This window comes from Palaemon carinicauda, chromosome 16 (assembly GCF_036898095.1).
Source record: "Palaemon carinicauda isolate YSFRI2023 chromosome 16, ASM3689809v2, whole genome shotgun sequence".
Lineage (NCBI taxonomy): Eukaryota > Metazoa > Arthropoda > Malacostraca > Decapoda > Palaemonidae > Palaemon > Palaemon carinicauda.
The window spans coordinates 119,702,777-119,760,276 of record NC_090740.1 but is presented as its reverse complement, the minus strand read 5'-3'; the positions used below and the strand labels follow the sequence as shown (position 1 = coordinate 119,760,276).

The window sequence follows — 57,500 nt, the reverse complement described above, 5'->3', positions numbered from 1 at the left end:
CAAAAGGAAACTTTAGGAAAACCATCTACCACCTGTGATATGAATCACAACCAAAGAGATCTCAAAGGATGCAGACACTTACCCAGTGCTAAGGCCAACCAGCAAAAACTATCTCACAAAATCATCCCACCCCATTTTACTAACATCCCACCTTGTGGGAGATCTTTGGGAAAATCGTAAGGAAAGTAATAGTCCAGCACCTGACTGATAACAACCATCTGCCAACAAACTAGCAAAGGATTTATACTTGGGAGATCCACGGTATCACTCCTTATCAATCTGAGTCAGGTAGTGAATTAGATATAAAATAGCTGGACTTCACTATTATTATTATTATTATTATTATTATTATTAACTAAGCTACAACCCTAATTGGAAAAGCAGGTTGCACTATGCCCAAGGGCTCCATCAGGGAAAATAGACAAGTGAGGAAAGGAAATAAGGAAACATAGAATTATGTGCCTGAGAATACCCGCAAGCAAGAGGACTAAAGCCCAAGGCAGTGGAAGACCATGGTACAGAGGGTATGGCATAACCCAAGACAAGAGAACAATGGTTGGATTTTAGAGAGCCCTTCTCCTAGAAGAGCTGCTTGCCCTAGCTAAAGAATCTCTTCTACCCTTACCAAAAGGAAAGTAGCTCCTGAACAATTACAGCGCATTAGTTAAACCCCTGAGTGAAGAGGAATTTTTCTGTTATCTTAATGCTGTCAGGTATATGAGGAAAGGAGGGAATGTTTAAAGAATAGGCCAAACTATTCGGTGTGTGTGTGTATGCAAAGGTAAATGAACCGTAACTAGAGAGGGGCCTAATTCAGTACTATCTGGTTAGTTAAAAGACCCAATAACTATCTAACAGTAGGTCCTTTCATACTATGCAGCAAGCTCGAAGGAAGACGTATTGATGGACCATTAGGGTTGTCTAAACAAGAGAAAATTTATCGAGGACCGAAGAGAAAAGGGTTTAGGACTTTAGGAACAATGAACTGTGGCTGCCAGGTCCCCCTTATTTTTGCTTAGGACTCCTTCCCGTCTGGTCAGTACTCGATGCCGCTAGTTCTTAGCTCATCCTGAACATCTGTTAACCCCTTTCAAAAAGAACTCTCTTGATCTACCCAAAGCAGTTTACACAACTTCCTCTCAAATCAAATTTTCCTTTCCTCGCTGGACAATTATCTATGTTGGAGCTTTTAGGCTTGAAGCATCTCGTTTTCCAACTCGCTTTGTAGATTTGCTGGTATACTCTGTTCAGAGCACGAAATCGGTTTAGGGTAGGGCCATGTTGTCAAATCAACTTTCGAACATCCGTCTCTCTCTCTCTCTCTCTCTCTCTCTCTCTCTCTCCTCTCTCTCTCTCTCTCTCTCTCTCTCTCTCTCTCTCTCTCTCTCTCTCTCTTATTTCCCATCCGTTAACCTGACCCTGCGCTTAAAATGACCGCACCGACTCGCGGAAATTCTAGAATCTGCCCCATCTTGAACCGAATTCTTGCTATGAACGCCAAAGTAAGGTAACTATTCAACCTCCATAGGTAGTAATAATGATATTCAGAACGTGTCATATCAAGGGTCCCGCAAAGAACAGTCCTGAGTTCTATTCTATTCATTATAATGACTTGTGATATTGACAGCAACCTGCAACTACTTTATTTCATTATTTGGCTCAGGTGAATAATTTGAACAGCTCCAAAATGTGCTGAACAAAATTATACATCCCTAGACGCAAAGAAACAAATCTATCTTTAACGGCGACAGGTTTGAGCGTATAACCAAGGTCTATACATATATAGACTTTGATATAAACTTTGATAGGAAATCGGCTACTTAATTTAGAGTAACTCCTTTCCTCGCAAAACTCTCTTAGGTAATTTCCCCTCTGGTAAGAACCATTGCTTCAAGTCAGAAAAACTACATTTAGCGACTTTAATCTGAAACTTTGCTTAATAATACAGTGAAAATCAAAGGAAATCTTACATAAGGGAACACTCAGGTACACTATTCTATCTTACTTCTCTTCCTCTTGCTTTGGTGATTCTACAGTTTCTATAGAAAATATTTATTTCAATATTGTTACTGTTCTTAAAATATTTTATTTTTTCTTGTTTCCTTTCCTCACTGAGCTATTTTCCTTGATGGAGACCCTGGGCTTATAGCATCCTGCTTTCCCAACTAGGGTTGTAGCTTAGCAAGTAATGATAATAATGATAATAATGATAATAATAATAATACAAGGCTCCCAGGTCTCTCCAACCCTTCCAGTTTGAAAAAATTCAGAAGGATTAGCCCAAGCATAAAAAATTACAACCCCGGTAGCCAAGAAGACTAGAAAACAAAATGTTAAGAAAGATAGGCAAAGATTGTAATAAATTAGCTTCAAGATCATAACAAGAAAACATTACCTTTATATAAATAATATAGTGATTAAAACGCACTTTACGTTACTCCTACTAAAACTTAACTGGCTAAACTTAAGGCCTCTATATTGGCCTTGGCTAAACTATTCCCTATCATTGTTAGTTAGCTAACTAGCCTCACTCTTCTTTCACTCACTTTCCCTGTCACCTGATAAAAAGTTTCTAGAATCTAAAGGAATGTTTGCTAACGGAGGTTAGCCAAGATTGTGCCTATACTCTTATTCTGTTAGTAGAATTACTTTTAACTTTTTGTTAGCCAACATTTTGTCTATACTCTGAATCTGTGTGGAGAATTACTTATAACTTTTTGTTAGCCAACATTTTGCCTATACTCTTATTCTGTTAGTAGAATTACTTTTAACTTTTTGTTAGCCAACATTTTGTCTATACTCTTATTCTGTTAGTAGAATTACTTTTAACTTTTTGTTAGCCAACATTTTGTCTATACTCTTATTTTGTTAGCAGAATTACTTTTAACTTTTTGTTCGCCAACATTTTGTCTATACTCTGAATCTGTGTGGAGAATTACTTTTAACTTTCTGCTTAACGACTATCGTCTCTTGCTGTTGATGGCACATTATCTGGCCCCCTCCCAGCAGAATTACTTTCAACTTTTTATTAGCCAACATTTTGTCCATACTCTGAATCTGTAGACAGAATTGCTTTTAACTTTCTGCTTAACGACTAACGTCTCTTGCTGTTGATGGCACATTATCTGGCCCCCTCCCATTCTCTAGTGAGGCCTACATATTCTTTAACACTTTTTTCATCTTCTTCTTCTTTGTCTGCATCTTTTCCCACTTCTATGTGGGGTCGATGTTTCTGGTCAGCTTTCTCTATCTACCTCTGTCCCACACCTCATCACCGGTTAATCCCTTTTATCGAAGATCATCCTTGATACAGTCCACTCACCTTCGCTTTGGTCTTCCTTTTTTCTATTCTATTTATTATTGACCTTCTGACGTCTATCTTCCCTGTTCAAGCTTTTGTCAATATTCATCACTCCTTAATATCATTCCCGAGATTTCCATGATCATCAATTAATTCACTCAATTATCGTGAGCTTTCCTGAATGGGGAATTCACAATCTATCCAGATCCGACGTCATCAAAACTTTGTTTCCTCTTATATCTTCTTCCTTACAGTTCTACGATTATTTTATGGAACCATAATTAAGAGAGAGAGAGAGAGAGAGAGAGAGAGAGAGAGAGAGAGAGAGAGAGAGAGAGAGAGAGAGAGAAAACTTACAAGCACAAGGTCTCTAACAGAGTTGTCCATTGCGGAGGGGTAACAGAGAGGTAAATAATATGAGAAATATTAAGAATTATATATATACATATATATATATATATATATATATATATATATATATATATATATAATATAATATAATATAATATAATATAATATAATATAATATAATATGATATAATATAATATATAATATAATATATAATATAATATCAGTAACAACGTTAAAATAGATCAGCCGTATGTAAACTATGGAGCAAGACCTGTTAAACTGGTAAAAAAAGCATTTGCAATAATTGGTGTCTGGTGCACAATAAATACGCCGTTTCAAACACGATAAATTTCCATTTTCGCGTTGAAAAAAAAAAAAAACACAATACCAGAATTGCCACAGACGAAGAACTGAATACAGTACTATAATCAAGTATTTTCCGAAACATCTCTGTTCTCAAGACTAAGTAAGATCGATAATGTTTTTACAAAAAATTCAAAATATATTATATTCAGGCACAGGAAGAAAAGGAAAAAACCCACCCATAGGGTTCAGGCACAGGAAAACACTGACGCCAAGGGTTCAGGCACAAGAAAAAACCCACCCAGGGATTCTGGCACACGAAAAAAAAAATGCTTCAATTTATCAGGAACAGGTAAAAACCCACGCCAATCGGTCAGGCCCAGGAAAAACCCGCGCCAAGCGTTCAGGCATGAGGAAAACCCACACCAGTTGTTCAAGCACAGGAAAACCCACACCAAGGGTTCAGGTACAGGAAAAAACCCACGTCAAGGGTTCAGGCTCAGGAAAAAACCCACGTCTAAGGTTCAGGCACAGGAAAAATCACCAGCCAAGGTTTCAGGCAAAGGAAAACCTCACGCCAATGGGTCAGGCAGAAGTAAAAAACACAAGAAGGTTTCAGACACAGGGAAAAAACCCACGTCAAGAGATCAGGCTCAGGAAAAAAACCACGCCAAAGGTTCAGGCACAGGAAAAAAAAACCCATGCCAAGGGATCGGGCACAGAAAAAAAAACCTTGCCAAAGGTTCAGCAGTAAAAATAACCACGTCAAGGGATCAGGCACAGGAAAAAAACCTGCCAAGGGTTCAGCAGGAAAAAAAACCACACCAAGGGTTTGGGCACAGGAAAAAACCCTGCCAAGGGTTCAGCAGGAAAAAAATCCATGTCAAAGGATCAGATCAGGCACAAAAAACCCTGCCAAGGGTTCAGTAGGGAAAAAAACCAACACCAAGGGTTCAGACACGGGAAAAGCCCTCATCATTAGTTCAGGCACAGAAAAACAACCACGCCAATTGGTCATGCACAAGTAAAAAAACTCAAGGATTCAGACAGAAAAAAAACCCATGACAAGGGTTCAGGCATAGGAAAAACCCTCGTCATTGGTTCAGGCACAGAAAAACAACCACGCCAATTGGTCAGGCACAATAAAAAACACCCAAGAAAGGTTCAGGCATAGGAAAAAAACCCACACCAATGGGTCAGGCACAATAAAAAAAAACCAAGAAGGGTTCTAACACAGGGAAAAAACCCATGTCAAGGAATCAGGCCCAGGAAAAAAACCACGCCAGAGCTTCAGGCACAGAAAAAAACCCTGCCAAGGGATCAGGCACAGAAAAAAACCCTGCCAAGGGTTCAGCAGGAACAAAATCCATGTCAAGGGATCAGGCACAAAAAAAACCTGTCAAGGGTTCAGTAGGGAAAAAAACCACACCAAGGGTTCAGACACAGGAAAAACCCTCATCATTAGTTCAGGCACAGAAAAACAACCACGCCAATTGGTCATGCACTAGTAAAAAACTCAAGAAGGGTTCAGACAGGAAGAAAAACCCACGTCAAGTGTTCAAGCATAGGAAAAACCCTCGTCATTGGTTCAGGCACAGAAAAACAACCACGCCAATTGGTCAGGCACAAGAAAAAACACCCAAGAAAGGTTCAGGCACAGGAAAAAACCCACACCAATGGGTCAGGCACAATGAAAAAAAAACCCAAGAAGGGTTCAGGCACAGGGAATAAAACACGTCAAAGGTCCAGGCACAGAAAAAAAACCCTGCCAAGGATTCAGCTGGAAAAAAAACCACGTCAAGGGAACAAGGCACAGGAAAAAACCTGTCAAAGGTCCAGCCAAAGGAAAAAAACCCTGCCAAGGGTTCAGCAGAAAAGAAACCCACATCAAGGGATCAGGCACAGGGAAAAAACCTGTCGAAGGTTCAGGCACAGAAAAAAATCTGCCTGGGGTTCAGCAGGAAAAAACCCACATCAAGGGATCAGGCACAGGAAAAAAACCACGTCTAAGGCTCAGGCACAGGAAAAAAAACGCTAAGGGATCAGACACAAGGGGGAAAAAACTCTGCCAAGGGTTCATAAGGAGAAAACCCACACCAAGGGTTCAGGCACAGAAAAAACTCTTGTCATTGGTTCAGGTACAGAAAAACAACCACGCCAATTGGTCATGCACAAATGAAAAATTCAAGAAGGGTTCAGACACAGGGAAAAAAACCACGTCAAGAGTTCAGGCACAGGAAAACCGTCGTCATTGGTTCAGGCACAGAAAAACAACCACGCAAATTGGTCAGGCACAAGAAAAAAAAACTAAGAAAGATCCAGGCACACGAAAAAGAACCCACGCCAATGGGGCAGGCACAATAAAAAAAAAACCCACGTCAAGGAATCAGGCACAGGAAAAAAAAACCTACGTCAAGGAATCAGGCACAGGAAATAAACTCATACCAAAGCTTCAGCAGGAAAAACCCACGCCAAGGGTTTAGGCACAGAGAAAAAACCCACGCCAAGGGTTTAGGCACAGAGAAAAAAACACACGCCAAAGGGTCAAACACAATCAAAATCGCATAAATACAAGCAAAACACTTGTGATTATGAAGTACAGTCGCTGATAGATATTAGGACTAACTGGCAGAGATATCTTCACTCGTCTCTACTTGATCATTTCTGCTTGAGTTCGATGAACGATATAAGCCTATTGAACAAGGCCTTTTGTCACTTAGATTCTCCTTGTCATGTGACTCTTACAATGAAATCTGCTGTGCGCTTTTACTATATAAAAGTAAGGAAGGCGTAATAATAATAATAATAATAATAATAATAATGATGATGATGATAATATTATTATTATTATTATTGGTGTTGTTGTTGTTATTGATTTTGCTGTTGTAATAGTAATAATAATAATAATACTGACAAAGAAGATTGCAGACATTGGCAATATATGACAACATAACAAAATACGGAGATAAACCTCCAGACCAAATAAAATGACGAACCAATTATATGGTAAATGTATATGTTAATGGCAGTAAAAACTCTCCATTTAACTACATTTGTGATTGGACACAAATATAATAGTATTAAATATGTTATTAGTCCAGTACCTTGGCAATACCTAATCATGCAACTTGTTGTGGCACTCTTTTTAATATCTGAAGTACTAGGAGTACATTGGTGTGCTCCTTCATACCTATAAGTCTGGAAAATGTGATGATTTAAATTAAGCTTTTATCTAAGGAATCCTATATTTCAACGGCCAGAGATTGAAAGGAAATGAAGATTGAGGTCGGTGTGACATACTGTTGAAACATGTAATAAGTCTCCTGGAAATAAGGGTGCATTCTGCGAACAGGTAATAAATAAGCTTAAAATTATTCGATGAGTAAATAGTTGAGTTTAATAGATAAATTGCAGTAAATTGGAATATTGATTTCAAAGAGAAAAAAATAACGGAAAGCTAAAGGCTGGAATAAGTGACTAAAAATTAATAAACTAAAATCAAACTCAGTAAAGACCTAAAACGAGAATGTGCCCTTGACCGCAGCCAGTATTTAAACAAAGAAATTGAAACTCACAATCGCAGTAGACTGTTATTGCATTTAATTCTGTAGTAATTTCTCGCTTTAGAATACAATGAAGTACTTTGTGAGTCAGGGTTGCCAATTGTACGATAATCATCGTACATGTACGACTATTTTGGGTCCGGTACGATGTACCATACGTACCTTAGGTGTATATATATATATATATATATATATATATATATATATATATATATATATATGTGTGTGTGTGTGTGTGTGTGTGTGTGTGTGTGTGTGTGTGTGTGTGTGTGTGTGTATTTAATTGAACAATTATACTAAAATACCTTGAAATAAGTCCTTTATGTTACTCCTTGAAAGTGGGTACGATAATTTTGGGTTAGAAACGATAATTTTGAGGCTCATGTACGATAATCCAATGGAAATAATCTGGCAACCATGTTTGTAACCGTGGATATCTAGAGCAGTTCATGAAGCTGCATGATCTCTCGTAAAGACGAAGATTAGCAGGAGTGATAAATAATACGTTGATAACGGGCAGAATAAATGTTTTGAAAGCGATGTTGCACTTGACCGCTATTGCGTTTCATTTTGCAATAAAATCTCGCCTTAGAATACAATACTTTCTGACCGTATTTAGGCAGTTCTTGGAGACGCATGATCGTTCATAAAGACGGATTAAAGATTACCAGGAATGATGGATGATTCACATCAGCAGCGAACTAAACAAAAACATATGAAAAATACAATATAGAAAATTATCATTCAATATAAATAACATGTTTAAGCGCCTCAGCTGATACCAGGGCAGAAGAAAAAAAAAAAACACTTTAGGTCATGCTGAGATGGTCTAATGATAATAATCTGGAAGGGATTTTGAAATAATATATTACAAGCAAAATTTTTAATCGTCGATGGAGAGATATTTCAGTGAAGTCAGCTATACAAACATACATACATACAGTACTTAATTCATGTGTGTATACAGGATGCCCGAAAAGCTTAAATCAATCAATCAATCAATCATGCGTGTATGTATATTTGTATGTATTTACATAGATACAGTATATATACTAGTATATACGACCCGTCAAAAATGGTGGCTAAATGTTTAGGTATGCATACACATCCACCCTGTGTCACCAAGGTATGACTACTCCCTTTCTCCCCTACCCAAGGGAAGGGGAGAGCTGAGCGTGATATATATATATATATATATATATATATATATATATATATATATATATATATATATATATATATATATGTGTGTGTGTGTGTGTGTGTGTGTGTGCTTGCCCTTTCATGAAAATTTGACGATCAAAAATCTAATTATGTTTTTCATTCTTCCCTATGCATTTGGTTTTATATTCCTCACCTTGATGCATATGTTTGGCTAATTTATGTTTGTGTGTATATATATATATATATATATATATATATATATATATATATATATATATATATATATATATATATATATATATATATATATGCGTGTGTATATATATATATATATATATATATATATATATATATATATATATATATATATATATGCGTGTGTGTATATATATATATATATATATATATATATATATATATATATATGCGTGTATATATATATATATATATATATATATATATATATATATATATATATATATATATATATATATATATATATATATATATACAATATGTGTATATATATATATATATACATATGTGTGTATGTGTACAGTATATATAAATATATATATATATATATATATATATATATATATATATATATATATATATATATATATATATATATATATATATATATATAACAAAAAAGGCATTCCCTTAATACATATATTGCTTCGCTCCAAAGTATCTTACGTCTACATCCAAAATTTTGACTAGAGGAAAATAATACTGAATCAGATGATAGAAAAAGAATATCTGAACGTTTAAAATATATTTCTTACTGATTATCCAAGTAAATATGAATTTCATTGCCATTTCTGTATACTTATTACACATAATCAGTAGAAAATGCCGTCGAGTTGTGTTGTAATAAAGCTGTTAATGAAATATCCTCAAGAAACACATAAATATGCATTCAATTTGGTGAGCTTTTCATATTAGTTTGAGTAATGAATACAACATATATAAGTAATATAATAAATAAAGCGTTTCTATGCTTCAACTTAATACAAGGTATTCAAACAAGCTTAGTTATAATATTTGACGAATTGACCTTTAGCTCTATTATGTAGTTGAAGGAGCAAACAACTATTTTCTAACAATTTGTCCGAATGGTGTGTTCCTATTGGCTAAGTCCGAACGGCGTGTTCCTATTGGCTAAGGCGATCAAGAAGAAACGCCGTGAATATTCCTGAAAACCAGATCTAAACCGGTTTTTTTACTCTCAAAAAGGCCTCACTATGTCCATCTATTGGTCTTTTTAAGAACATTAGAAAATTCAGTCAATCAACATAGAGGTTATTGTATTTTTATTTTAGAAATGCATTAAAATTCATTCATACGCATATATGATAATAGATATTATATATTTCAAATATCATTTACAATAGAAATTCTTGTATAAGAAATATGTTTACAGAAATAAGAAATATTTTTAAAGAAATTCTCGACTTCAGTTCTGGCAAAATTGAAGCGGTAGAGCAGGCGTCATCCAGAATTGCCAACAAATATTTGTGAAAATAATACTTTATAAAGGAGATGTAAATAATAATTTGGATCATATATCAATCTAAAATGTTTATAAGTATTGAATATTAGCTTATTGCAATGCTGAATTGTTTATACACAGATTATTTAATGTGATTCGTCATCTTTCAAACCCAAAAGGTTTGCAGTGCCTATTCTCCTGTGAGAGAGGGCGTAAACATTAGATTCTTTTAATTTTTTATAGTATCAAAACATCTAAAGAAAATATTCGCTATTCTATGTCAAGTTCGTGTAACTATAAACATTTTTCATTTATAAGATATGGAGACAGTTAATTGATAAAGGCTATGAATAGGACACGTAATTATTCACAAACCCTTTAATCTAAAAGAACTATCAGCAGACTGGGAAAATATCGTAAAGGATTTTATCACGATAATGATTGTGGATCGACTACCAATGTTGTATTTCCTGTATCTACTTGCACATTGATTTCATATGACGTATTAGTGCAGTTATTCTGTAATGTTAAGTCATCATACAGGATGAAATTTGTGAAGGGAACAAGAACAGCCAACAGCGTTATAAACAGAATTTTGATTATACGAAGATGTTGTTGAAATTTTTATTAGAAAGATTAAAGTGTAGATAATACTAAAAATATAATCTGGTTTTTATTTTGAAAAAGTATTTTAAGAATTGCGTGTTTTATCTTTCTTTACGTATATTTGATTTCCTAAGGTTGGCTATCCTGGAGAGTAAGTAACCTCCTGATTTGAACGTAGCATTTTCCTTTTAAATTTGGGACAGTGGTGAGACATATGTCTCATTACTTAATGTATCAATGACAGATTTTGTTATCATAGAGATATATTAAAAATTCTATCATAATGTGCGTAATACGAACAACTGTTAATGGGTGAAAGACTTGGTGGAAGTAGGGAGATAGTCAAAGAAAAACTATTGTATATACCATCCACAAACCAATAAAAAGAATCCAGAAAAAATGTATATGTCAGAACTATGAAAATACTTGTTATTCATTAAATACTAAAGCTCAATCATGAGTTATTTTGGTGGTTATTTAAAAGTTAAAAGGAATTTCTAGACATCAATTTTGGTATCACTGAAGATGGATTGTCTGCAGAATGGGCTCCGGGCTGAACAAAATAAACAATAGAAGATTTACGTCATTATAAACAATCAATTTCTAATTATCAGCCTATATCCAAAGACAAAAACTCTTTTGATTGAAATATATTAATTTGATCTTACCAGAGATACGTCACTGTTACATATTACTTCAGTTTAATTGTTGCTACATACCTTGAGAGATTTGAGAGCCCTATATAAAGGCAATTACTTCCAACATTTAGAAATTAAAAAAAGTAAGATGAACGCATACTCAGGATGTCAGAATCACTATCTTGACTTCCAGCAGGGTCTTGCTTGGCCGACTCCTTTAGGCTTGCAGAAAAGATCTTGACCTAGAATCATTTTTTTTTTCTTTTTTTTTTTTCTTCACTCACTCTAGTGCCGCTTTGTGTAGTGGGGATGGCATGACACACAAAAGAGTACTACCTTTGAACTGTTGTGAAATTATGTAAAAAGCCATTCTGCACCCAACGCAGTTGATGTTTTTATCATTGATGGGAACTTATTTCTCTATAATATTCCTCCTAATTTGCCATCAACATATGAGACACTACTAGCTGGTGTTCTACAGCAAGCAGTAAAGCAATAAACAAAAAGGATCGTCAATCATGGAGGATGAAAGAAATCGTAGAGTTTTTTTTCTTTTTTCGTGAAAATCACTTGGTTCATATGTATGTAGAACAAAAGAGCGTCGTCCATGTGATACCAAACGCCTTATGAAGGCAAAGTCGTTCAAAGAAGAGTTCCCAAAATTCCTTACGTCTAGGAAATGGTCCCATTGCCACCATCTCATTGAAAATAGGCACTTATATCTTTCCTTCCTTGGTTCATTTTTACATTTACGTTAAAGAGTTGGTTGGGAACTTGGTTAATAATCATGAGGAAGAATAACACAAATAACAACCCACAACAATTCATTACACGAAGGAGGATAAGCTAAGAACATCGTAGTCAGAGGATCAGACACCGATATTGCAGTAATTACTTTTATCACTGTTTGGATATGAAGGCCTGTATTTTGACGGACACTGGGACTTCATCAAAGAACAACCTGAATATTACTTTTATTTCCAACACAGCCGGATATCCAATCCAATATGCAAAGCACAATGGAAAGTGGATTTGATTAGGTCTATCAATCTCAGGTGGAACTTGTTTCCCTATATACCTATACATTTTTTTCAGATAGATTTATGACTAAAAAAATTCTTTCTTATAGCAATAAATTCAATAAGTTATTAATTTGGTAATAAAATAGAGTGTGAATCTCGTTAAAGGGCATAAGTTGAATATAAGCCTATACGTCATATTCGAAGGCATATATGCTTATGTGTTTTTGGCTACGATGGTGTGTATGTGTGTGTGCGTGCGAAGCTACACTAACTGGCAGGAAGATTTAGCCAATCAGAGGACAGGAATTTGCCGCTTAGAGAAAGTTTCGCTCTAGATATAATTTCTTCAAAATATATGGAAACACTCCCTTGTAAGATGCTTTGATAACATATATTATCAGATGGATAGATTCTGATTACTTAAATCATTGTTTTTATTCAGAAAACACATCTTTGTGACGTCATCAAGAGTAGGATGAATTTTACAGCCTGTCTTTGCTTCTGCTTGCTGCTTGGAGTGAGCCATTATTAATACAGCATCGAGCAACTACGTATATTTAATTCGTATTGTGTTACATTTCTAGTATAATGTAATTGAACAAATTATTTTACCAAATCATATCGTTTATTAGGAAATATGTCAATCAATCAATAAAAATGGTAGGGATACAAAAATATCAGCATATTTCAGCTACATTATTGACTTAAAATTGCAAATTTTATGGAAACAAGCTTAAAACAATCATTTACTTACTAATAAAATAAATGTATCATTGTTTGTTATGAAACAAAAAAAAAACTGACATAAAAACACCAGAGCGTTTAACGAAATATCTCGAGTAAAATTGACTCGTTTGTCAACAGCAGCCCATAAGATCGAGGAACCCTCTCATTTTGTGCGTTTCCTTAGCGAGAAATATCTGGCGTCTCATTGGCTGATTAGTCCTCGGCTATGATTGGTGGCAATATGTGACGTCATGAAATCTCGTATTTTATGAATGAATTCAACTAGGTAACAGTAATATACCTATACTTATTTCCAGTAGATTAAGACTTAAAAAATACAAATTTTATGAAAATAAACTCGGAATATTAATAATTTCCTTAATGAAATAAATAATAAACGTTTTTCAAATGCTTAAGGTAAATAGATACGTCATCTTAAAGGAATAATTAACTGGGCTCTGGCTATGATGTTGGATTTGAATATGTGAATTTGTAAACAAAGGCAACAGCCAATCACAGTTGAGAAGATACAGCCAATCAGTGGACTGGAATATCCCTCCAAGAGAGGGTTCCGGGGCCTTATGAATTGCTGTTCGAGAAACCTTCCAGAATTTCCATAGAATCTTTTCAAACGCTGTAGCTAGTTAATGTAATCAATCGGACCTGGAGATTTTTTATTTTCCAATGGTATATTTATTTTCTTTGATATATGTAGAGAGACATTACCTTGTAATGTGTTTCAATAACATAATTTATCAGAGGGATAAGTTTCAATTACCGAATAATTAATTATCTTTATTAAAAAAAATATTTTTTGTGACGTCATAAGGAGTAGGATGAACTTTAAAGCTTGTCTAAATGATTGATTATTTATGTTTGCTGGTTTGAGTGGACTAAGCCTTGACCTACTTCATTGACTTTTCTTGTTTGAAAGTGCGTTCATTGTAGATTTCGTTACAAACAGCTGTTCGTTACATTTCAAAGTATTACAATCTTGCAATTTAACATGTTTTGCAGCTTTAAATATTAAAACTAAGTGTTATACCATAATGTACTGAACAAATTGCACACCTAAAATATGCCTAATGAAAACCTTTCTATGGTCCTTTTAGAATTACGATTTTCATCATTTTTGTCAGTACGTTATTTTTCATTTGTCTATCATATTTTGCACCAGATCTAACTGCTCTTAAGAGATGTTGTTTGGTTTGAACATATGTGATGAAATCAGTACAGATCTAGTATATTTTTGTGTAAATATAAATATTTTAAATACAAGACAAAAGGCATCCCTGGGAGGGTCTCTATGGGACACGGGGCAAATGACATAAATAGGGGACAATTCTATTAAATATGGGACATCTGGTCATCCTGGTTACTACTGCTAGAGAGTAATTGGGTCACTAGACTGGCCAGCTACAGTAGTCCTACATTAGATCCCTCTCTCGATAAAGCTCATTTTTCTTTAGACTACACATACATAAATAGTCTTGCCTGTTTTTTACACAATCTCTTATTTCCTCATTCACTTGGCAACACGGGAATAAATGAAAAATTCTCCTTCTAACCGTGAACTACTGCACTGTAATTGTTCAGTGGCTACTTTCCAATTGGCAGGGGTAAAATAGACTATTTTAGCCATGGTAAGCAGCTCTTCTAGGAGAGGGACACTAGTCTTGGGTTTGAGTTCTCTTGCTTGAGGATACACTATTCTATCTTTCCCTATTTTTTTTCTCCACTGGTCTATTTTCCTTGTTGAAGCCCTTGGGCTTATGGCATCCTGCTATTTCAACTAGGATTTTAGCATAGCTTGTAATAATAATACTGCACTGAGTTAAAGGGACAGGAGTATTAATAAAACTATAAGAGATTACTCAAGTGTCATATGTGGATGAGATCATGGTGAGGGGCAGATGGAGATGGTCTGGGCATGCTCTTCGCACTCTCCAAGAGAGATTAGTTCGCCAAACTTTCAACTGATCTCCACAAGGCACTAGAAGAGTTGGAAGACCCAGGCCTTCATGACTGAGAACTATGAAGCGTGAAGTAGGAGATGATGAATAGAGAAGTATTGATTTAATAGCTCAAGATAGAAACGACTGGCAAAATCTAACCAAGACCCTTTGCATCAATAGGCATAGGAGATTACGAGTTAAAAGGCACAAGAGCTACAAATTCAAAATAAAGAATTTTGATGACTACATCCGTTTAATTTCCCACAAATTTGCAGAGGCTACCCAAGAATATAACATATCTTTACGAGCATTTTTTCTCGGTAGCATGAAATGTACATTAAACAAATACTGTAATCAGGATTTTGTAAATAGAGATCAATTACCTACATAAACTTTTGTACCCATAATGTTACCATTTCTCAAACAAAATAGAGATAGAACATGCTAATTGTGTTTTAACATAAGGTCAAAGTCATGATGCTGACTGCTAATCTTGGTTACCATGTTGTTATGAGTTTTAAAGTAAATTTCTATTCATTCTACTGTATACTGTAAAATAACATGTCATATCTAATTTCCCTATACAGTATGGATTTTACTGGCTATTTTTTTTTTTTTTTTTTTTTTTTTTTTGTGGGTTACATTAGATTTATGGATTTATAGGCTATTTATTATAATGACGGGAATTAAACTAGTTTCTTAGACGTTTTACCATACATTATTTTATGAACTAGTTCCTTATTTATGGATTAAAATTCAACCATTTTTATTGGATTATACTTTTTCACACAAATACATTCGTATTTATCAAATTTTCCCAGATCAGTATAAAACTATTTTGATGCTAAACAATGACAAAAAGTTTTAAGTGTTGAATTCCATTTCATAATCCCTGCTTTCTTTAAATACTGGTCTTAGTTTGCTCACCAGCAGTTTTACTTATTCTTATTTTTCAAGGAACTCACATTTAGAACTTTCCAGCCGCAAGTTATTTTGCCTCGAGTCCTTGTTCTCATTTCATTGACTATGAGGTAGAAATTAATAGGAAAATTCTTCAAAAAAATAAACACTGAACTTATCTTTGCTGAAAACCAACAAGAAATAAAAGTGAACAATGCGCAAAGGCCAAAATATAGCAAAAAAACTTAACTAATTAAGTCATTACTACATATCTACTCTATTGAGATACAGTACCAATAAAACTGATCATGTTCCATGAGTAATGAAAGTAGTCTGTGTGTGGAATATGTTATCTATAGAGAAGTTGCAATTTTGATTGAGAAAAAACTAGCACAGGCTAATTCAGCTACAGTGACAGAGAAGTATCTTGATGAGATTCGAAAGCTCTTGTACAAGTGCTCCCATTCACTTAGACAACAGAAACCTACAATGCCAGTTGTTTCCCAAAATATTTAATCAACACACTTGCCCCTGTGTATGAGGTATAGCTTAGCAATCCATGTTTGCCAACAGTTATACTTGTATAAGCGGACGAACAATTTGGTGGAGTAATGAGAGCTTTGGGTGTGGGAGAAATGCCCCCCTAAATCTCAATGAAGTCACTCGCAGCAGGATGACAGATTGGGTTTAAGGCGATGGACAAACTGTTTCTTCAGGTTTTACTCCAGATGCCTGGCGGATTATCTTACTAGAATTAGTATGGACCGGCAGGGGTCACTTGCCATAGATAGAAAGGCAATGCGCATCACAAGGAACTGGCTATCCTTTGATGTATCTAGCCAATGAATCCTCTGAGGCCTTTGCATCAATAGGCGTAGGAGATGATGACACACTTGCACTTTAGTAGCTCAATTTATCGTATGATAATTTGCATGCAATCTACTATACTGTATATAAGCTTTTGAGCTCGTTACTCACAATTACCCCAACTGCCGTTATGGAACAACACACAGTAACAATTTTGATGCTCATGCCAAGCCCAAATTTTGTGGCCATAATGGTAAGCTAGAAAAATGTTATTTTTATTAATAAAATAAATTTTTGAATATACTTACCCGATAATCATGTAGCTGTCAACTCCGTTGCCCGACAGAATTCTATGGAGGGATACGCCAGCTATCACAATACTAGAAGGGGGTGTATTTACCAGCGCCACCTGTGGCCAGGTACTCAAGTACTTCTTGTTGACACCTCCTCAATTATTCCTCGGTCCACTGGTTCTCTATGGGGAGGAAGGGAGGGTCGATTAAATCATGATTATCGGGTAAGTATATTCAAAAATTTATTTTATTAATAAAAATAACATTTTTCAATATTAAACTTACCCGATAATCATGTAGCTGATTCACACCCAGGGGGGTGGGTGAAAAACCAGTGTACAAGACTAAAGGATAGCTAAGTATCCCGTATTTCATATAATCAGTTATCCACAATAACAATGAAATAATAAGTACCTGGTAAGGAAGTCGACTTGAACCGTTACTCTGCCTTTAATAAGATCGTCTTCCTTACTGAGCGCAGCGTTCCTCTTGGGAGGCTGAATCAACTCAAAGGTGCTAAAGTATACAGGGCTGCAACCCATACTAAAGGACCTCATCACAACCTTTAACCTCGGCGCTTCTCAAGAAAGAATTGACCACCCGCCAAATCAACAAGGATGTGGAAGGCTTCTTAGCCGACCTTACAACCCATAAAAAGTATTCAAGAGAAAGGTTAAAAAGTTATGGGATTATGGGAATGTAGTGGCTGAGCCCTCGCCTACTACTGCATTCGTTGCTACGAATGGTCCCAGGGTGTAGCAGTACTCGTAAAGAGACTGGACATCTTTGAGATAGAATGATGCGAACACTGACTTGCTTCTCCAATAGGTTGCATCCATAACACTCTGCAGAGAACGGTTCTGTTTGAAGGCCACTGAAGTAGCCACAGCTCTCACTTCATGTGTCCTTACCTTCAGCAAAGCAAGGTCTTCTTCCTTCAGATGAGAATTTGCTTCTCTAATCAGAAGCCTGATGTAGTAAGAAACTGCGTTCTTAGACATTGGTAGAGAAGGTTTCTTGATAGCACACCATAAGGCTTCTGATTGTCCTCGTAATGGTTTTGACCTTCTTAGATAGTACTTAAGAGCTCTAACTGGGCAAAGTACTCTCTCCAGTTCGTTCCCCACCATGTTGGACAGGCTTGGGATCTCGAACGACTTAGGCCAAGGACGGGAAGGAAGCTCGTTTTTAGCCAAAAAACCGAGCTGCAAGGAACATGTAGCCGTTTCAGATGTGAAACCTATGTTCCTGCTGAAGGCGTGGATCTCACTTACTCTTTTACCTGTTGCTAAGCACACGAGGAAAAGAGTTTTTAATGTGAGGTCCTTAAAAGAGGCTGATTGGAGCGGTTCAAATCCTGATGACATTAGGAACCTTAGGACCACGTCTAGATTCCAGCCTGGAGTGGACAACCGACGTTCCTTTGAGGTCTCAAAAGACCTAAGGAGGTCCTGTAGATCTTTGTTGGAGGAAAGATCCAAGCCTCTGTGGCGGAAAACCGCTGCCAACATACTTCTGTAACCCTTGATCGTAGGAGCTGATAGGGATCTTACGTTCCTTAGATGTAACAGGAAGTCAGCAATCTGGGTTACAGTGGTACTGGTTGAGGAAACTGCATTGGCCTTGCACCAGCTTCGGAAGACTTCCCATTTAGACTGATAGACTCTGAGAGTGGATGTCGTCCTTGCTCTGGCAATCGCTCTGGCTGCCTCCTTCGAAAAGCCTCTAGCTCTTGAGAGTCTTTCGATAGTCTGAAGGTAGTCAGACGAAGAGCGTGGAGGTTTGGGTGTACCTTCTTTACGTGAGGTTGACGCAGAAGGTCCACTCTTAGAGGAAGAGTCCTGGGAACGTCGACCAGCTATTGCAGTACCTCGGTGAACCATTCTCTCGCGGGCCAGAGGGGAGCAACCAACGTCAGCCGTGTCCCTTTGTGAGAGGCGAACTTCTGAAGTACCCTGTTGACAATCTTGAACGGCGGGAATGCATACAGGTCGAGATGGGACCAATCCAGCAGAAAGGCATCCACGCGAACTGCTGCTGGGTCTGGAATCGGAGAACAATACAAGAGGAGCCTCTTGGTCATCGAGGTAGCGAATAGATCTATGGTTGGCTGACCCCACAGGGCCCAAAGTCTGCTGCAAACATTCTTGTGAAGGGTCCACTCTGTGGGGAAGACCTGACCCTTCCGGCTGAGGCGATCTGCCATGACATTCATATCGCCCTGAATGAGCCTCGTTACCAGCGTGAGCTTTCGATCTTTTGACCAAATGAGGAGGTCCCTTGCGATCTCGAACAACTTCCTCGAATGAGTCCCTCCCTGCTTGGAGATGTAAGCCAAGGCTGAGGTGTTGTCGGAGTTCACCTCCACCACCTTGTTTAGCTGGAGGGACTTGAAGTTTATCAAGGCCAGATGAACTGCCAACAACTCCTTGCAATAGATGTGAAGTGTCCTTTGCTCCTGATTCCATGTTCCCGAGCATTCCTGTCCGTCCAGTGTCGCACCCCAGCCCGTGTCCGATGCGTCCGAGAAGAGACGGTGGTCGGGGGTCTGAACAGCCAATGGTAGACCTTCCTTGAGAAGAATGCTGTTCTTCCACCACGTTAGAGTAGACCTCATCTCTTCGGAAACAGGAACTGAGACCGTCTCTAGCGTCATGTCCTTTATCCAGTGAGCAGCTAGATGATACTGAAGGGGGCGGAGGTGGAGTCTCCCTAACTCGATGAACAGGGCCAGCGATGAAAGTGTCCCTGTTAGACTCATCCACTGCCTGACTAAGCATCGGTTCCTTCTCAGCATGCTCTGGATGCATTCTAGGGCTTGGAAGATCCTTGGGGCCGACGGACAAGTCCGAAAAGCTCGACTCTGAAGATCCATACCCAAGGAGACAATGGTCTGGGATGGAACGAGCTGAGACTCCTCAAAATTGACCAGGAGGCCCAGTTCCTTGGTCAGATCCATAGTCCATTTGAAAATCTCCAGACAGCGACGACTTGTGGGAGCTCTTAAAAGCCAGTCGTCTGACGGAGCCGGACACAAGATCATGATACTGCTGCACAGTCTGTGAACTGTCAATCATGGGCAAGCGAGGAAGTACAGTGACAACCCGAATCTGTCTAGACTGTCTGGGTCGTACAGACAACTCCTTAACGGGTTGCTGAGGTTGCCGCACTGCGTCACAACAAGTCACTTCTGTTGGTTGTTGAACGTCTTCCCCGTGACACATTGACTCCGTAAACAAAAAATCCTCTAACAAGGACTAAGCTTGGACTGCATGTCATGCAACACAGCTCAAGGTCTATGGGAGCAGGTGTGGTAACAGACGGGATTAGCGACTGAAGTGGAACCATTACCTTCCCTGTAAGCATGTTATGCTTAAATAAAAGTCCATAAGAGGTTATGCAGCTAAAGGCTCCCTCCAAATGACAGAGTCCTCAAGGGAATATCAGAAGGAGGGAGAAAAGAACTTTCTCATCTACAGGGACCTTATCCTAGAAAAGCTAAGTTCTCTGAGTGAGGGTTCACTGGTGCAAAAGCAGCAGACTAGAAGGCAACGTTATGAAACTGCTTGACAGTCTAGTGAGTTGGCAACAACCCAAGATGTGTTGAGAAGCATGCGGTAAGGTATGCAGAGCATGATGTATGCAGAGTATGCTGTATGCAGAGCATGCTGTATGTAGAGCATGTTGTATGCAGAGCATGCTGAATGCAGAGCATGCTGTATGCAGAGCATGTTGTATGCAGAGCATGCTGAATGCAGAGCATGCTGTATGCTGAGCATGTAGTAAGCAGAGCCTGCTGTAAGCAGAGCCTGCTGTAAGGAAAGCAGAGCGTGTGCATGGCGTTTAACATTTCTCAGAAATTCCATGACCAGTGCTAGAGTGCTTTATGCATGCTTGCATGGGGTTTAAACCATGGTATGAAAATGGAGATAAGGTATGCTGAACAGCAGAGTCAGAACGAGCTGGAACAACAATAGTTGTGGTTTCCTCTTCAAGACTCCGTTGAGGGAACACCTGAGGCTCAGTCTGCAAAGGCTGAATAAAAGACAAGCAGAAGGAAGGCGCATGGGTGGAGGAGGCTGACTCCTAGCATGAGTGGTTGAACCCAAGGGTTGCGCTTGCTGAGCGGTTGGCGGAAGCGGAGTAGCAAGTTCCAGTTCCTGTGGTGTGAGCGGAGCGCGATGAGGAAGAGGCTGCGCAGAACAAGGTAAATGTCTCGCAAGCTGAGGCTCCTGAGGCGCAAGACTAAGGTGTTGTGGTGCTTGCCTTGTGGAGGGTTGAGCTCGCTGCAGCGAGAGCTGAGGAGACTGACTCATGGACGGGAGAGGTTGTTGTACCTCAACCGAGTGTTGCATCACTGGTGGAGCAGCAAGTGGAGGAGGAGGAAGAGAGGTATAATCCTCCTGATCCCATTGTAAAGGTTGCCTTAAGGAAGGCGGAGGCTGAACACCACAGGGAACAGCAAACTCAGCACGTGGCTCAACATCGTACGCCTGGCAGGTGGTACTGCGATCAGGCGGAGCGAGCGTAGGCGGAGGGAGTGTAGGCGGAGGCGGAGGAGTAACACTCTCAGCCCGACACTCACGCATTAAGTCCGAAAGCTGTGCTTGCATGGACTGTAGTAGAGTCCACAACATCGTACGCCTGGCAGGTGGTACTGCGATCAGGCGGAGCGAGTGTAGGTGGAGGGAGTGTAGGCGGAGGCGGAGGAGCAACACTCTCAGCCCGACACTCACGCATCAAGTCCGAAAGCTGTGCTTGCATGGACTGTAGTAGTCCACAACATCGTACGCCTGGCAGATGGTACTGCGATCAGGCGGAGCGAGTGTAGGTGGAGGGAGTGTAGGCGGAGGCGGAGGAGCAACACTCTCAGCCCGACACTCACGCATCAAGTCCGAAAGCTGTGCTTGCATGGACTGTAGTAGAGTTCACAACATCGTACGCCTGGCAGGTGGTACTGCGATCAGGCGGAGCGATCATAGGCGGGGGGGAGTGTAGGCGGAGGCGGAGGCGCAACACTCTCAGCCCGACACTCACGCATCAAGACCGAAAGTTATGACTGTATGGACTGCAGTAGAGTCAACTTGGGGTCGGCAGACACTAAGGTCTGCTGAGGTAAAGCCTTAACAGCCGAGATCTGTTGCGGCAGAACCTTACTCCTCTTAGGCGGAGTGTAATCAACTGATGACTGAGGAGAGTCAGAGCTAACCCAATGACTGCATTCGGGTTGTGAACTTTAACTTCGTACGTCTGGCATAGGTCTGGACTTAACGTTTAAGAGGTCTTGAGACCTGAGACCAGCGTTACTCTGCCTTTATTTTCTCCCCTAATCTCTTCTGCAGACGAGCAAAATAAGGGCTCAATCGTCTGCGGGTGGGAGTGACGGTCTCGGTAAGACACGCCCACAACCACCGAGGATACTTCTGTGCGCCGATCAAGGCCTGCTGAACCCTTATGCCCTTCGACATTGCTTCTCCCCTGGGCTTGGGAGCTTGCAAGAGGTCCCGGACTGGGAGGACGACTGGCGCGCACAAAAGTACCCTCACGCACTAATCACTTATCACTTTGATTTCTGTTTGCACTTATTTCACTGAACTCGAAACTTTAAGTGGTTTGTACCTGAAATACGCAATTCTATCCTTTCTCAAAGTTAGTAATTGCGAAAACAGAATTACAATGTAACAGAAAAATCTAATGAAAGATAATTCAGTGGCTGGAAAGAGACTAAACACTAGATCACTCTAGAAACGTTTATTTTCTTCCCCTAAAGAGACTAGGGAGAAGAGCAAAGACGATAACAACGTTACTCGTACGCCTGGCAGGCTTGAATGAAACGTTTATCCTCTTTCTCCCTCCGTCTCTATCTCTCCTCTCTCTCTCTCTCTTGACTTAGAACCTGAGAGAAGAGCCCAATCATATATATCGTTAAAACATATTATTGTTAAAGGAAAAAACTGAAAAGTTCCTTTATTAGGATCAAAACCATTAAGTTAAGAAAGAATGAACAAAACGCTAGACACGGTTACTCTTACTGCAACGTGAAACCGTGAACATTCTTTCTCTATCGTAACGATAGAGTGCAAGTTGAACGTTATGAACGTCAACAACTGCAGAGACAAAACAAAACGTTAGTTCAACTTTGAAAACAGTTCGAGACTATCAAAGAAATTCTTTCAAACTCTGTGGCGGAAATAGCATAATATGTTAACAGGTAAAACCGAAATGACGGGCTCAAAGTTTATTAACTTCGGTAAAAGACCGCCTACTATTAGGAAGGTCGAATATAAACAAATATAAAAATTAATTTTAATGAGTTTATAATAAAAGGAAGTTAATCGAAGAGGCCTATAAGAGGCGGAGAGATATAAAATAAATCTATAACTTTTGTTAAGCAAAATTAAGAAAGAGAGTCTATACTCTCTTAGACACCAACACTTCCGTCTAAGGGAAGGGTCGGCCATTGAAAGGTGAACGAGAGTTCATACTCTCTCGTCACCATAATTAATCAAATTAATTCCAAAAGCTAACTAAGCTAATATAGAAGTTTCCAGTAAAGCGACAGCCGAAATCAAAGAGAAATACTTCACCAAAGTCGTGAAAATACTCCAAGAACATAAGCGTATCCCAGAACGTCTTGCCGGAAGCACGACAGAGGAATAATTGAGGAGGTGTCAACAAGAAGTACTTGAGTACCTGGCCACAGGTGGCGCTGGTAAATACACCCCCTTCTAGTATTGTGATAGCTGGCGTATCCCTCCATAGAATTCTGTCGGGCAACGGAGTTGACAGCTACATGATTATCGGGTAAGTTTAATATTGAAAAATAATAAATACTCCAGGGATATAAATACAACATGAATGAAATATCAATATATTGCTGCCAGAGCAAGCTATAATAAAATATTCAACACATAAAACACAAAGGGGTTACATATACAATAGGTTCAATAAAATACACACAATACATTGCAAACTAAGTGATGCATTTGATTAGAATTTCCATAAGCCTAACACATGGTTCAGTACTCCAAGGATATTCAGGTGAGAAGGTACATTAGCCTTGGTAGCATTTACAGAAGTATATTACAGTACACTGAAAAAATAATGAAAGTATATTTCATGAAGTAAATTTCACACTAACTAAACATCATTATATACAGATCAGTAAAATTATCACTTAATTAAAAGGAATGTCCATTACCTTTGTTGTACCAAATGCAGATAAAAATCAATCAAAATATCAGAATCTTGAGGGAATTTACCTAAGTTATCATTTCATTATTATCAGGACAAAAGTAATGCAAACAGTATCACAGTTATACAAGGAATTGTTCCAAAAGTAATCAATAAAACAATCTACAATATAATATGCTGTTTGCAAAGGCTTGTAAGATCACAATACAGTAACTGTAACGGATACTCGGTTCCTCCTGATGACGAACTCTCTAACCAACACAACCTTCAATAGTTAACAAATGACCAAATACAATTTTAATAAATGCAACTAAAGACATGTCAAGTACATATTATTTAAGTTTTCTCAAACCACCCAAGGCATGAGAGCTACCAGACCAATGTGCGATAAAATCAGAAATGTTCCAAACATTTCTGTGAATTCGGTTCCGGGACTAAACTTAACCATCCAACAGGGGGCCTAAAATTCAAGGGTTATACATTTAAAAATATGCTACATAGGATAATTTGTTTTAATTCTTACAACTTTGAGATTGCAATTGTTCACAGGTACTCCATCCTTTATCAAAATTACACATAATTCTTACAAAATCTCATATAAATTCAAAATCTTTTATTTTTACAGACCATACTTCTACATGCAACAATTTTAATGAAAGTTTTATTTCTTTTAAAACCACAACCTTTAATCAATACTTTCAAGTTATAAAGACATATCTCATCATTGTCACAATGTGATTTAAAATGTAAAGTTATACAGACTACTTTTGGACTAAGACAATGTATTTATCAGTAATCTAAATCACAATTGTGGCAACTGTTGGTCTTTTCCCAGTCTCAGACAATGGGATTTACATCATCCTCTTCATTGTCAACCATGCTAAAGTCCCGTCCGCTCCTGCCGAACAGATGAAACCGAGGAAGACGATCGCACATCCCAGAAAGTAAGCCAAATTTGTAATGAAGGGCGACCAGAGTAGCCACCACAAAAAGCAGGAAGAAGAGAATGGCTAATCCTAATCCTAGAGCCAAGTGACTTTTTGAAGGTTCTGTAAAACAAAAATAAAAAACAAGGAAATTACAAAACTACCCTCAATGAATTATACAATACCTATACCTGAACATTGTACTGCGTACTGTGTTCACAACAGATGTTTTCCATCACGCTTCCTTATGCAAACCCACGTACAAGCAAGTCTCAGTATTATCGTTATCAATACAGTCCCTTTACGAGACACAACAGATTAAACACAAGACTAATGTTACTTGTTCAACCACTGATAAAAAATTTCTTAACAAGTTAATGTCTGTTCTATTGTTTTATCAAAAGTGTTTCACTCTTGTCTGTAGTTACAGTATTGTAAAGGTCTACTCAACAATGTTTAGAGCATGGGATAAAGAAAAAAAAATAGTTCAAGGTTCCATCTACACTGATCTTTGGTTCTGATTTCTAGGTATTATCATTACTATTACTAATTATACCTTACATCGAGATCAAACCCTCAGCTCAGGTGACAGGCAGGGGTGCTACCAACCAAGACAATTAAAACTGAAACAATAAAAGAAGTCGGAACTCAAGTAGGCTACTGTACTTAAACAGTATCAGAGAAGTTACCTGGCCAGGTTGCACAACTTTCTCACTTGCTAATAACTTGATATCATTATCATTATCATCATTACTAGCTAAGCTACAACCCTAGTTGGAAAAGCAGGATGCTATAAGCCCAAGGACTCCAACAGGGAAAAATAACCCAGTGAGGAAAAGAAATAAGGAAATAAATAAACTACAAGAGAATTAATGAGGAGTTGAAGTGAAATATTTTAAGAACAGTAACATTAAACTAGATCTTTCATAAATAAACTATAACAAGATACTTGTGCCTGTCAGCCAGTTCAATATAAAGACATTCGCTTTATGTTTGAACTTCTGAAGTTCCACCAATTCAACTGCCTGATTAGGAAGATCATTCGAGAACTTAACAAACAATTGAGCTTACATATCAAAAGTCACTACAGTGTTCTTGTGGCTTCTAATTATTCCTTTGATTTTTAATCTTCAAGCAAAAGAAAATATCTGAATTTAAATGTATTGCTTGATTTGCATATTTTTCTGGGCACAGCTAAGGCAAACATGTAGTATTTGCATTTATAAAAACATTACTTGGTCAGCTGTTGTCTTAATTTTCCATAAAAATATTGAAATGTTTGTTTTATCAACTACTCATTTTAATGCGCGCGCGCGCTCTCTCTCTCTCTCTCTCTCTCTCTCTCTCTCTCTCTCTCTCTCTCTCTCTCTCTCTCTCTCATACGGTCATTTTTACCGTGGAAGTTCACTTCATAGGTGAATAACATTTCAGTATAATAATAATAATAATAATAATAATAATAATAATAATAATAATAAAGGATATGTAACAATGTAGGTTTATGTTTACTAGTTTTTAATAAATACGAAGGAAATCAACACTCAATCAGAGATATGATTTTAAATTATTACAAGCCTTCCTTAGCGTATCTAATTGTATCATCGTTAATTTCAATATCAACATCTCTCCTTCAAATAAAGTAGAAATTAAGCAATACGCTTTGTAAGCAATAAAAAAGATATTCACACAACAAAATTTCAATAACAAAATTTCTTATTTCTATCCTCACCACGATCTACATTCTCTTTGTGTATCATGTTGGTGGTAATGCTGTTATTTAAATAACCAATGTTAAAAAAGTATGTTTTTTAAACCTTGTGATTAAATCGTTTCTACAGACTAAAATTGACTGTAACTAGATATTTTGTTATCTATGAAAGTGACTAAAGAAATAAAAATAAAATCAATTGGAAAAGATATGCTAATTTTAAGACAGCTACAACTTTAACCTATCTCCATTGTGAATTTATAATTTGAATTGGTAAACTTTTGCGAGAAAATAGTTATAAAACCAAAATTAATGGTGAAAAAAATTATGAAAAATCTTATGCAGCATGTACATAAACTAACAGATCGACAGTATCAGAGTTTAATATCCAGATGAGGAATAAGGAATTCATCAAGAGTGCAAGTTTTTTGTCAAAAAAAAATCCATAAGAGCCAACAGCTGAGGACAGATGGAATAACAATACTTGAAACAAAGTAGAATGAAAAAACGAAAACATTTCATCCGGATATAATCACAAAATATATTTGTGCAACTAAGGTAGAAACAGACAGAATGGTTTCTCAAAAGTATATTTGCAAACAAGAATCACACCTAGAATTTGAAATGAGTTGTATATAGTCAAAGGGACATTGTCAATGCAAAGATCTGGATATTAAGGAACTACTGTCCTTAACTTACTTTGTTTTGTTCGAGTTTCAACTTAATGCCCAATAATGTGCCTCATGCACTAATTTCAATAAGATCTCTATTAAAGGATTCAGCACCCTTAAGTCTACATTCAGAAGATGGAATTGATCCAAAGAGATTAGCATCATCTGCATATGCAATGAACTAGTTTTCTAAGCCAAACCACATATGCATATATAAATGGATGAAAAATACAGTAATGGGTTGATAACACTACCATGAGGAACACAAGATATTTTATTCATAGACACTATGGTACCCATCAACACCTACTCTTTGAAATCTATTACTTAAAAATTGAATAATGATGATGAGAAAAGACCCACCTATTCCCATCTGTTTAAGTTTGAAAACAAGAGCTGCATGACTAACACGGTTAAAGATAGCAATAAAATCAAGGCCAATCATACGAATTCCCAAACCACAATCAATGGATTACTGTACAACATTGGAAATTGTAAGAAGTGTTTCATAGGCTGCAAGGCCCCTGGAAAGGCCAAACTGTAAACTAGGGAACTATTTAGGCATTTTACCAAAGACATTAAAAAACTTTAGAAGATGATGGCATTATGAAAGTTGGGCGGTAATCAGTAGGGATAGAGCTACTTTAAATAGGCAATGCTGATACTAATATGTATGCGTACGTGACCTCAAGTAGAGCGAATTGGCTTGCCTCTTTAAAGACTTTACAGACTCTAAGCCTATAAACCTATCTTCTGGTTTTGGATATTTGTGATTTAAAATTCATTGCAAAAAGGCTCATTACCAAAGGTAGCCAATGAGAGGGTTCTGAAGGCACCAAACCAGCACAAAGACTTATTACTGGTGGAAGCCAATGAGCAGATACCAAATCTTTATGCTTAAGAAGCTCTCAGTCTTAAAAAATCCCTGACACCCATCAAATCTACTTTTTACAACACATACCTGACCTGTCTATGGTCGTGGTTCAATCACGCCCCAGTTTTCTATACCGACACTCAAAGAGTGAGCGAGCTAGGTTTATTACTGGCATTCCATGCATCTCTTTTTTTCTCTGGTATATTCAGCAATAACTATACCTTAGAAATGGTGCTAGAGGAGCATTTCACTGGGCGACACAGGTTCCTCGCCCAGAAATAGATTTTTCCTTCGTCAAAATCCCTCTCTTGTTTAATATAAAATCTGCACAAAACCTGACTTTCCTCGAATCAAAAGAGGATGATATTCTTCTGGAAATTTGGTAAAACAAACAGCATTCAGTAAAGAATAATTATACCATCTGATACCAATAGGATAATCTAAATATTTTCCTTTGAATCATTGCTACATCGGCTGTTAATCCATTTTTATCTAGCCAATGTCAGGCAAAGCAACATCATAAGGTGAGAAGATGCAAACACCTTGGTAGGCTACTCGAAATCCAGGAAAACTCACACTACTAGATTACCGACAATTTTAGTTAATAGGTATGCTGAAGTTAATAATCTGTTCCCCAGTTTGCTGTTTGGCTTTTTTAAAGGCCTTAAAGCATGTAATGCATTTCTTATAATAAATAATGCTAGACAGAAATACCTTAATTGTGGTTAGCAGGTTTATATGAATGGCCATGATTTTAGAGTTGCCTTTACCATATTAATCATGTGGTACTTGTTCAAAAAACATAAACGAATGGGAGCAGGCAAGTCTTTTCTTAGCATCATCAACAATTTTTTTATTAATAGATTGCAAAGTGTAGTTGTTGATGGGTACTAGAGTATAGTAGTAACTAAAAGAATATAATATCTGGTGTTCCTCAGATCAGTATTCACAGAACAAAACTTTTCATACTACATATGCCTGATATGAGGTTTGGCATGGCGAGTTTTATGAATTAAGGCTATATACCCCAGCATTAGGGTCTATGAAGCCATTCAGCAATTAAGTGAATCTAGAATAATACCCTAAAGTTACACTATGAGGTAAATGTTAGAAGAGGTTGGACAGCCAGATGGAAGAAAGGAAGGAAAAAGAGGTAGAAGAATATAAAATAAGTGCAGCTTGGGGCCGAATGGATGCTGAAAAGACTTAAGTATGACCTACAGGATGCCACTATCCCCAGGGATATGAGGAGTTAAATGGCCAGATATCACATCTTCCTACCACCAAGGTTTGGCATAGGAAACAAGCTTTTTGCATATACAGATGCTAGTACTCTCCATGCATCAATTCCACCTCCTGAATGTAGATCTGTCATTACTGAATCCCTAAAAAGAAAAGAAGCTAATAAAACTAATGCAAGAGGATGAAGTTGAGCCCTAACCAAACTCAAATTATGATCATAAGTAAGTCAAGGACAAAATATGATCATAAATATGTCAGCGACAAAATATGATCATAATTGAGTCAAGGACAGTGGCTCCTCAACATCCAGATCTTTGCCTTAACAATGTCTCTTTAGCTACTGTATATACAATTAAATCTAAAATTCAGGGTGTGTTTATTATTACAAATTTACTCTTGAGAACGACATTTGGTCTGTTTCCTCTTCCATTAAAAAAAAAAAAAAGTATATTGAAAAAGTTTTTTAAAACTTTAGATGATCAATCTGAGGAAATGTTTTAATTCTTTTAATCTGCCATGTTTTATATACTGTTTTCCTCCCTAATTATCAGTTGCCGACTTTTATCTTAATTTGTAAGACAAAAACGTGTTGTCTATTAAATTTCCTATTCCTGATCTGGATAACCATCTCTGAAAATGGCGTTCAGATAGTTCTTTGTGCACGTTGCATAATATTTTGCATTTTGAGCTTAATAGACTGTACTATACTGTACAATTACTAGATATGCAATTAATTCTAACAGTCTTGCCTTCCCCATCATAAGGCTCAATGTTACACAATTTGTACTCTATACGTTTTATTCCAGCTGTGACCAGATTATGGAATGATCTTCCAAATGTACCGTTTGAATCGGTAGAACTTCAGACGTTTTAACTTTTTGAAAAAGTTTTTTTTGCTGAACAGATTAACATAAGTATTGTTACATAGATGATATATGACTGATCTACTTTAACATTGTTCTAGATCTTAATATATTTCATGTACATTACATCATTTCTTTTTATTTCTCTTATATAGTTTATTTTTCATTTCTATATCACCTCTTTGCCCTGGCCTGCTTTACATGTTTGAGCCCTTGGGTTTGAAGCATCCAGCTTTTCTAACTAGATTTGTAGCTTGGCCTAGAAGAAGAAGAAGAAGAAGAAGAAGAAGAAGAAGAAGAAGAAGAAGAAGAAGAAGAAGAAGAAGAAGAAGAAACTACTTTTCCAAGGGCAAGTAGCACAATGGTAACAGGCGAGTACAAACATTTCAAAACACAGTACTATACTCACTTTCACTATTCTATGACAATTCAAAACACTAAAATAAATGTATAAACTTACCTGGAGGGGGTTTGGGAGTCTCACATTTCTTCGTGACCTCATTTTCTACAAAACCATCTCGACATTTGCAAACACTATCTTCAGGACTTGCGGCAACAACACATATCTCATTTTCTTCACAGGTACCGAGACGTTTGGGGTTACATTTCTGAAACAAATAACATTGCATGTGATAATCAGTGAGAAACAGATATGGGATGGCAGATAGCTCAAGTTGAAAAATATAGTATCGTCCTAGAGAACTCATCTAAGCTTAATTCTATAATCTAACAATACTGTACATTTGATACCAAGGATATTCATCAGGTGATTCGAAGAACATTTTGCAACAATCCAATTATGCATATATTCAAGAGTTAGGCTTTAACTGCAGCAGTTCATTTTGCTATTAATATACCCAAGTAATTTTTAAACAATAAGGTAATATTTTACTAGACATATTTTCCAAGTGCAGACTAAAACTTTATTCACAATGATTAAACACTGTATTCTCACAAAATAAGAAGCTTTACAAATTCTATATGAAACAAAGGCTTTGGCAATATAAATCAACTCTTTACTCTTAAATGAATGCTTTTAAAGTAATGTAAATCTTGCAACAATAGGTACAATTTACAAGCTTACATATTGTGTAATGTAAGAACTGATTTTATATAGAAAGTATGATCCATTACACGAGTACTGGAATTAGTGTTAATGCTTTTTCAGTAAAGGTTTCTTTTCCTAAAGTTGGTTGTGCAATTTCAGCCTGAATTCCAGTCTGGCTTAGGCCTTATTCTGTGGCCTTTCAGCCTCCTTTTCCATACCTTCGTACTGGTCTGTGTCTTTCGTTCCCTGTGATTTCCCTATACTCATTGAATTTGTTTATATTTTCGTCAAATGTTCCTTTTTATCTTGACTTCTCTATGATGTGTCTCTCCCTATACAGTAAAGTATGTCCCTATACATAATTCTACTACTTTCCTTATACTTTCTTACTGAAATTTCCACCTTTGACTTCATCTATGTTAAATTCACCAACCCTTTTTTACTTCATAATTTTCATTTCTTCACTTCCCCATTTGGTCTCCAGTCTGATCATTTTATCTTTCAAACAGAACTAGCCCAGAACAACGGAGCAGTTCTTTAAAAAAAATATAAGTATTGTACTATATTGAATTTTGAAATATAAAAGAATACAATCATTTGGATACTAAACTGCACAAAAAAGCAAAAAAATAAATAAATACTGTAAAATTTCATCAATATTCCTCTGTGGTTTCACTAGCACAAAAAGAAAAAAGTATATCACCAAAACAACTGAAATTTCAATGAGATTGCATTTCTATAAACTTGGTTTCTGCCATAAAAAGAATATACTGTATTACAACTACTGTTTTTGAAGGTACACGCTTACATGTTTGCATCATTTTCTTCATTTCCTCTTTTCAAACAAATTGATACTGTACTCTTAATAACAGTAAAGCAACTTCTTTCTTTATCTTCGATTCCCAGATGCATTGTACCAACTTATACTCGGTTTCTAGACAGCAGGATTATGTACACTTTAAAGGTAATGAGTTGCACTGAATTTCATCCCTACATTCTACAGTAATTTGTAAATAAACAACGGCAATTCTCTACAGAGTAATATGTCTCAATTCTGACCAAAATTCATAAATACTAGTAAAAAAAAAAAACTACTGTAAATCTATTTTGCAATAGGAGTAAACTAGGTACACCCTTTTTATATTCAACTATTGCATCAAGAGTTAAACTTAAAATTCCAAATCAATTTACAATGTTTGATTTATCAGTTTAAAAGTTTGAAGGCTGATGACAAATAGCAGAGGCAAGGGACAGGGACGATACCCTAGAGACAAACCATACATATATAAGGTACTGTATATGTGATCAGCACCCATACCCCTCTCCACACAAGCTAGGACCAGGGAGGGCCAAGCAGTGGCTGTTGATGACTTAGCAGATAAGACCTAAAGGCTCCCCCAAACCCCACTCATTAGTTCACAAGGATGGTGAGGTTGCAGACACTAAACGAAACTACCGAGCTTGAGTGGGACTCGAACCCCGGTCCGGCAGACTGCGAGGCAAAGACATTTCCGATAATATCTTGAGCAAAGCTTAGAACCAAAGGGCATAAAACAATGAATAATTATTACAGTAGTTTCTACTTGCATCAGATTTCACCCGATTAAATCATGTCTGTTCCAGATTCGATCTCTATGTCCACTTCTGCAATAGCAATACTGTACTAACTAAAGTTACCCATTACCCAATAGGAGAATAAAACACTGTACTGTACAGTATATAAATATTCAGTGCCATGCATGACCGTGATATATCAGATTTCAAATTATAAATACTGTATAATTTGATGCGCCAATTATTGTGCATAGCCAAAAAGTATAAGAAAAGGCAAAAAAAATTCCTGATTACTGACTGGAAGGTTCAAATCTGGAAGCCTTATTATTATTATTATTACTACTAGCTAAGCTACAACCCTAGTTGGAAAAGCAAGAAGCTATAAGCCCAAGGGCTCCAACAGGGAAAAGTAGCCCAGTGAGGAAAGGAAAGAAGGAAAAATAAAATATTTCTAGAACATCACCACCACCAAAATAAATATTTCCTATATAAACTATACAAACTTTAACAAAATAAGAGGAAAAGAAATAAGACAATAGTGTGCCCGAGTGTACCCTCAAGGAAGAGAACTCTAACCCAAGACAGTGGAAGACCATGGTACAGAGGCTATGGCACTACTCAAGACTAGAGAACAATGGTTTGATTTTAGAGTGTTTTTCTCCTAGAAGAGCTGCTTACCATAGCTAAAGTCTCTCTTCTACCCTTACCAAGAGGAAAGAAGCCACTGGACAATTACAGTGCAGTAGTTAACCCCATGGATGAAGAGGAATTGTTTGGTAATGTCAGTGTTGTCAGGTGTATGTGGATATTAGAGAATTTGTAAAGAATATGCCAGACTATTTGGTGTATGTGTAGGCAAAGAAAAAATGAACCGTCACCTGAGAGAAGGGTGCAATGTAGTACTGTCTGGCCAGTCAAAGGACACCATAACTCTCTAGCGGTAGTATCTCAACGGGTGGCTGGTGCGCTAGCCAACCTACTACTACTATATTAGTAGTTTACTATATTAAAACATAAAAATTTCTAAGTAATTCGCACTGGTCCTACCCATACAAACCCCAGACTTTAATAGGCATACTGTGTGACTTCAACGTAGCTGGAACAGACGTTAAACTTTAGACCATGGTAAACAATGGTTAGCGATCGGGTGGGAGGTATGCCCCGCCCACCCAAAAGGTAGAACAAACCTCACTCTGTCCTTTAACCAGGACTTGCGGTGTTACGTAAAGGCCTCAGATTTTATATAGTTAGCAAAGATACATAAGACTTTATATGTTTGTGATTTGTTCCTTATCATAAAACAAATCATTGACCTCCAAGGGAGACTCATCCTTAGGAAGACGAAAGTCCCCTTATAACCAATCTGGGTGGTTGACTAACCCGGGAAATGTCAATGTACTCTTGCGCCATAGAGGAGCAAAAGTTATGACTCCTATCAGTCTCCTAATTACCTGTACATGAAGATGTCCCAACTGTTAGGCAGGGCTCCTACCAGAGAACGTTGGTGGTCACTGAAGAATCTATATCCGTTGGGATATGTATTCTGAATGTGTATGCATTATATGAGAAATTAATGTGCATACACTCCATCTATCCTCCTGCTTGAATAGGAGGAAGGAAAAATACTTTAATACAACTCAAATTGTAATGATTTTGTAATGAGGCCTACTTCACAACAGACGGTCAATTAATGTTTACACTGTTAAAAAGTTTAACAGCTGTTCCAGCTTTGCTAAAGTCATACTCATATTAAAATCAATGGTTTGTATTATGTATAGGAACAAAGTACAGTAATCATACGCATTATTTTTTTCAAAGCTGAATTCCGTAGTTGTATTTTTACTGATGCATTTCAAAAGGATGAAAATAAAGAAACACAATCCAGACAAGGAGTTGAGGTTGCCCAATAACAGAAATTTCTAGTTTACTATAAACATTACAAATTTTTTAAAAGTAATTTGTATTTTCCTAACTATATAAACATAATCTACCTAGAATAGATAACAGCGAAGCTAGCATACGGAAGTTAAACCTTATAACGAATAACGAGGTGTGAATAACCTACCCGGGAAGCAGCAGCCACCTGCTGGCTCACTGACCACTCACTTAGATGGCAGCCGGGACTTTCAAGGGGGTTGGTGTTGGCAGGAACATTTGAATAAAGGGCTCAAGTTTACATAATTACAAAAACACAAATTTAAGAACTTGTGATTTATTCCTACACAAATGCAAACCCTCGTCGTTTATCTAAGAAACTCATCTTTAAGTGAGAGGAAAACCCTGATCCAACTAGCAGGAAACTTAACCCAGGAACTCGATATTCGTGCATCTGGGATGCAGAAGAGTAAAGGTTCCATAAACCTCAGGCATCAGAGGAACATTTCCAGTGGTTATCATGGTCCCTGCCTTTAAAAGCTGTACTCAAGTTAGAACCTCTGTGTTGTAGGCCTGGTAAAGCAATAGATTTGCTCCTTGTATACCATAATACAGATTATTTGGTTTGCCTAATTACTTCTCACTCCCCCCTCATAACTACAAGCTGAGTGAGCTTATCTAACTAACAGATCAAGGCCAGCTAGCGAGGTTTGCCAAACCCAGAAAGAGACTGCGTTCTTCGAGAGCTTCTCCTTCGTTCTTCCTAGGCTAACGAAGAAATGCAGACGGTAAGGTCTAACTGACCTAGTCCGCTTGAGATAGCACCTCAGTGCTCTCACAGGGCACAATAAGAGCTGATCAGGATCATCAGTTACTTCCCTAAGGCTCGTAATCTGGAAGGATGAAAACATGGAATCAAGCAATGAAGGATTTTGTGATTTCACTATGAATTCAGGAACAAAGGGGAGCAAGACCTGCCTCTACCCTCTTGAAAGGGTAATGCTGAAGGACAGACCCGGAGCTAACTGACTCGCTTAGCCGAAGCTAAGAAGAGCAGGGGAAGATCCCTATGAGAGTCTTACCTCGACAATTCGTAAGGTACCTCTTCAATGAATGCAAGACTTTCACCAAGTACCACGGTGGCGGCATCACAACTGCTCTTATCCTATGAAAAAGAAATATCTACTCCCTTCAGTCTAAAGACTTGGCCTTGACCTTTTACAGCAGGAATGGAGCCAGAGTTTCTTCTTCCAGAGGCATTACAAAAGATCTGCTATCAATGGAACAGACTCTACGAGAGGAGAGATCCCCCACTCACAACAACAAACACAAAAGATAGCCCATTCAACCTGGTTGACTGTTGTCGAAGTTTTGGAGGTATCCAGACATCTGTTGCACAGTCTCTCGTGAAAAAGTGGAAAGCCTCTCCGTGAGAGAAGATGCTGGATAAACTCCATACACGAAGTTGAAGCAACTTCACTATCCCCTAAAAAATCCTGACATAAGGCTGTTGTAAAACATCCTGACATAAGGCTGTTGTAACAAGTCAGGGAGAGGTAGAAGCTCTCTTGGGGTTTTTGAAAGGAGGAACAAAATATCGAGGTACCACACCATCTGAAGCCTTTTCAGAGCTATGAGAGTCATGAGCAGGTTCGGAGTTGTTCGTACCTGGTTCAGAACTCTTCTTAACAGATAGAGCAGCGGAAAAGCATACACATCGAGGCCATCCGAAGGGTGTTGGAATGCATCTTTGAATGCTGCCTCTGGGTCTAAAACTGCTGAGCAATAAACTGGCAGTTTGTAATTCAGGGCTGTCACGAAGAGGTCTAATGTCGGAGAACACACAAAGTCAAGAGCTCCTTTCCTACTTGAGGACACAAAGACTATTCTGCCTCAACTATCCGTGTCCTCCTGTTCAGCTTGTCCACCACTGCGGTCTTCTTGTCCGGGATGGAACAGGCCGAAAGCGTTATCGAGTTGGTCTCTACCCACTCAAGTGTCCTTACTGCTAGAAGACATGGCTGGTGGGATATAGTACTTCCTTGTTTGTTTATGTAGGACATTACAGTGTTATCGCTCACCAACACCACCGAGTGTCCTTTGAGAAGAGGGCGAAACTGTTGCAACTGCTTTCAACTCTGGGGTGTTGATAGGTTCCAGAAGTCATGAGTTGGTCAAGGTGAGCCCCCATTCTTTCCTTGATGCATCTGTGAAGAGAAGGAAAGCCAATGAGAACATTGTAAGAGGGCATCCCTTTAAGAGGCTTCTCTCTTCCAACTATCAACAAAAATCCCTTGTGTATTCTTTAGCTAGGCATACTGGGAAGAGTGGATTGTCTAGGTGTTGGGACAATGATAATTTTAGCTCCCACTGCAGGGATCAAAGCCAGAATCTGCCTCCTGGCACCAGTCGTTCCAACCACACCAGGTGGCCGAGGAGTTTCTGGCACTGATGTGCTAGCAGTAGTAGCCGACGCTGGAAAGAGCGAGATATTGTCTCAAGACAGGAAAACTCTCAAATGCACCATGTCGATATTCATTGCCAGATACACTAATGTAGTCTATTCGTATTAATTAGGACAGACTTTTCTTGATTTATCTAAATCCCCCAATCTTGACACAACAAGAGAACCCTGTCTCTGAAGATGAGCTCTTCTACTAACTCAGCTAATATTAGCAAATCATCCAGATATAAGAGGAGGCGGATCCCGTTGGCATGCGTCCAAGAGGAAACTAGTCTCAATATCCTCATGAAGACTTGTGGTGCCATAGACAGGCCGAAGCATAGAATCTGAAAATAGGTCTCTTTAAATCCAGGGTGATCATTAAGTCCCAGGGCCTGATTGCTTACCTGATCGTGGCCGCAGTCTCCATCATGAATGGACACGGCAGACAGTGAGGATGAAGGAGACCGCCTACAAGAGGACGGTCGTGGATACTCCTCAGAAGAGGAAGGATCACACAAAGGTTGGTAATCATGCTCTGAAGACCAACAGTGCTCAAAAGGAGGAGACCTCCAGGAAGGGAGTTGCTAAAGGGGAAGAATAAAGATCTGATAGGAACAGCTCCTACACTGACCACTGCTTGAGTCTGGGTGTTGACTGAAAACTTCTGAGCAGGAACAAAAGGGGGGCATAGCCGGCAGCAATGGCTTTCTGAAGTCTCTCCTTCGACGAGACGGCGACAACAACAGGGAACTGTGAATACACTAGGAGGGCCACAGCATACATAGGGTATCAGCTAGCTGAAAGAAAAGAAGCTCACCTAAACAGGAGGAAATGACAATCCCCTTGCCCTTGGGCTAAAGAGACATTCTTGTTTGAATGGCCCCCAGAGAAAGCCAACTGATAAGTGTCAAATGGAAGAGTTCCAAGGGTAGAAAAAGCTGCCTGGGCCTTCTTCGACTTTGAGGATGACCCCAAAGGTAAAGATTCCCTCTTACGCTTCATCTTCCTCTACCTACCAAACTTTTCCCACTGGGAGGATGGCCACTCCCTACATTCATCACAAGGCAATGCCTGGGAACACACGTCATCATAGGGCAAGGCCTGGGAACACACGTCATCATAGGGCAAGGCCTGGGAACACACGTCATCATAGGGCAAGGCCTGGGAACACACGTCATCATAGGGCAAGGCCTGGGAACACACGTCATCATAGGGCAAGGCCTGGGAACACACGTCCTCGCAGGACCGGCATAACCAACGAGGATCCACATCTAAGTTGCTCATGAAAGTGCCGCAGGTCTTCAGCAGTACGCCTGGCCATGTTCACATAACAGGAGGCATGATGAAAGAAATAAACACTCCACAAAAACATGCTGAAAATAAAGAAAGAGACTTTCATTAGAAAATATTCCAAAAAGTTCCAGCAAGTGATAACATGTGCACTTACAGTACTGAAGTCAGAAATCTAAGTAGAGTGAGTACATGTAAGTACCGATAGGTAAATACCCCTCGGTTGTTCACACCTTGTTATAAGTTTTAACTGCTGTACTCCAGCTTTGCTGTTATCTATTCTCCTACCTAGGTAAAGAACAATGGTTAGTATTTGCATAGGAACAAATAGTACTTGCCAAAAATAAAGGAAGAATAGATTTACAGTATGTTAACATTGCATTTCAATTGAGAGAATATACAGTTTATTGATATTTAGCAAATCATTGAATATCAAAGCACAAATAAAACAAAAAATTATTGTGATTCATTCCAGAGAAAGAGAAATCTGATATGCAACAAAATCATCCTTCTCTAAAAAACAATGCCATCTATTTTTATGGAATTATACAAATACCTGTACATAAATTCTAACAGAAGCTGAATTAAACTGTGTACTGTAAAGCAAATTATAAAAGGGCAAACACCTGCATGTCACACTGATGCAGTTCTTAATTAACACGCCAAATAATTATGCTGATAATGATACGACACAACTATTTATGATTGAGGCATAATGAAAACTTTTTGACATATCCCTTGAGTTACTGTAAACAACTGATGATTCTTGTGAATACCAAATGATAATAAGTTAAATGGCACTAACATTTAACTTACTTGCATAAACTACCACACTACAGGTTACTGTATGTGATTCGATTCAATATTGTTATAAAAATTTAAGAATTTTTCAAGTGGTCAAAAGGGTGCATTATTAATGATAGACTCATCACCATCATCTCCTCTTACGCCGACGCAAAGGGCCTCGGTTAGATTTTGCCAGGCATCTCTATCTTGAGCTTTTAAATCAATACTTTTCCATTTATCATCTCTTACCTTACGCTTCATAGTCCCCAGCCATGTAGACGTGGGTCTTCCAACTCTTTTAGTGCCTTGTTGGCCTAGGTGATAAAACTATGAAGCTAAAATTCAAACTAAAGGACCGAAAATTCAACTGTCTAAATGTGATATTACATATAAGGGGATATGACCCAGTCCCAAGATATAGAATAAAATGATAATCTTCACTATCACCAGCCCCTGTCCTACGTTAGATAAGCATGGCCCTCCGGGCACTACAATGTGCTTCATACAGCAAACTTTAAAACTATTTTCCTAAACATGTAGCCCTTAATAATTGGCAAAAGCAGAAGAGAGTATAAAATAAGTTTAAAATAAATGGCGTTTGGTAAAAGCCGAGATTCCTATTTAATTTCCTTGATTATCTATTTCTAAAATCTTGTTACCAGATTCTAATAGATGACGATAAGGTTCCCCCCATCAGGCTCCTGTGAATCATCTTAAACTAACAGAGATAAGATGGCCGGGAATGAACATTCTCTTTATCTATTCATGAGTAGAGCAAAATAGGAATAGATTTTATTTTTCACTAACTTTACGGGAAGGGGATGAGGGTATAACTGATTGCTCTTTTGTCTCGAACATCTTTAGAGACACATTTGTCTTGTGCTTCAATTGTGACTGTGCTGAGATAAATGATTTGAAAAATTTACTGTCTCGGTATTAATCAACTTTGTGTACATTTTGCAAATAATATTTACACAAGCAATTTCTTTATATGTTATATAATCATTCATTAGTGCCAAGAGAAAATTATTGTACTTTGAAGTATCTGTGCATTACAGCAATACACAGGCTATGAAATAACCTGTTCATGATTCAAAACATTTACAATAGTGTAAAATAAAGCAAAACCAAATAGCTTTGGCAGTAAAATATTCTTTTGCGAGTGCATCCAGCCAAATCACTAGAAGATTATAATTACCCAGTTCTATATTCCTTCAATAAGTACCCTTCAAAGTACAGTATGCTTTTAAAGAAAAAAGGTAGAATTCAACATTATATAACGTACAGGAAAATAAGTTGGAACCCTTTTCAATACAATAGTATACTGCGTGATCTTGAAACACATCACTTGAAATATGTTATTTTCATTAGTAAAATAAATTTTTGAATATACTTACCCGATAATCATGTAGCTGTCAACTCTGTTGCCGACAGAAATCTACGGTCGGGATACGCCAGCGATCGCTATACAGGTGGGGGTGAACACCACAGCGCCATCTGTGGTCAGGTACTCTAGTACTTCTTGTCAACACCACCTCAATTTTTTCCTCGGTCCACTGGTTCTCCATGGGGAGGAAGGGTGGGTCAATTAAATCATGATTATCGGGTTAGTATATTCAAAAATTTATTTTACTAATGAAAATAACATTTTTCAATATTAATCTTACCCGATAATCATGTAGCTGATTCACACCCAGGGTGGTGGGTGGAGACCAGCATACATGTTAACACAGAAGCTAAGTATCCCGTATTTTATTTTATTAGTTATTCAAAAATAACATAAAATAAATAAGTACCTGGTAAGGAAGACGACTTGAACCATTACTCTGCCTTTATTAAGTACGTCTTTCTTACTGAGCGTAGCGGTCCTCTTAGGATGCTGAACGACTCTTAGGTGCTGAAGTATAAAGGGCTGCAACCCATACTAAAGGACCTCATCACAACCTTTAACCTCGGCGCTTCTCAAGAAAGAATTGACCACCCGCCAAATCAACAAGGATGTGGAAGGCTTCTTAGCCGACCGTACAACCCATAAAAAGTATTCAAGAGAAAGGTTAAAAAGGTTATGGGATTATGGGAATGTAGTGGCTGAGCCCCCGCCTACTACTGCATTCGTTGCTACGAATGGTCCCAGGGTGTAGCAGTTCTCGTAGAGACTGGACATCTTTGAGATAGAATGATGCGAACACTGACTTGCTTCTCCAATAGGTTGCATCCATAACACTCTGCAGAGAACGGTTCTGTTTGAGGGCCACTGAAGTAGCCACAGCTCTCACTTCATGTGTCCTTACCTTCAGCAAAGCAAGGTCTTCTTCCTTCAGATGAGAATGTGCTTCCCTAATCAGGAGTCTGAATAGGTAAGAAACTGAGTTCTTAGACCTTGGAAGAGAAGGCTTCTTGATAGCCCACCATAAGGCTTCTGATTGTCCTCGTAAAGGTTATGACCTTTTTAGATAGTACCTAAGAGCTCTAACTGGGCAAAGTACTCTCTCCAGTTCATCCCCCACCAAGTTGGACAGGCTTGGGATCTCGAACGACTTAGGCCAAGGACGTGAAGGAAGCTCGTTTTAGCAAAAAACCGAGCTGCAAGGAACATGTAGCCGTTTCAGATGTGAAAACTATGTTCCTGCTGAAGGCGTGGATCTCACTTACTCTTTTAGCTGTTGTCAAGCACACGAGGAAAAGAGTTTTTAATGTGAGGTCCTTAAAAGAGGCTGATTGGAGAGGTTCAAATCTTGATGACATAAGGAACCTTAGGACCACGTCTAGATTCCAGCCTGGAGTGGACAACCGACGTTCCTTTGAGGTCTTAAAAGACCTAAGGAGGTCCTGTAGATCTTTGTTGGTGGAAAGATCCAAGCCTCTGTGGCGGAAAACCGCTGCCAACATACTTCTGTAACCCTTAATCGTAGGAGCTGAAAGGGATCTTACGTTCCTTAGATGTAACAGGAAGTCAGCAATCTGGGTTACAGTGGTACTGGATGAGGAAACTGCATTGGCCTTGTACCAGCTTCGGAAGACTTCCCCTTTAGACTGATAGACTCTGAGAGTGGATGTCCTCCTTGCTCTGGCAATCGCTCTGGCTGCCTCCTTCGAAAAGCCCCTAGCTCTTGAGAGTCTTTCGAAAGTCTGAAGGCAGTCAGACGAAGAGCGTGGAGGTTTGGATGTACCTTCTTTACGTGAGGTAGACGTAGAAGGTCCACTCCCAGAGGAAGAGTCCTGGGAATGTCGACCAGCCATTGCAGTACCTCTATGAACCATTCTCTTGCGGGCCAGAGCGGAGCCAACCAACGTCAGCCGTGTCCCTTTGCGAGAGGCGAACTTCTGAAGTACCCTGTTGACAATCTTGAACGGCGGGAATGCATACAGGTCGAGATGGGACCAATCCAGCAGAAAAGCATCCACGTGAACTGCTGCTGGGTCTGGAATCGGAGAACAATACAACGGGAGCCTCTAGGTTATCGAGGTAGCGAACAGATCTATGGTTGGCTGACCCCACAGGGCCCAAAGTCTGCTGCAAACATTCTTGTGAAGGGTCCACTCTGTGGGGATGACCTGACCCTTCCAGCTAAGGCGATCTGCCATGACATTCATATCGCCCTGAATGAACCTCGTTACCAGCGTGAGCTTTCGATCTTTTAACCAGATGAGGAGGTCCCTTGCGATCTAGAACAACTTCCACGAATGAGTCCCTCCCTGCTTGGAGATGTAAGCCAAGGCTGTGGTGTTGTCAGAGTCCACCTCCACCACCTTGTTAAGCTGGAGGGACTTGAAGATGAACCGCCAACAGCTCCTTGCAATAGATGTGAAGTGTCCTTAGCTCCTGATTCCATGTTCCCGAGCATTCCTGTCCGTCCAAAGTCGCACCCCAGCCCGTGTCTGATGCGTCAGAGAAGAGACGGCGGTCGGGTTTCTGAACAGCCAAAGGTAGACTTCCTTGAGAAGAAAGCTGTTCTTTCACCACGTGAGAGTAGACCTCCTCTCTTCGGAAACAGGAACTGAGATCGTCTCTAGCGTCATGTCCTTTATCCAGTGAGCCGCTAGATGATACTGAAGGGGGGGAGGTGGGGTCTCCCTAACTCGATGAACAGTGCCAGCGATGAAAGTGTCCCTGTTAGACTCATCCACTACCTGACTGAGCATCGGTTCCTTCTCAGCATGCTCTGGATGCAATCTAGGGCTTAGTATATCTTTGGGGCCGACGGAAAAGCCCGAAAAGCTCGACTCTGAAGATCCATACCCAGGTAGACAATGGTCTGGGATGGGACGAGCTGGGACTCCTCAAAATTGACCAGGAGGCCCGGTTCCTTGGTCAGATCCATAGTCCATCTGAGAATCTCCAGACAGCGACGACTTGTGGGAGCTCTTAAAAGCTAGTCGTCTGACGGAGCCGGACACAAGATCATGGTACTGCTGCACAGTCTGTGAACTGTCAACCATGGGGAAGCGAGGAAGTACAGTGACAACCCGAAGCTGTCTAGACTGTCTGGGTTGTACAGACAACTCCTTATCGGGTTGCTGAGGTTGCCGCACTGCGTCACAACAAGACACTTCTGCTGGTTGTTGAACGTCTTCCCAGTGACACACTGACTCCGTAAACAAAAAATCCTCTAACAAGGACTAAGCTTGGACTGCATGTCTTGCAACACAGCTCAAGGTCTATGGGAGCAGGTGTGGTAACAGACGGGGTTAGCGACTGAAGTGGAACCATTACCCTCCCTGGAAGCATGCTATGCTTAAATAAAAGTCCATAGGAGGCTAAGCAGCTAAAGGCTCCTCTCCAAATGACAGAGTCCTCAAGGGAAAATCAGAAGGAGGGAGAATAGCACTTTCTCATCTACAGGAACCATATCCGAGAAAAGCTAAGTTCTCTCAGTGAGGGTTTCACTGGTGCAAAAGCAGCAGACTAGAAGGCAACGTATGAAACTGCTTGACAGTCTAGTGAGTTGACAACAACCAAAGATGTGTGACTGAGAAGCATGCGGTAAGGTATGCAGAGCATGCTGTATGTAGAGCAAGCTGTAAGGTAAGCAGAGCATGTTGCATGGCGTGCGGCTTATGCTGCATGGGATGAGGCTCATGCTGCATGGGATGAGGCTCATGCTGCATGGGATGAGGCTCATGCTGCATGGGATGAGGCTCATGCTGCATGGGATGAGACTCATGCTGCATGGGATGAGGCTCAAGCTGCAAGGGATGAGGCTTATGCCGCATGCGTTGAGGAGGATGCCGCATAATATGAGGCTCCTGCCTCATGGGTTGAGGCAGTTGCCGCATAGCATGAGGCTTTTGCCTCATGGTTAGAGGAGGATGCCGCATAGCATGAGGCTCCTCATAAGCATGAGGCTGCCTCATGGGTAGAGGAGGATTTTTAAAGAAATCTGAACCTGACACTAATCTAGCTGTCCGAGGATTTACCTGGTGAGACATCAGTCTCTTTACCAGCGAGTTTTACCAGATTTCCCCGGGCTACCACGTGACACAATGTTATTTTCATTAGTAAAATAAATTTTTGAATATACTTACCCGATAATCATGATTATCGGGCAAGATTAATATTGAAAAATTGGTAGTAATTCATTCAAATTACCCCTAATGAGTCAATATGGATAAATATCAACACAACATCGTGTTCAAATAGAAATAAATTTCTACCTCATACTTGGGATCGAACACTAGCCCCTTCTAATGAAAGGCCAGGTCGAAACCAACCATGCCACGAGAGCCCATTCAATAGTTGAGGTTATTGCCTCAAGAGTGGAGGTGGCTGCCGCAAGAGTTGAGGTTGCTGCCTCAAGGATGGTGGAGGTTGCCGCAACGCGAGAGGTTGCTGCATAGCGCTGGTATCTGGCAACTCCCAATGCGGCAGCTCACGCGTGGAGGTAGGTTGAGGAACCTCAACTTCATACGTCTGGCAGGGTGGACTGCGCAGAGGTGGAGTTGAGGTTGCTGCCTCGAGGATGGTGGAGGTTGTCGCACCGCAAGAGGTAGCTGCCTCGAGGATGGAGGAGGTAGTCGCAACGCATTAGGCTCCTACCTCAAGGGTAGAGGAGGTTGCTGCAAAGCATAAGGCTCCTGCCTCAAGTGTTGAGGAGGTTGCCGCGTGGCAAGAGGCTCCTGCCTCAAGGAAAGTGGAGGTTGCTGCACAGAGCTGGTATCTGGCAACTCCCAACGCGGCAGCTCACGCATGGAGGTAGCTTGAGGAACCTCAACATCATACGTCTGGCAGGCTGGACTGCGTAGAGGTGGAGGAGCGCTCGCAGGAGGAGGTGTGTTAACCTTCTCTGCCTGAAACTCCTGCATCAACACCGCAAGCTGAGACTGCATTGTCAGCAGCATAGACCACTAGAGTTTAAGAAAGACAACAACAAACGGAGCTACTGTCCGTTGAAACTGAGGGTCTAAAACAGCTGGTGCGGCAACAGACGGAGTTACTGTCTGTTGCGATACCACCTTGCCTCTCTGGGAGGTGTGCAGTTGTCGTACTGCAGCAAGTCCGAACTGACCCAGTGCTAATGGCACCACCTAGGAGTTGGACTTGCGCGGAAGGGACCGACTTGCACTTAAAAGCTGCAAGATTTGGTCCATGGTTTCTGCGAGAAACCTCTTCCGCAGACGAGGAATAAATGGGCTCTCTCGTCTTTGTGTGGGTGGGGTGATCACGTCGGCTACGTGAGTTGGTTACACCCGAAACCACGGAGGGAAACGTCTGTTCGTCGATCAAGGCCTGTTGAACCCATAAGTCCTTCGACATTACTTCTCCCCTGGGCTTGGGAGCTTGTAAGAGGTCCCAGACTAGGCGAACAACTGGCACGAACAGACGAACCCTCGAACGCAACACTGTAAAACTTTGCGCTTATCACTTTATCACTTTTGATTTTCTGTTTGCACTTATTTCACTGAACTCGAAACTTTAAGTGGTTTGTACCTGAAACACGCAATTCTATCCTTCATTAAAAGTTAGTAATTGCGAAAACAGTATTACAATGTAACAGAAAAACATAATGAAAGATAAATAATTCAGTGGCTGGAAAAGAGATTAAACACTAGATCAATAAACTACGTTTAAAATCTCTCACCGCATAAAGTCTGAGAACAAGAATAAAACTCTAGAAACGTTTACCTTCTTCCCCTAAAGAGACCAGGGAGAAGAACAAAAACGATAACAACGTTACCCGCTTGAACGAAACGTTTATCCTCCTCTCTCTCCCTCCGTCTCTATCTATCTCTCTCTCTCTCTTGACTTAGCATCTGAGAGAAGAGCCCAATTATATATATCGTTAAAACATATTATTGTTAAAGGAAAAAAACTGGAAGGTTTCCCAAATAAAAATTTCCTTTATTAGAATAGAACCATTTAAGCTAAGAAAGAATGAACAAAACGCTAGAATCGGTTTACTCTTACTGCAACGTGACACCGTGATAGACTCTCTCTCTATCGTAACGATAGAGCGCAAGTTGAACGTTCTGAACGTCAACAACTGCAGAGACAAAACAAAACGTTAGTTCAACTTTGAAAACAGTACAAGACTATCAAAGAAATTCTTTCAAAAACATTAAAATAGCATAATATGTTAACAGGTAAAAACGAAATGACGGGCTCAAAGTTAATTAACTTCGGTACCAAGAAAAGACCGCCTACTATTAGGAAAGGTCGAATATAAACATATATAAAAATTAATTTAAATAAGTTTATAATAAAAGGAAGTTAATCAAAGAGGCCTATAAAAGGCGGAGAGATATAAAATAATTCTATAACTTTGTTAAGCAAAATTAAGAGAGTCTATACTCTCTTCGACACCAACACTTCCGTCTAAGGGAAGGGTCGGCCATTTAAAAGTGAAAGAGAGTTCATACTCTCTTCGTACCAAAATTAAATCAACAATTAAATCAAATTAATTCCAAAAACTTGCTAAGCTAATGATATAGCTTCCTGAATAGCGAAGGCTAAACTCTAGAGCAAATACATCACCAAATCGTGAGCAATAACTCCAGAATCAACAGCGTATCCATGTAGGTCTAGCCGGAGGCACGACAGAGGAAAAATTGAGGTGGTGTTGACAAGAAGTACTAGAGTACCTGACCACAGATGGCGCTGTGGTGTTCACCCCCACCTGTATAGCGATCGCTGGCGTATCCCGACCGTAGATTTCTGTCGGCAACAGAGTTGACAGCTACATGATTATCGGGTAAGATTAATATTGAAAAAGAATTATTTAAGTTACAGTATTTCAGTATTAGAACTTTTATAAGTACATATTACAATGTAAATTTGTTTTTATAAATAACCCTAAGAGGAGTACCTGTACTAATGCAGTCTTCAAGGACCTATGTACATTCTTTGGCTTACCTTTAATTATGAAAAGAAACATGAAGTAGAAAATGTTGTTTTTGCGAATCATTAACATTTTTAACAAAACTGAAAGCCCTTACGTATGACAGAGTTGGATGCAGAGAAAGAGTTAGAAACTAAATGAAGATACTGTAAAATGTATTCATATTAATGGGATAAAAAAAAAGAAGACTAAAAAAGAAGACTAAAAAAGAAGCCTAAAAAAGGCCAATATTAAAAACATTAAAAAAAGCAGACACAGGAACTCATCACTACAAACCGATGAATATCTCACCATGACTTAAAGCATATCATTAAATGTACAATAGCAGTAATTAGACACTATCACCTAAGAACTTATCATGCATAGTTATATAGTCAAATAAGGATTCATTAAAAAACATTTGATCATAACTTCATAATGAAAGACATACAGTATATGAATGTGAGTACCATATAAGAGCTTCCAGTAAGAAGTAATAAAGCTGCCCAGCATTATGATTGCAAATAAAATATTGAAACAATTTTCATTTCAATGAACTGTCTAAAACTAATTGTACATTATCTTAAAAGCTGCATATGGTTCAAAACGGTTTTGTAAGTTGGATGAAGTTATACTGACTGAGGTATTGCAAAATATATTTCTTCTTCCATAGCCTTTTAATATTTTGGATGCGCAGTACTGTACTTATGTTCAGATAACCCTTTTACCCCTAAAAGGAAGTACTGGTATGTTTCACACAACTCGTCCCTTTACCCCCATGGATGTACTGGTACGTCCTTGCAAAAAAACTGCTATTTACATTTTTTTTTTGCATATTTTTTATTACTTTATGAGAAACTTCAAGCATTTTCCAAAAGAATGAGACCAACCTGACCTCTCAATGACAAAAATTAAGGCTGTTAGAGCAATTTAAAAAATATATATATAGCAAAATGTGCTTGAAAAAAAAAAAAAAAAACCCAGGGGTTAAGGGTTGGAAAGTTCCAAATAACCGGGGGGTAAAAGGGTTAAAAATTCGCCTTTTACTCTTCCCGTTCTGTATTTGACTAAGTTTCGTTTTTATCTCCATCACTACTCTATGAAGTGCTTGGTCATTGTTCACCAAATTCCCAACAGGTGATGCTCCTGTCCTGACTTTGATTTACCCTATTCTATATTACAATTATTGGTGGCCATTTGAAATCCCCCGTCAAGAGATATCTTCCCTGTCACATGATTTTCTTTGGTTGCCACTCTTCCTCCTCCACATCTACAAATGCTACCTCCTACTCAGACGCTGACAATTCCACTCCTATTTTAAGATATTTCTATAAGGAACCTTCAAAACAAGTGGGCACCAAGTTTTTCCATAATGGATTAAATGAGAGGCTATTTGGAACTTTCCAACCCTTAACCCCCAGGCATTTTTTTTTTTTTCGAGCACATTTTGCAATATATATTTTTCAAATTGCTCTAGCAGCCTTAATTTTTGTCATGGAGAGGTCAGGTTGGTCTCATTCTTTTGGAAAATGCCTGAAGTTTCTCATAGTTATAAAAAATATGCAAAACAATGTAAATAACAGTTTTTTGCCAGAACGTACCAGTACGTCCATGGGGTAAAGGGATGAGTTTTGTGAAACGTACCAGTACGTCCATTGGGGGTAAAATGGTTTATGGTGTATTTATGGGGGATTTGAACAGTTTTGATAACTTTAACCATTAGAAAAGCCTTTGTTTTCAAGTTTTGAAGACGGGTTAAACTAGGAAATAACGTCTGAAAAACGCTGTTACAGAAGGAAAAACGGTCAGGAAGTAAACAAGAGTTTATAACTTGTCTTGGGGTAGGCTAAGAACACGGAGGTCTAAGGTGAGGGTAGCAGAGCAATGCCCCGATAGACAAGGATAACAATCCTAGGTTAGGTTAGGTGGGCAACCTTAGGTTAGGTTAGGTAGGAAATTTTAATTTAGTTTTAACCTTGTGTTCAATTCTCTTAAAATATGGTTTTTAGTCATAACTGCTATTATCTTTAAATGTCCTTAATTTACAAAATACAATTTCCAGGTCCTAGGTTAGATTAAGTTACATGGCAAACCTTAAGTTAGGTTAGGTAGGAAACCTTAGGTTTAACCATTTTAAAATATGATCTTCAGTGGTAATTACTAGAATCTTTAAATGTATATAACTTAAAACACACAATTTCCACCACATTTTTTTCACGAGGTTCAAGTACGAGGTCGCGGCACTGCCTTTGTGAAGGCACCTCTAAGTGTTCTTGCAATGTAATCCCGTTGTATTTTTCTTTCTTTTATTTTCTATTTTTTTCTCCACATCTAGCATAAAATTTTCCTTTTTTTATATTTCTTTTTTTGCAAAAACCTAATCAAACTATTGTACTTTCTTTAAATCTACACATAGTTGCTGTAACTACATTTCTTCATTACTTTCTTTTCTATATTCATGGCAAAACAACAATAATTGGGATAATTTTCACAAAAATTACAGTTTACACTTCCCTTTGTGTCTCCTTATGATGCTTAGTTTCAACACACCTGTAGTTGCTCCGATGTTTAACACCAATGCAACTGCATTATCATATATTTGTGCTTCTCGAACTTCTTTCTTCCACTAGTATATTTCTAAGCTCGCCTTACTTCCTAAATATTCTTTCCATTTTTTCTTTACTTTCTAAATCTTTCCATTTTTTCCTTACTTTCTAAATCTCCTTTCCACTTTTTCTTTACTTTTTTAAATTTTCTTTCCTTCTTTTCTTTACATTCTAAATCTTCTTTCCATTTTCAAGTATGGCAATTTCTAGTTTTATTTTTGCTTTAGTTATTATGCTCATATGCCTTGTATCAGAATAATTTTAATCACCCATAAATAAACCTTTCATTTTCATCATTAGAGATATTGCATGATGTACTACAGTACTGTATACTACACTAGTCCCTTTTAGTCACAAGGGATACCAATCAAAAAGGCTAATACTTCTCTTGCTTGAGGGTACACTCAGGCACTATTCTAACTTATTTCTCTTCCTCTTGTTTTGTTAAAGTTTTTATAGTTTATATACGATATATTCATTTCAATGTTACAGTTCTTAAAATACCTTATATTTCCTTGTTTCCTTTCCTCACTGGACTATTTTCCCTATTGGAGCCCCTGTGCTTAAAGTATCCTGGTTTTCCATCTAGGGTTGTAGCTTAGCAAATAATAATAATACGAGCTTATGTATATCAGCGGTTAATTCCTCCTGCGTGCATAGAAAATGGGAATATTCTTTCCATTTTCTAGTTCGTTTTTCTCCAAAAGCTCTACACAAGAACACCACCTAACCTAACCTGTAAGCTGTGTCCTTACCTACTTACTTAACAGGAGGAGGGGTTAACGACCCCTTGCGACCCTTACACAGCCGTACACTCGGGCACACTGTTCTATCTAGTTTCACTTCTTGTTTTGTTAAAGTTTTTATAATTTATAAGGGAAATATTTATTTCAATGTTTTAACTGTTCTTAAAATATTTTATTTTCCCTTGTTTACTTTCCTCACTGGGCTATTTCCCCTGTTGGGGCCCCTGGGCTTATAGCATCCTGCTTTTCCTACTAGGGTTGTAGCTTAGCAAATAATAAAAATACGAGCTTTTGTATCTCAGCGGCTAATTCCTCCCGCGTCCATAGAAAACGGGAATATCCTTCCCATTTTCTAGTTCATTTTTCTCCAAGAGCTCTACATAAGAACACCATCTAACCTAACCTATAAGCTGTGTCCTTACCTACTTACTTAACAGGTGGGGGGTTAACGACCCCTTGTGGCCCTTACACAGCCGTATTCTTAGCCGACCTTCATCACAGACATAGATGGCCAGGGAACCTTTGTATATCAGCAGCCAGTTCTTCATGCGTTCATTAAAAATGGACATCGACGAACCAAAATTTTCTCCCCCTAACCTAATCTACAAGTAGTGTCCTTACCTATATACCTAATGGGGGCTAACGGCCTCCTGCAACCCTCCTTACACAGGCGTATACAAAGTTAGACATAATAATACATACAGGTGGTCGCTAACATACATGGCCTACGCCCCTTTACCTCTTATAAAAATATTTCAGTTTTATTATAAAAGAGTAAAATATTGATAAGGACGTTAATTAAGATAGCCTTCAACATATCCTACAGTAGACCATTTATGTTAGATTAGGCCAGTTAGCCTCTGCCCATCAGAGCCCAGGTTAGGTCAGGCCCTTGTTTTATATATGAAGTTCCTAAATGCCTATTAAGGACCTTTAAACCCCTAACATATTCAATAGCCTTCATAAATTAAGCTTATAACTATAAATCCCAAATGGTTAAATTCAGCTTTCTAAGCAGGCGCAAATCCTAAGGCGATATCCTTAAATAGGAAAATTTTTAGTCCAAAGATAGGACAAATCCGAGATTACTATCAAGGGAAAAAACGGCTAATTTTGGACAGTTTCTGCCCTTACCTGTCCAACCGTACACGAAGAAGGCACCAACTGAATCAACACCAAAATCACCACCAGAGTCCAATTAGCTCTGTTGGACATCATTTTTCTGGACGTCCAACTCCTCGAACACAGAAAGGGCCACAACATCGTTAAGAATAACGTCTCCTCCAACCTAACGCCGGAGTAGTACCTCCTCCTCCTCCTCCTCATTCACGAATTGGGCACCATCATCACGGTCCATGGGGCAGAAGGCAAACCATGAATGAGGCAAAGGTTTAATAATCGAGTTCACTTGGCCAAGATTGTCTTCTTCCTCTTTCCAAGGGATCCTTCCTTTTTCTTTCGTGTTTACGTGTGATCAGGACACACACAGAAAACGAAGTTATTCATCATAGAAAGTCGGCTTGGTGAGAATACAAGGGGGGGCTAAGCTAGATTGTCAGTAGGACCCTGTTGGTAAAAGCAAGGAGTGGTGATAGGAATCTATTGGTAAAGGCAAGGTCTAGAAAATCAGCTAGGTGAGAATACAAGGGGGGGGCTAAGCTAGATTGTCAGTAGGACTCTGTTGGTAAAGGCAAGGTCTGGTGATAGGACTCTATTGGTAAAGGCAAGGTCTAGAAAGTCAGCTTGGTGAGAATACAAGGGGGGGGGCTGAGCTAGATTGTCAGTAGGACTCTGTTGGTAAAGGCAAGGTCTGGTGATAGGACTGTATTGGTAAAGGCAAGGTCTAGAAAGTCAGCTTGGTGAGAATACAAGAGGGGCTGAGCTAGATTGTCAGTAGGACTCCGTTGGTAAAAGCAAGGAGTGGTGACAGGACTGTATTGGTAAAGGCAAGGTCTAGAAAGTCAGCTTGGTGAGAATACAAGAGGGGCTGAGCTAGATTGTCAGTAGGACTCCGTTGGTAAAAGCAAGGAGTGGTGACAGGACTGTATTGGTAAAGGCAAGGTCTAGAAAGTCAGCTTGGTGAGAATACAAGAGGGGCTGAGCTAGATTGTCAGTAGGACTCCGTTGGTAAAAGCAAGGAGTGGTGACAGGACTGTATTGGTAAAGGCAAGGTCTAGAAAGTCAGCTTGGTGAGAATACAAGAGGGGCTGAGCTAGATTGTCAGTAGGACTCCGTTGGTAAAAGCAAGGAGTGGTGACAGGACTGTATTGGTAAAGGCAAGGTCTAGAAAGTCAGCTTGGTGAGAATACAAGAGGGGCTGAGCTAGATTGTCAGTGGGACTCCGTTGGTAAAAGCAAAGAGTGGTGACAGGACTGTATTGGTAAAGGCAAGGTCTAGAAAGTCAGCTTGGTGAGAATACAAGAGGGGCTGAGCTAGATTGTCAGTGGGACTCCGTTGGTAAAGACAAGGTCTGGTGACAGAACTCTGTTGGTAAAGGCAATGTCAGATGACAGGACTATATTAGAAAGGGCAAGGTCTCATGGCAAGACTCTATTAGCAAAGACAAAGTCTGATGACAGGACTCTATTGGTAAAGGAAAAGTCTGATGACAGGATTCTATTGGTAAACGAAAAGTCTGATGACAGGACTCTATTGGCAAAGGCAAAGTCCGATGACAAGACTCTATTGGTAGAGACAAAGTCTGATGACTTCTTTGATAGTAAAAGTCTGTTAATCTCAGCCATGTTAGCCTTTATTGGCTCGTGCATTCAATCCTGATATTTTATACATAGTTTGTTACTGCTAACTAGAACTAATTTTTAACGGAAGATAACAAAATATTTTTCTTAAGAATATGATGTTATTTTGGGAAATATGAAACAGGTTATAAATATAAACTCTGACCTATTTCATCTCGTCTATCTTGAACTTTTCAAGACATTTTCACCTCACTTACCTTCAACAAATTTTCACGAAGACTGATACTGAGTTACGTAATTTTCATAACATATCAAGGTCTATATATATATATATATATATATATATATATATATATATATATATATATATATATATATATATATATATATATATATATATATATATATATATATATATATATATATATATATATATATATATATATATATATATATATATATATATATATATATATATATATATATATATATATATATATATATATATATATATATACATATATATATATATATATATATATATATATATATATATATATATATATAGATGAGTGCTAAATAAACTTATCAACAATTATAAAAGTAATAGAAAACTATTGTATGATAGGATTAAATGGCATTAGGGACCAAAGCTGAATTACATTTTCTAGGAGTTAAACCATTAATGTTTCTAAACAAAATGCATATTTTGTTTGATATAACTGTATACAGTTATACTTGTACGTTGCATTTTTAACATCCATATTCTTACTAAAGCTTTTTGGTAAATTTACAGTTTTGACCAGGGTTGGATTCTGGACATAATCTACAGAATAATGTGTTTCGAACGAATTTGGAGTTTCAGAGACAGATGAACCCTTGGAGAACAAGATGAACGAGGAGCTAATGGTAAAGGTTGAAAGGCCACTCATGAATGGCAGAGGCAAGGAACAGTGACATTGCCCTACCAAGAAGGACAATGCCCTAGAGACTGATCATATTACGTATGATCAGTGCCCAAGCCGCCTCTCCATCCAAACTAGGATCAAGGAGGGCCAGGCAGTGGCAGCTAATGACTCAGCAGATAGACCTATAGCCTACGCTCCTCAAACCCACCCCTCATCAGCTCACAAGGATGGTGAGGTTACAGTGACCAAAGCAACTAACGAATTTGAGCCGGACTCGAACCCCAGTCTGACAACCAGCAGACAAGGACTCTGCCATATATTTTTTTTTTTTGGGGGGGTGTTATTTATAAATTGTAGACCTTAAAAATAATAAAAATAGAAATATAATGTTTTCCTTATCATATTTTCATTTTTACGTTTTTTATGATTCATACAATTTGGACCATGTAACCCTGGGGGCTAGGAGGTCATTTCCGTGCAAGGGTGCGACAGAGAGAAAATTTCCACCGATACAATAAAAAGTAATAATTAAGAAGGTTCCATAGCAAGATGTTATAAAGGAAGCGGAGACGTAAGTATCGTAGACAGCTAAAAAGTGGATGCAGCTCCAAAGGAGGGCTGCAAAGATCCTATACTTATGCCTACAGTGTTCCAGGGCAGTACACTGAATGCACATTCTATATGTTGTTCTTTTCTTTTTCTCTTAATTTACCAAGCTGCTATTTATAAAACTTACCATAAGTCTTACTTACTTACTTACTTTCGGTGCTGATTTTCTGGTCCTATCAGACAAGGGAACCCTGTGTCCTACAGGAACTGCAACATCAATTTGATATATAAATCTTTAGGTGTTTAACCTATAACATAGCATAGTTCGTGTATATTATTGAATTTCACATTATCAAAACACTTTATAAAACAAGAAAGTTTTCAGTTTCTTTCTGTTTCTTCCCGGAAGTCTTAATATCTTTAGTCTTTCAGATATCTAGTGGGAGTTTGTTTTATGATCTTAGAGCCGCATATTTGAAAGTTTTAGAATCTACATTAGACATAGCTTGGTTCCAAGACTTTGAAACCATTTGTAACTATTGTGGTGTTGACACGATTTGTTGGATGTATGATGTGTATATTATTATTATTATTATTATTATTATTATTATTATTATTATTATTATTATTATTATTATTATTATTATTATTATTATTATTATTAGGTAAGCTACAACACGAGTTGGAAAAGTAAGATGCTATAAACCCAAGGGCTCCAACAAGGAAAATTAGTCCATTGAAGAAAGGAAATAAGGAAATAGATAAACTATATAAGAAGTAATGAACAATTAGAAAAAAAATATTTTAAGAACAGTAACAACCAGGAGAATTATTTATAGTTTTTTCTTTGTAGTTTAAACGCTACATGAATAATTCTAAAGATTCATAGTGCGTTAGTATCATCTTCCAAATTATTAGAATAAGGATATGAAAGTAAGCTTTTCTCACCGTATATTTCTCTCTTTCTGGTATTATAGAATATCCAAAAAGCAAAAAAAAAGGCATTGTAGTTTCTACAGGCTATAATGATAAGGAAAAGGTTATAATAGATTACTTTGAAATACCGGATTCCAGGTTCCAGGTTCCTCGTTGCTCTCTCCACAACACTGTGATTGTGGGCACACTACTAGATGAAGCGTAGTAGGTGCAAAGCGATGCATTTTGCAGAAATTTCATTATCATTAGTTACCTCCTGCACAGACAGCACAGCTTGCATAATAACCGGCTGCATAAGTGCAGTTGTACGAAGGAGTTTGGTAACTGATTATTAAACTGATAAGAAAGATAAGAAAGAGGTAGGCCTATTCACGCTGATTAATATCATCCAGAGGTATCCTCTTACTAAAATTAATATCAATATGATTTGCTATATAGAACTCAATGCTAGTTACCAACATTCCCAATTTTATTACTCTTAAAATGTATAAAGACTCCGGAATAATTTGCTTAAAGGTTTAAAGGCCGCTCATGAATGGCTGAAGCAAGGGACAGTAGCATTGCCTTATCAAGCAGGACAATGCCCTTGAGATTGATCATATGATCAGCGCCCAAGTCCCCTCTCCACCCAAGCTAGGAACAAGGAGGGCCAATGGATGGCTGTTGATGACTCAGAAGATAGACCTATAGGCTCCTCCAGACACCCAATCCTTAGCTCACAAGGCTGGTGAGGTTGCAGCGACCAAAGAAACTAACGAGTTTGAGCGGGAATCGAACCCCAGTCTGGCGTCCAGCAGTCAGGATCGTTACCACATGTGCCACCACAATACTTTGATTGAAAAGATAAAAAACATGGGAAAATTAAACAAAAAAAGGCCAAAGGGAAGAATGGTGTAGAGATAGATTTGGAATAAGATGCTAATACTGAGATAGTAAGTCTTAACTATACTCAATTTCTTTTAATGAGGCGTGTTTGCACGGACTCGCTGCGGTGTCCTTTTAGCTCGGAAAAAGTTTCCTGCCATCTCATTAGTTAGAATTATCTTGTCCAACCAATCAGCGATCAGGAAACTTTTCCGAGCTAAAAGGGCACTCCTGCGAGGTGGTGCAAACCTGCCTCGCTAAAAAGAATTGAC

At 38.5% G+C, this 57,500-nt stretch overlaps 1 protein-coding gene across 1 annotated transcript; it reads right to left on the bottom strand.

Moving 5' to 3' along the window:
* Positions 1-23,985: 23,985 nt before the first annotated feature.
* On the bottom strand, positions 23,986-52,754 carry LOC137655836 (uncharacterized). Its single transcript, XM_068390016.1, has 3 exons — positions 52,407-52,754; positions 31,067-31,214; positions 23,986-25,371 (listed from the first exon to the last, which is right to left on the bottom strand). The coding sequence occupies exons 1-3, from the start codon at positions 52,596-52,598 to the stop codon at positions 25,160-25,162; spliced, it is 552 nt and encodes a 183-aa protein (XP_068246117.1). The 5' UTR covers positions 52,599-52,754; the 3' UTR covers positions 23,986-25,159.
* Positions 52,755-57,500: the final 4,746 nt, after the last annotated feature.

Bases quoted from the DNA above. Each gene is read 5' to 3' on its own strand.
- LOC137655836 (XM_068390016.1), bottom strand. From the start codon at position 52,598: ATGAGGAGGAGGAGGAGGAGGTACTACTCCGGCGTTAGGTTGGAGGAG. The intron at 31,215-52,406 runs GTAAGGGCAGAA...TATTTGTTTCAG, and splicing joins CTTCGTGTACGGTTGGACAG to AAATGTAACCCCAAACGTCT. The intron at 25,372-31,066 runs GTAAGTTTATAC...TTTGTTTTACAG, and splicing joins GACTCCCAAACCCCCTCCAG to AACCTTCAAAAAGTCACTTG.